The 72,089-nt window shown below is 40.2% G+C and overlaps 1 protein-coding gene and 1 pseudogene across 1 annotated transcript; one reads left to right on the forward strand and one right to left on the reverse strand.

The window, feature by feature from the left end:
- The first annotated feature begins 44,918 nt into the window (after positions 1-44,918).
- On the forward strand, positions 44,919-45,598 carry LOC142180720 (agamous-like MADS-box protein AGL62; annotated as a pseudogene).
- A 1,149-nt stretch (positions 45,599-46,747) lies between these two features.
- Positions 46,748-52,126, reverse strand: LOC107828344 (uncharacterized). Its single transcript, XM_016655633.2, has 2 exons — positions 50,424-52,126; positions 46,748-50,081 (listed from the first exon to the last, which is right to left on the reverse strand). Exons 1-2 carry the CDS (start codon positions 50,995-50,997, stop codon positions 50,047-50,049), a joined length of 609 nt encoding a protein of 202 aa, XP_016511119.1. The 5' UTR covers positions 50,998-52,126; the 3' UTR covers positions 46,748-50,046.
- Between the last annotated feature and the right edge of the window lie 19,963 nt (positions 52,127-72,089).

Below are 72,089 nucleotides of genomic sequence, written 5' to 3' on the forward strand. Positions count from 1 at the left end.
GAATTTTCTCTACGACTGCAGATCTGGTGACTGATGCTCAGATGATGACTGAAGAAAAGTGCGGACCGCACACGATTTTGAAGCCTCAAAACATGGTCGCACTGACAAGAATTCAAAAAGTTTAGGGAGTTTAAAAAATGATCAAGTACGAAGCCTTACAAAGAGCGCAATCGCAGAAGGAAAAGTGCGGCCGTAGAAGCTGAAGTGTGGCCACAAGCCAAATTGTGCGGCCGCCGAAGTCTTCAACATGTAGAGCCAAGTAAAGTGCGAGCCACACATAGAATTGTAATACCGCCTAACCTCCTAAAGGACATTTTTGTCGCAAATTTTGGGCCATTATAAATAGACGGGAATCACTTTTTAGGGCAAGTTTGGTAGTTTTTTGAGCTGTAGCCGTTGTAGTTTACCACTTTTGATAATTTGTGACCAAATTGGGTTAAAACATATTAGTTTATCATTTTAATTTTGTATTATGACTTTAATTAGTGTTTCTTCTTTATTTTCTTCCCTTTCTATTATGAGTAGCTAGATATTTCTAGGATTGTGACTCAACCCTAGTGTGTAAACCTTATGCGTAATTAATCTAATGCTTGTTTATGATTGGGTGTTTTATTTAGCGTTGTTTATGCTTTAGTTCTAGAATTAATGGTTATAAACATTTATTCATGCATTTTTGACTTGGTCTTTACTTGAAAAAGAGGGACCTAGTCTAGAAAAACTTGGCAAACAAGAAATTGGGCTAGTTAAGGTTCTAGCCTAATTAAAGGGTTTGAACTAGAGATAAGGAAAACCCAACTTGAGCTCATATGAACTATTTGACTTGATACCCATTTGGGCTTGAGAAAGCCAAATTGGGAAAAATCACTCTATGACCGAGAGGTATTGAGTGGGTAACTTAGAGTTGTGAGCTATAATATACCATGATCACTAAAATAAGTGTTAATGTAATTAACTCATTAGGCTAATACCTATGTGAAGGTTACATTCCTAGGCCTTTTAACCATTTGAAAAACAACAAAAATAATTAAATAATCTCTAGTTAATCACTATTAGTATAGATTGTATAAGTAAATTACAAAACCATCTTGTTTGGAAGCGTATTTGAGTTATTTCTTCTACACTTATCAAATGTATACTCTAACACCCACATTTAACTCCCTGAGAAAATCGACCCCAATTCATTGTTGGGTACTATTCTTCCAGCGACCGTTTTCACTCGTGATTGAATGTGGATTGGGCATGGACCTGTTGGGATTGGAGAAACTCAAAACTAGTATTACAAAGAAAATGCAGAAAATATTTATTAAGACATCAAATAGCCCTGCATTTTTTCCTTGGATCTTTTTCATCTAATGGAGCCAAATTGATGTTAAAAATATCAAAGGCCTTGAACTTCCCATAGCAACTCATTGGCATATAATTTTTCCCTGATTAACTGGGTTAATCAAGAAATATTGCAATTTTAGGTTAAGAGAAAAAGGAGGTGTGACACTTTAAATTAATTTTTTGTTTTTATTTATTTTATTTTTTATTCTAATATAGTAAGTACTATATTTTGACTAATACCTGAAATATGTATTTGTTGATACTATGCAATTTGTACGATCAAACGTCTAGATAATATGCATATTAATTTAGGTATTGTCGTGATTGAGCGTTTCAATCATCCTAAAGTGAATAACGAACAAAGAAATTTACCATAATTTCAGTCCAAACTTGTTCTGCAGTGGGCTTAGTTTTCTACTGAAAATATTACTCTAGAAAATCAAGACCAAGAACAACAACTTCGGTTGGCATCGGGTAGACCCCGAAGGAAACATTATCAACGAGGGCAAATAAATATTTGCCACCAGATGACACGCAATTAAGAATATTCCTCAGTATTAAATACATGATTTGTTACAGAGAATTGGCATTCACAGCCTGCCATTACATATTTATCAATGGCCCACATTATTGTCATTTAAGAGAGGCTTGATCCTAGGACCTTGTTCCCTAGGTATAGCTATAAATAGTGACTTCAACAGCCATTGTAAGACACAAAAATTCTCACAAACTTATGCTACACATTATTCCAAGCTAAATAGTATTTTTATTTTCTGTCTAACAATATTCTTATTGGTGCCTTCGGAAGCCTTGCTCCCAAAACCAAGTTGTCTGCTATTTTATCTCGATTTCAACACTAAGTCTTGTATTTTATTTAATTTATTTATCATTCTGGGATCACATCGATTTGCTTGTCTATAAACCATGCTATAAATTCAACTCTACTATTTTGCAGGTAAATTATTTGGCACCCATCGTGGGGCTTAGACAGTTGCGTGAATGAGTTGATTCTTGCATCTACTACTAATCTGTTTGATTCTTTGTTTCTTAGCAAAAATCGTAAAATATGTCAGCTAACAATGGCAACATCGCACACAACATTGAGCCACAAGAAAATGTGCCTCAATACGAGGATTCGATCAGCGACACCCGCAATGAGAGGACGTAGCCACGCCGGTTCACGACGGGCGATATCCTTGATACGTACATGAGGTGACTCCTGACGATGCCGAAGATGAGCACGTTACGGAAAGGGTGAGGACCCTGAGAGAATAGCAAAAGGCTATCATGGGTCATCTCTCACGATAAGACCAGGACATGACAGAATTTAGGCAAGCATTGTCAGGTGATTCCAACATTCTGAATGGAAGAGGTCCCTTTTCTCCCGCGAATGAAACAACACAAATGGTTGATAACAACACCTCGATGGAGTGAGGTCGGCTTTGACGCGGTCGGGGGGGATCGACAGCGGATCTGGTAACAATAATAGTAATGACCCCTTCAAAACTGCGCTTACGCGGTTTGTTGCATGCTATTTTGTATGAGTCAAAACAAGATTCAACTTCTACAACTCGCGCTGAATCATATCAAAGCAACCCGTAATGACGTCAAATTTTCCATGCAAGTCTCAAATGACACAACAGAGCTATTCCAACTCCCGGAATCGCTATATGAACCCGATATAAAGTCAACTCCTAATCAACCCTCTCAACCTTCCAAACCTTCCACTTTCCAACTTTCGCCAAAATGCAACAAATTAATCTACAGACCTCTATATCCAAATCTAGCACACCTAAGTCCAAATAAACCATATGAAGCAATTGGAATCATCAAAACACCATTCCGGAGTCTACATGAATGTCAAACTTCGGTCAACTCTTGCCACTTAAGCTTCTAAAACAAAAATTATTCTTCAAAATCAACCCCGAATCATCCAAAATTAAATTTGGTCACACACGGAAGTCATAATACACAATACAAAACTATTCGAGACCTTAAGCCACCGAACGGAATGCTAATTTCCAAAATGACTAATTGGGTCGTTACAAATTATTCTCAAAATTTGGTAAATTTACCCAAATACTAATGGCAACTGAAGTAATAAAGAGATTATTCAAGGGCGTTAAATTTCTTCAAAAGATGGCGCTGCCAGAGTGTTAGCCAATAGAAATATTATATTTTTATACAATTACACAAAAGCCCTTTTTGACCCGAATTTTAACCGGATGCACCTCTTTATGAAACCGGGTGCAACTCTCATTCCCACTTATTAATAGTAGGGATAGGAAAATGACTTTTTGGACCAGGGATCAAATCCTTATTCACCCTTCTTTATTTTGTCATTTGACATCTTTAATTATCAAACTGTGATATATGGGACTACTTTTTTTTTTGATAATATAGATAGATATTCTTTTAAATAAACTTATGCGTACAGAGGTCTTTGTGCTCAGGTTGCACTACATAAGGTAAACCATTATTACTACTAGCTATATTATTTGTAGTTTCAGCAAGCAAGTTACCATTACAACATTCCAAAATATTACGACTACTAACATAACTTCCAGTTGCATGCACTGCAGGTCGATCTGACAAGTCATATGTACAAAGTGGCAGCAAGCGTGTAGTAGATACATCAAGCTTGTCTTCATCCCATATTATACTAACAAAAAGTAGTGGTTCAACAAAAATATGCATAGTAGAGTTTCCATTAAAAAGCTTCCTGCATTTGCTAGTCGATCTGTTAATCTATTCTGCCCTCTGTACGCAGGCGTACTACTGGATCATGTAGCTGCCTCAGTAGGTGCCTGCAATCATTTAAGAGATTAGCATGTGTTAAATTATTATTCTGCAATAGGCTAAGTACCTCTTTAGCGTCAATTTCCACTTGGAGTGGTGTTAAATTGTGTTGTACCGCAAACATAAGTCCCTGTAAGAGAGCAAGTATTTCTGTAGTAATAGATGATTGAGAAAGTATTGTACCTGAAAAGCCCAGAATCCAGTTTCCCTCATGATCCCTAATTATTCCGCCAATACCGTTTTTATTAGAGAGTGGCGAATGTGTTGCATCAGTATTTAATTTATATAAGTTAGGTTATGGAGGTATCCATTTTAGTGGTACTCTAGTCCTTTTAGTATTTTATGTGACGAGGCGACTAGATAACAATATTCAGTCGTTTGTTGAGTAGTGAAATTCTTATGAATGAAATCATGTCCGCCCTCATACATATTTTTATTTCTAGTTATCCAAATATTCCATAGACTTAATGGTAAATAAGTGCGCCCATTTAAGTTATAAGGAAATTTTTTCTGCCTATAATTTAGTAAAGGAATTAGCCACTTCTGGGGTGTGTTATAATTTAACAGACTATTTATATAACTTTCCATACCCAACGTATTCCAGAACTTTTTAGCATTCGCACATGTAAGAAACAAATGATTTAAGGATTCTTCTTCTTTTTGACAGTCTGTGCATTTCCGCGTTATTTGTGATGTTAAGGTGACGTAGGTATTTCAAAGTTAGTAATATATTATGGTTAAGTAATCAAAAAAAATATTTAATTTTAGGATGTACTTGCAGGTCCCATATCCATTTGAAATGGATTGAAGTACTATGTTCATTTGTAACTTGATTTTGCAAAGCTTTATAGATCAAATTTACTGTAAATTTTCTATCCTTAGTTAATGCCCAGAAAATATAATCAGCCTCGCACTTGTACTTGGAGATATAAGTGGTTCCAATTAAATTTTTTAAGTCCACAAGCAAATGGAAAGGGATGTTGTTCCAGTTCCAACTATTGCACTTGTAAGTTGAATTAATATTAGTATTAAGTTGTGACCTTGGTAATGGACCACTTATTAAAGAATGAACTATTAGGCCAGACTTTATCCACGTATCATCCCAGAATTTAATATGCTCACCTATACCAATTTACCACTGTAGTCCTATTTGGCAAGATTTCCATCCTTTTAGTATGTTACGCCGAATAGTGGAGTGATTTGTAGTGGAACTTGAAGGAACATATTTATTAAGTAAAACTTTAGCCCACAGACTTTGACGTGAATGGAATGCTCTCCATGCTAAACTTCCCAGTAAAGCATTATTCTTTTGTTGAAGACTTTGAATCCCTAAACCTCCCATTTCAATTAGTTGTGTTATTTTTTTCCATCCAATAAGGTGAATCTTTTTCCTTATTGTGGTAGATCCCCATAGAAAATTCCGTTAGTAATGTTCCATCCTTTTTATAATTAAAGCAGGAATGTGAATATATTGCATAATATGATTTGGCAAATTATTAAGAATTGATTTAATAAACGTAGATCGTCTTGCCATTGTAAGAAATTTTGTTCCATCCTGCTAGTTTAACTTTGAAATTATCTAACAGAAATTGAAAGTCAGCCTTTTTTGGCGCGCGTGGAACATTGGGAAACCCAAATACCATCCAAAATTTGCTCCCTCCTTGATTTAGAAACAATCTATTACCACTACCTTATCATTAGTCGTGCTATTTTTTGAAAAGAATAATTTTGATTTCTCAAAATTTATTCTTTGGCCTGAATGTTTGCTAAAATGATTAATCACATCTATAATGGCATTACAACTTTTATTATTAATTCTTGAAAAAAGAATTATATCATCAGCGAAGAATAGATGTGATAGCTGCGGACCTTTTTTAGCAATCTTAAGTGGTTGCCATTGAAGATAATCCACATATAAGGTAATGCTACGTGAGAACATCTCCATACACATTAATAAGTATGGGGATAAAGGATCACCCTATCTAATGTCCCTAGATGGTAAAAAAAATTCTGTATGTGATCCATTGATAAGAATTGAAGTAGAAGTTGTAGTGACACAGGACATGATCAACTTAGTTGTAGCTAGAGGGATATTGAAATATTGAAGTGTTTTCCTAATGAATGACCATTCCAATCAGTCAAAAGCTTTTCAAGGTCTAATTTTAGCAACATGTAACTATTTTTTCCTTTTATTTTTGCTAAATAATTAATTGCTTCCTGGACTATTATTGCATTGTCAGCAACACGTTTTCCTTGTTGAAAACTAGTTTGTGTTGGTCCTATTATCAAAGAAATAATAGGCTTAAGACGATTTACAAGGATTTTAGTAATTAGTTTATAGGTAGTGTTGCACAGACTTATGGGTCTAAATTGTTTAATTGACTGAGTCTGCCTTACTTTTGGAACAAGGCATATTTATGTTTGATTGAGTAAAGGTGGTAAAACTTTAGACCCAAAAATTTTATGGCAAAATTGCCTAACCTTACTACTAACATCGAGCCAGAATTTTTGATAAAAAAAAGGATGAAGTCCATTAGGACCCGGTGTTTTATAAGGACCAAAACTAAACATGGCACGATCAATTTCAATGTCCTCAATAGGTGTTTCAAGAATATGATTGTTCATATTACTAAATAAATCGAAGTTTGAACTAAAGCTAATATTAGTAGACTGATTGTAGTGAGTCTTAAAAAGATTTTTGTAATAAGAGAGTATGTGATCCTGAATAGCTTGGTGGTCGTAAAATCAGTTCCCAACTGAATCTTTTAGTGAGGTTATTCTATTTCTCCTACGTCTTTGTAGGGTAGACATATGAAAAAAATTTGTATTAACATCCCCTTCATTAAGCCAAATCACTCTTGATTTAAGCTTCCAAAAGTCCTCCTCTAATCTAAGTATACTACTAAATTCATTATTCAATTTCACTTCTAAATTTTGAAGGAAAAAACTAGTTGGGTAATGTATAGAAGACTGAATTACAACAAGTCTAGCTAGTATTTTCCTCTTACGACTATAGATGTTCCCAAAAGTATTCCAAGCTACGAGAATTTTCTAAAAGTTTGAAATTGTTTCCAAAAGAGGAGGCGTATTATTCCAAGTATTGTGAACTAATTGATGAAATTGCGGATGTGATACCCAAATAATTTCAAACCTAAATATATTCCTAGGTGACTGTTTCCTATTGTCTAAATTGATTAGTAAAGGACAGTGATCAGAATATGTTCGAGGTAAATGTTGCACTGTAGCCTCAGGATACATATTGATCCATTCTAATTTGCCAAAAATCGATCAAGTCTTTCTAGAATTGTATGACCCTTTTTTCTTTTATTAGTCCAAGTAAATCGACTACCTTTAAATCCTAAATCTATTAAATTGCAGTAGTTTATACAATTAGAAAATCTGTCTGCCCTATTGACATTAACAGGAAGTCCTCCGAATTTTTTGTTAGACTATAAAATATCATTAAAGTATCCTCCTATTAGCCAAGGATAATTAAAATTATCATGCAAATCCATTAAACTTTCCCAAAGTACATTTTGTGACTGACATAAATTCTTAGCATATATAGCAGATAACATCCATTTAGGTTTAGTGGGACATACCTGGACAAGGCAATAGATTTCTTGCTCAGACACCCTCAACTCCTCAAAACCAATCGCAGCCTCATTCCATAGTACTACTAACCCTCTTTCAAGTCCATTAGCAGGCACTTGTGCCATGTTAGTGAAATCAAAAGCTTGTCTGAGTCCTTCATGGTCTTGCATGTGTGTTTCAAGGAGTATTGCTAGGACTGGTCGATAATTATCTAGTAAGGATCTAAACTGTCTCCTAAACTCCGGATTATGAGAGCCCCTACAGTTCCAGACTATTAGATTCATAATATTAAGCATTGTTTGTGTGACTGGTGGAATAGGCATCAACGGGTCGACAAACGTTGATGACATCTGGTCTTGAGATTCCAACGTTGGAGGGAGTTGACAAAGAGTTGGAGTTATCACCATCGAGTATTTTCCTGCCTCTCGATTCGTTGTAACACAGAAGTTCATACTGCATGAGATCATCTATGGCGGACATTTTAGGATGAATTTTTTTGCACATTGTTCCTTTAGATTGTAGAGATGTATCCCTTTTAACTATAAGAACTCTGTCCTTGTCTCCCTTATTTTTGCTAGTATTTCTGCTAACTCCTCCCTTGTTTGCACATCTAGTTCGTTGGGAGATGGAGGTGGAGGTGGGCTACCTGGTGGAGACTGTGTCTCGAATGGACTCATTGGACTGGATTATGGGGAAAGAGGGTTGAACGAGTTGATATGCTGGAACCATGGTGCATAAATCTGCCCCATGTGATATGGTGGATAAAATGGCAGCAGGTTTGTCATTGCTGGAACTTGAATCTGTGAGTGCATGGGATAACTCCACTGATGGGGGTTCGAAGTTGAAGCCTGATGCTCCAGTAGGAGAGGTGTTTGTGTGTTGTACCATTAGTGTTGAGCATACCCCTTCATCCCCAGTCTCATTCCCTCTGTGACTATCTCCGCTAGGTGCGAGGGGTTTTGTACAAGAAGGACAATCTCCTGGTTGTTTAGTTTTATTGTAAACACAAGAGCATACCCCTGTAATCCCATCTCTAGCCAAGACTCTAGAGGAAGATCCATTGTGTTTGCCTGAGACGTGTATATCAGGGGTGTGTTGATGTGTGGAAGCTGAGGTCCCTACATATGTAGGCAGGGAGATAAAAGAATTGTTTGTTGTTTGTGTTCCTCAGGTAAGCAGGGTTGTAGTTTTGTGGGAATGTTGGTCTCTGCGTCTTTGTTTATTGATGTAGAAGGGACCGTTTTAGTAATCTCAAGGGCATTTGGATTTTGATCAACAATGGAGCGAACTAAGGAGGAGTCATTTAGATGAGTAGGGTTCTGGTTTGTTTGTATTGAGGGAACCTTATGGGTATCACATGAATAGTCATAATTCTAGCTGTGTCCTCAAGACCATGTGCAGAAGAGGACTTGTCTTTTAACGGTTGGTTATAGGTAATATGAGGTGGTTGGTTTGGTTCATCATGGACTTTAGGATGTAGCTGTGTTGGCGTGTTTAGTATAACTGGCATGGCTTGATCATTAGTGTATAGTAGTGATATAGAGGAGTAAGTATTGGTAATTGGTGTTGGAGAAACTTTTTGGGTGGGTAGTGTCTGATATGTGTTGGACTTTAGTGAGGAGGTGATATTTATGTTGGGCTGCTCAGGTGTAGCAAATGATTTTTTTGGGGTGTATTCATCGATTGGGCCTTTCAACTTAATATTGTCCAAGTCATCTAGTCTGCCGAACTTGTTGATGAGCAGGTTCTTTACAGCCTTGTCCTTTGATTGTTTTTGGGCCTGAGAAGGCCCATAATCAATAGTCGACGTAGCTGGTGTCATGTGTTGCCCTTGTTTCACCGCTCCCAGTGCCACCCTAAAGTTAGCTGTGCTTTGGCCATTTCTTTGGTGCTGCATAGATTTTCTTAGAAAACTTACTGTTTTCCACTCCGTTTGTTTGGATGCATCATTCTATGCAGGTGTAGCTGGGTTTAGAATAGGTTTATTCTATGTTTTTTGTGTTGTAAAAAGACGGCCTAGAGTCATATGACCAAAGCGACCACAACTTGTGCACAATATGTTTAGACCTTCGTATAATAAGATCTGTTTATGGGGACCTATAAGAATATGCGACTTTAATGGTTTTTCCAGCGGAACCTCGATGCATATCCTTGAATACTTGCCCCTAGTTGTAGAAGAGGTGCAAGCATCCACCTTTAGTAGTTGTCCCAACTTTGATCCCACCTTATATAGTATTTGCTCGTCATAAAACTCAGTAGGAAGCTCTGGTAAGCGAACCCATATTGCTGAGTATGTGAGTTGAGTGGCTGAAGCAATGAACTTTGGCTCCCATTGTCTAATGGATAGGAAGTGATTCAATACAAACCATGGCCCTCCATGTAATGCCTTAAGCATCTTTTCTTCCTTTTGGAACTTTATGAGGAAGAAATCAGAGCCTAGATCAATAAGAGGAATATCTTCAGATGGGTTCCATAAGGCAAGTAGTTTGTTTTGTAGTACGTGGTGCACTATTTTCCTACCAAATACTTTTACTATAATAGAGTACTTCCAGGGAGTGTATAGACGACATTTATCCTCAGTAGTAATAGGTATAAATATGTCTTCGTCTTGATTACAGTGTAGACTTTCATCAGACAAGTCTAGGTGAAGTTTCATGCTCTGTTGTATAGAAGGAATTGTTGAGGGATGTTTGTTTGAAATTAAAGTTAGAAGAAAGGATGGCGATGGAGTAGTTGTCAGGTGGTTCTTGAAATGATTTGTCGTAATGGTCTTTTTCTGTGAAGTTATTCATGGATTGTGAATGTTTGCAGAAAATAGCAGAGTATGATTTTAGAGGTTGAAGGAAGTTTGTTTGGAGAAGTTGTATTTATTTTTTGGAGAGAGAAACTCTCACATCTTTCTAACTTGGTATAATAAAGCCCCCCCTTTAGTGAAACTCTTTAAAACCATGGGACTAGTTTTCTTACTTATTAGTTAAGACGTAGACATATTGATGAATATTGTCAAAGTAGATACTTTTAAGCTTGACATGTTAACTTTTTTTTTTTATTGAGAAATTTCTATTATCTTTTGTTTCCTTTTTAATTTGATGGTGGCGGACTGGTGGTGTTTCTCATAATCTTATAAAGAAATGTACCTTTTCTGTCCACTTTAAATGATTTTTTTTGGGTTTTTTGTGATCCATATTATTTGATTTTTCAGATATTAAGAATGAATTAATTTTTTTTCAAAGTTGTCCTTGAAATAATGAATCTCGAAATATCTTTTTATATTTTCAATAAATAAATTAAAGAGATAGTAAAAGTTAATATGGTCAATTTTATTGTTAATTAATATTAAAAGGTGAATTCTTAAATATTTGTAAAAATAACTAAAAAAATCAATTTAAGTAGACCGGAATGAATAACGAATTACTTTTGAATGATTCTCGTAAAAATAATATAAAGGCATCGATCATCGGGAAAGACAAAAAATCTTATAAACTAAAAAGAGGGTAAATGCAATAACAGAGGGGTTTCAAGCGTTTTCTGTGGTAAGATGACATATAAAAAACTCCCAGTGTATAATCAGTTACAACGACACAAATTAAACTTTGCCGTAGATAAGAAAAAGTAAAAGAAAATAATCATAATATGTGTGTACAGGGTAAAATATGTTCTTATTAAATGCTCGCACAATAAAGCGACACGTGGAGCCCAAGGTAGAAGGCAATCAACTCTGAAGGCAACAATCTCATTTATTCCCGAAGGGAATGATGTTCATAAAGGTAAACTAAATGTCTGTCACCCGGTAGCATTTTATGGAGAATATTCTATAGCATTAAGTACATAGCTTATTACAAGAATAATGACATTCACGGCCTACTATTACACATTTTTCAATGGCTCCCATCATTATCTTTTACGAGGGGGCTTGATCCTACGACCATGTTTCCTATGTATCACTATAAATTGGGATTCCAACAACCATTGTAAGAGAGGAAATTTTCGGAGAGGCTTATACTATATACTATTCAACGCACAATAATATTTTTTCTTCTTACTTATTAATATCGTTACTACTGTCTCCGGAAGCTCTGCTTCCGGAACCAAGATTTCTGTTGTCTTATCTCAATTTCAATGCTAGTCTTACATTCTTGTTTAATTTATTCATCATTTTGGGATCAAATTGATTCAATTGTCTATAAACCACGTACAAATTTAATTGTACCAATTTATGGGTAAATAATTTGGCGTCCACCATGGGGCTTTAGAAAATTATGTAATTGAGTTGATCCTTGCATCTATTACTAACCTGTTTGATTCCTTGTTCTTAGCAAAAACTATCGAAAATGGCAGATAACGATATCAACATCGCAAACAACGTTGAGGCCCAAGGAAATTAGCCTCAACATGAAGATTCAATCAATGATACCCACAACGAGGGGTATGAGGCCACGTCGGTCCACGACGGGCAATATCCACGACATATTCGAGAGGAAACTCTTGATGATGCTGAAAATGAACACGTCGTTTAAATGTTAAGGATCCTGAGGGAGCAACAAAAAGTCATTATGGTCCACCTCTCACGACTGGATCAGGCCATGACCGAGTTGAGGTAGGCGTTGTCGGATGCTTCCAACAACGTGAATGGATGTGGTCCAGTTCCTCCCAATGTTCCTGCAAACCAAAACACGCAGAGGGTCAATAACAATATCTCGAGGGGCGAAGTTGGCTTCAATAAGGCCGGGGGAACAATAGCGGATTCGATAACAACAACGAGAATGGTCCCTTTAAAATCGAACTCATGCTGTTTATGAGGAAAATACACGCCCAAATGGATCAAATTCTAGCAACCACCAATGTTGAAAGGACGATACTCAAAGAAGTACATCTAATTGCCGTTCAAACCAAGCATGACACCCGAATTGATCCCAAAGCGATTCAAAATGTTAGACGTGCCGAAGCATGATGGGACTTCGGATCCTCAAGAGCACAAACCACCTAGACAACGGCGGTGAAGGGGAACCCACGAGATTGAGTCAGTCTTACTGAAGAAATTCAGAGAGACCCTCATGAAGGGGGCCCTGACATGGTATTTGCTCTTGCCCGAGCACTCCATAGATTCTTTCAAGATGCTCGCAAATTCTTTTACCAAGGCGCATGCTGGGGACAGAAAGGTACAGATCCGAAAGGCCGACATATTTAGGATTGCACAAGGAGAGTTTGAATTGCTATGGGAGTTCGTGACTAGATTTCAGAAGGAAAGGATGCTGCTACCGTCGTACCAAACGAATGGGTAATTGAAGCATTCACCAAAGGTATGAATCCGAGAAGTTCCCATGCTTCCTGGAAATTGAAAGAAAGTCTACTCGAGTTCTAGAAAATAACATGGGCAGATGTTCATAAATAGTATGAGTCAAAGATAAGAATTAAGGATGATCAGCTCGGTTTCCCGGCATCAACCAAGGGTCGGGACCGGAAGAAGAATAAGGAGAAATCAAAGGATGATTTTGACATAGATCGATGGTCTTCAAGAGGTCGATTTTTGTCGTACGAAAAGGGTCGGAGGATGTGGTAGAGGTTTCCGGTCGGCGAATAGATTTGCAACCAATAGGAGAGCTGATCGTGGCTGTAATAATAGATCATTGCAGAACAAGGAGATATCGGGTTCCCAGGACTCTTACTACCCCAGGCTTTCTGAATAAAACTTCAACGTCAGCGTAGTGGAGCTAGTGTCAGCTATGAGGAACATCAAGGAAGCATAGTTCCCAAAGCCAATGAGACTCGATCCCAGTCAAAGAGATCCTAATTTGTGGTACGAATACCATGGGACTAACGGCCACCGGACAAGGGACTACCTGCATTTGCGCGAGAAGGTGGCGACATTGCTGAAAAATAGCCATCTCAGATAATTCTTAAGTGATTGGTCTAAAAGAACTACGGATGCAATCATGATAACACAAAACCTTTGAAAGCAGGAGAAGATCCTACCCGTCTAAGGATCAACTTGATTTTCAAGGGGAGCAATATTAATAGTGCGACATTTTCAGCAACAAAAAAGATGAAGGTATCATTAACCCACAGTAAGAGACTCCAGGAAGTCGCGGAGGATGACATCACTTTCACAGAGGAAGACGCAGATAGACTATTGTTGCCGCACAATGATTCCTTGGTAATCTCTCTTAATGCGTTAGATTTTAAAATTAAACTTCTTTGGTGGATCCAGGAAGTTTGGCCAACATTATCCAGTGGAGAGTGCTGGAGCAAGCAAAGCTAACCGGAAGTATCATTTCGGCCACAAAACTCCTCGCTGGGTTCAATTTGGCAAGTGTGACTACCCGAGGAGAGGTTCTGCTACCCACGAATGTCGAGGGGGTAATGAAGACGACCCTCTTTGAAGTAGTAGATGGTGGTATGGGCTATAAATTCTGGGGAGATCATGGTTGCATGAGATGAAGGCTATTGCGTCAACATATCATCAATTACTGAAATTCCCAAGTCCCAAGGGAATTAAACAAATAAGAGGTGACCAACCAGCAACGAAGGAGATGAACACAATCTCATTTTCTAGCAGAAAAGGGAATGAGCATACAACATAGCAATTACAGGAACCATGCTTGCTCCTGAGTCGAGCAAAGTCAACCGGAGGGAGGAGTCATTAGAATCCTATCAGGTACCAAGATATTATTTCCAGGTACCGGAAGAAACGAACACAACAAAGTCCACAATGGAAGAACTTGAACAAGTCGCGTTGTTTGAAAAGTTTTTGGGGAGGAAGTTCCACTTGGGAACAAGACTAAACCCCAAGCTCAGGTATGGATTTATCATATTTCTTAAATGTAACGTTGACTGTTTTACGTGGTAAGACACAGATATTATAGGTATCCCCCCAGAAGTGGCAGTGTACAAACTAAGCCTGGATCCTAATATCCCTCTGGTAAGGCAGAAAAAACGTCCTATTGTCGAGGTCAGAAACAAATTCATCAAAAAAGAGGTAACTCGTTTGCTCGATATCGGTTCAATCCAAGAGGTAAAGTATCCTGACTGGCTAGCTAACCTAGTAGTATTTCTAAAGAAGAATAATAAATGTTACATGTGCGTAGACTATAAGGATCTAAATAAGGAGTGCCCAAAAGACTCGTTCCTATTGCCAAACATTGATCAAATGATTGATGCGATGGCCGGGCACGAGTTAATGAGTTTCCTCGATGCTTACTCTGGGTACAACCAAATCAAGATAAACCCGGAGGATCAAGAAAAAACCTTATTCATAACGAACTTCGGCACATATTGTTATAATGTGATCCCTTTCGGGCTCAAAAATACCAAAGCCACTTATCAGCGGCCGGTAAACATAATGTTTGAAAAGCAAATAGGGAAAACCATTGAAGTTTACATAGATAATATGTTGGTTAAGTCTTTGAATGTAGGTGATCATCTTAAACATTTAAGAAACCTTTGACATCCTAAGAAAGCATAACATGAAGCTTAACCCCGATAAGTGTGCATTCAGAGTCAGCTCTAGTAAGTTCTTAGAATTCTTGGTGTCGCAAAGGGGGATCGAAGTCAACCCCGATAAAATTAAAGCCATCGAAGACATCGTTGATTAGCTATCAAGCGTGAAAGAGGTTTAAAGGTTTATGGGAAGACTGACCGCTTTAAGCAGATTCATTTCCCCTTCAAAAAAATGCCATCACTTCTTTTCACTCCTCAAAAAGAAGAACGACTTCGAATGGACTCCCGGATGTCAGCAGGCTTTGAAGGATTTGCAAAGGTATTTGTCGAGTCCTCCACTGCTGTTAAAACCAAAGGAAGGTGAACAACTGCTGATATACTTAGTAGTATTAGAGGTAGCGGTAAGTTCTGTTTTAGTCCATGAGGATGAATGTACGCAATCTCCTATCTATTATATTAGTAAAATTTTAACGGGAGCAGAAACTCGCAACTCACATCTGGAAAAATTGGCGTTAGCTCTCGTAGTCACTGGTCGAAAGGTTAGCCCTTATTTCCAATGTCATCTGATAGCTGTGGTGACCACATTTCCGCTGCAGAATATCCTTCATAAACCTTAACTTTAAGGTAGGCTGGCCAAGTGGGTAGTCGAAATGAGTGAATTTGACATAGAGTATAAACCTAGGACTACGATTAAGTCACAAGCTTTTGTCGACTTTGTGGCCGATTTCAGTCTAGGGTTGTTACCTTTGGCTACCAAAGAAGCAGTGATGGTGCCAGAATCGATATCCGGAGTTTGGGCTTTGTTCAGGAATAAAGCTTCCAATGTGAAAGGGTCCGAGCTTGGCGTAGTGCTAATCATGCCCTCGGGGGAAACCCTAAGGCAGGCCATAAAAACCATTCCTTTGACTAACAATGAAGCAGAGTATGAAGCTTTGATTGCAGGACTCGAGTTGGTTCGAGGACTGGACTGTGAGGTCATAAAAATCAAATGCGACACCTAATTAGTAGTAAATCAGGTCTACGGGATCTTTGAAGCCAAAGAGTAATGCATGCTACAATATGTAGTGAAAGTCCAAGCTCAACTCGCAAAGTTCATGGATTGGTTAATTACCCATATCTCGAGAGAAAAAAATGCGGAGACAGATGCATTAGCCAATCTGGGATCGTCCACGGAACGGTCGTACAACTTATGCATTCAGTATTGGACGCAGACAGCTATTACGAAGTAAACGCGACCAATTTGGTCTGGGACTGGAGAAATGAGATCATTGACTATCTCGAGTATGGAAAAATGCCTGAAGATCCCAAGGCATCTCGGGCATTGCGTACTAAAGTAGCTCGATACAGCTTCAAGGGAGGTAAAATGTATAGAAGTTTTTCCAAGGCCCGTTGGCCCCATGTTTGGGGCCTTCCGAAGCTAACTATGACATGGGAGAAGTCTATGAAGGGATCTGGGGGAATCACTCGGGCGCGAATTCCTTAATGTTAAAGCTAATTAAAGAGGGATACTACTGGCCCTGGATGGAACAAGATGCTAAGGCTTATGTATAAAAATAAGATCAGTGTCACCACCACGCACCATTGGTATATCAACCGGCAGAGCTACTACACTCGGTTTTATCACCCCGGCCATTCATGAAGTGGGGAATGGATATAGTCAGTCTGTTGTTGCCAGCCCCCGGTAAGGTAAGATTTCCTTTGATTTTAACTGAATAGTTTTTAAGTGGATTGAAGCAGGTCCTTACCAGAAAATCGGCGAGCACGAAATGGTAGATTTATTGTGGGAGAATATAATTTGCAGATTCGGGATACCAAAAGAGATAGCCTACAACAACGACCCACAATTTGTAGACGCAAAGGTCACAAAATTCGTCGAAGACTTGAAAATCAAAAGAGTCACATCATTACCCTATCACCTGAGTGCAAACGGTCAAGAAGAATCAACAAACAAGGTGATTATCCAAAATCTCAAAATGAGATTGGAAGCAGCCAAAGGCAAATGGCCCGAAGAGCTACTAGGACTACTATAGACATACCGAATAACAACCAAATCAAGCACGGGGGAGACTCTTTTCTCTCTTGTATATGGAGAAAAAGCCTTGATCCCGATGGAAGTAGGGGAACCTACCTTTAGGAATTTCCGGACGGACGAAGAAAGAAACAACGAAGCATTGTTGGTCAAATTGGAGTTGCTCGACGAACGCAGGGACATGGCACATATAAAGATGGTAGCCCAAAGTCAGAGAATGGAAAGATTACAGTCGAAGAGCCAACCTTTGTATTTCAAGGTAGGAGACTTGATTTAGGGAAAGTAAATCAGAACACCCGGGAACTCAATGCAGAAAAGTTAGGTCCGACGTGGGAAGTCCCCTACCGTGTATCAGCTGTCACCGGGAAAGGGTCATAAAATTTGGAAAATCAAGACGGAGTAAAGTTGCCGAGAAACTGGAATGTGGCACACATCGAAAGGTACTATTGTTGACAAGCATCGCCTATACTAAAAGTATATGCTGCAATCTTTTTTCCTTCGTCCAGTTTTTGTCCCAATTAGGTTTTTCTGGCATGGTTTTTAACGAGGCAAGAATGGAAATCATACTTTGAAGGAAGCTTCATCAGCTAAAATAAGACTTTAAAATGACAAGGCATGCAGACCACGAAACACAATGGAGAGGAAGCCATTAGGGGATTCTTAGATAATCTTTAGCCCAATTGCAAAGTTCCTAAGGGGAAGTGAAGCTTTCTATCGAACTAAAGATTATCCAACCATTCACTAGTGGAATCTTCAAAGGAGCAAGACTTCCAGTATTCAAATTTGTATTCTTAGCATTCAAACGTTGGAGGGAAACAATATGAGAATACGGCAATAACTGCCACATCGACCGGGACTAGAATTTCCGGGAACAAGGTTTTATCGTCAGGACTGGAGACTGCATGGCCAGCCCCATAGATACAAGTTGTACAAGTTAGCCTAGAGTAATGGCAATTTTTTTTACCACGACGAATGTTTATGTACTTTTTAAAATTGAAGGAATAAAGTAAAGTCATTTTATTTTTATCTTGTTTCTTGTCCGAACGATGAATTAATTTTATCATTTGAAAGTTAAACAAGTACTTCAAATGCTAGTACCGTAATGAAGAGGAGACGTCCTCTTCAAGAGCATCGTAAACATAAGAGGGCCCTCTCTTATAAAACCCTCACGGTAAAGGGTTGACTCCGAAAGAACTTATGCCCAAAAACCAAATGTTATCAGGGAAAAATGCACCTGAAGCCTCTCATAACTCGACGTAAAAAAACTTGCGCAATACGTAAACAAAAAAATACTATATATATCAAATTTGCTAAGCAGCACGTGTACAAAAGTATGAAAAAATAAAAGAAAAATGAAAAGAAAGCAAAGAGCTAAGCTACTGCATCCCAATAATCCGGAGGAAGAGAAGTATCTGCACCCTAGAAGAAATAGGCGGATCCACAGCCTGCTCAAGATCTTGGCCTTCACCATCATCCCCTTTGGAATCTTCTTCAGTTCTCGAGAACTGGGAACTGAAACTAGAAGAGTTAGAGGCATCAGGTTGGACTGGGAGACCCATTCGGGCAGTTGACTCCAGCTCACGGGAGCTCACGGGTCGTGGCGATTTTGGCATCAAAGCCAATGACACCCGCTTTGGCCTCTTGCAAGGTTTTTCTCCTCATGCATAGAATATGTTTTTTCAACAATAAAGGAAGTCACTCAGCGCTCAAGTTATTTATTAAGACGGTCAACCTCGGTTGAAAGGTTGTCCAACTTAGCGACCCGAAGGCTAACATTAAGGTCTCGGACGGTGGAATTAAAAATATTATTATTCACTATGAGTCTCTTTTGCATCTCTCCCAACTAGCATACTTTTCCTCAGCAACATAAACTTCTTCAGCTTTGGAGTTCAAAGCTGCCTCCAAATTATTCAGCCTTTCGGTAGAGGCAATCTCGCGATCGGCGGTAGCAAGAATGGTATTTTGGACCTCAACCCACTTTTCCTTAGATTCTTCATATTGTACCCTTAACAAGGTGTACTCTTGGATAAGGGTCACTACCTCTTGCTTGCTTTGCTGCAACTGAGCCTCCAACTCAATGGCCTCAGCAGCTCGTGCTTCTAGTTTTGAGAGGCGGGCAACAATTGATCCCGCTCAGCCAACAATTGATCCTATATGGTGGTAAGTTTCTCTTTGTCAAGGATCATTCTCTAAAGGGGGTCGAAAGAAAGAAAGTTAGCCTGCAAAACAAAAGTGCAAATTAAAAGTCATGCCATAACAAAGATAGAAGGAACAAATATTGTATTGCCTCTACATTATTCATGGCATTGTTCATCACACACTCTCCTGAGAGAGACTATATTTTATTCGTGTTCTTTTTCGAAGCTAGAGGCTTCACATAATTAGCAAGTTCTACCGGTTGGGACAACAGATAACATCTGGTAGAAAGCGAGAGGGAAATATTCCTCTTTATTAGGGGATCATCGGAGGTGGCCGAATAGTTATGTCCCAAATTCCTATGAACTAGGGACTGGGGAAGAGGGACATACTCCTCTCGAATGACTACGCCTGATGGAGATTATGTATTAGTTGTTGGTGGCGAATGCAATGTTGGCAAAGAAGGAGATAAAGCTGATGGCATTGCAGGCTATGAAGCTATTGCAGTAAATGCAGTTCTAGTTGTTAGTTGCTCATCAATCGAATATGGAAGAGACCCGGTAACCAGCCTCATAGTACCAGAAATGGTAACTGGGACTCGGAAGCGAGAGTTAGTATCTTCCACTACATCATATTCTCCCAGAGCGTTGTGACATCGTCTTCGGTTTGCGTAACTAGCTCAACAGATTAAGCATTTTGTTGAGCTGATGAAGGTTGTCGTCTTCTATGTAAAGAATCCCCATCATCACTGGCTCCTCCATCATCGTCGATCATCATGGTGTCTACGGCTGGCTCGGGCACGATGCTCATCACTGTAGTGCCCATGGTTAGCTCAGGTGTTGCGCTCTTCGCCTTTCGTTTTTGCCCGTTGCCGCTGAGGAACATTGCCTTTTGGGTTGTTTGTTCTCCGGCCGAGGACTCCAAAAGGAAAAACTTGCACCAGAAGCAGGCCCGACGACGCTCGTTTGGGCAAAAGGCTCCTACAGTAACCTTGCCGCATCAGCAGAATCAGCCAATACATCCTCCTCGGGGATGATAACAGAGCCCTGTGGAAGACATGAATTCAGCAGGAAAAGAGGAGTTAGCCAATTTTTCGATGCAAAAAAAAAGCAACGTAAGATCAACCTGCCACTTGCGGGTCTTAGGCATAGTAACATCTAAAATCTTCTGGACCTACTGGTCCAGGCCTTTAACCCTTGGTGGTGTCTACCGAGTTGCTGAAATAGTGAAAGAAGAAAGATCATTATGGGACAATCTTTAACTAGAAGGAAATACAAACGATGAACTTACGAGTATGGTTCCATGATTCAGGAAAGGAAGGAGTCGTGACCGGGATGATGTCCCTGGTGGCAACTGCAATGAACTGCTCCATCAATCCATGGTCGTTGTCATCATCCATGCTGGTTAGCAAAGCATGGTGACCATGTTTACTAAAATTTATCATTCTCCCACAGAAAATCTTGGGGGAATAAAGGTTCATCAACCAAGCTAGGGATAGCTCTTCTCCCATCTCCTATCATAAATGCCAAAGACAAGCAACTATCTACCATACAGACGGCTCACCTGTGCCAAGAATACTTGCTAACAGAAGAAAAACTCCAAGATAACAGAGTCAAGCTCCCCGCTCAATGATAACGAGCCCAAAGGGAAGGGATACGTGTAAACATATGCAAAACCCTTCTTGGGGAAGGTTAACCGCTCGGCCAAATCAAGAGCAATGATGTTCAAATCTTGACAACGACAGTCTTCCTTCATAGAAGGGATGCTAAAAGGACAGATGGAAGATGGATACACACCAACAGCCCATGTGCGGGTGTTTGCGGAAGGGTACTTCTCTTCGAAGTCCTTAGTCGTAGTAAGATTTATAGGAATGATGGTGCTCACGTGAGAGGAGTAGCATCATCAGTACTTTCTTTATTCTTTGAAGCACTAAGATTTCTGGAATAGGAGGTCATTGTTATCATAAGGGAGAAAGGGTTTTTTCTTTGAAGAAGAAGATTAGAGGGAGTTGAAAACAAGTGTGAGTTGCGTAAAGAGAGTTTAGGGAATTATGAAGCGGAAAAGGAGAAGAGGAATGAGTATAAGTAAAGGAATATGTGGTTAAAATCATGGCGATGATTACCTCGAGAACCGGTAAAAGTGTTGCCGAATCATGGAATGATGCGTGTTCGGGGCATTAAATACGGAGAGATGTGCGTCTAATCAACCGTTAGAAACTTTTTAGATGGGAACAAAGAATTTCCCGTCAAGAAAGATATCTTCACCAACTTCCTGGTAACACAAAGATGTGCCACCGAAAAGCAGGGAGACTATCTGTATAGTGTAAAATATGTTCATATTAAATGCTCGCATAATAAAGTGACACGTGGAGCCAAAGGCAGAAGGCAATCAAGTCCGAAGGCAATAATTTCTTTTATTCTCGAAGGGTATGATGTTCATAAAGGCGAAATAATTGCATATCACCCGGTAGCATTTAATAGAGAATATTTTATAGCATTAAGTACGTAGTTTGTTACAAGAATATGGAATTCACTGCCTACTGTTACACATTCTTCAATGGCCCCATAATTATCATTTAAAAGAGGCTTGATCCTAGAACTTTGTTCCATACGTGCCACTATTAATTGGGATTCCAACAACCATTATAAGAGAGAGAATTTTCGGAGAAGCTTATACTATATACTGTTCAACGCTCAATAATATTTCATCTTCTTACTTATTAATATTGTTACTGCTGCCTCCGGGAGCTCTGCTCACGGAACCAGGATCTTTGTTGTCTTATTTCGATTTCAACACTAAGTCTTAGATTCTTGTTTAATTATTTATCATTTTGGGATCAAATTGATTCACTTATCTATAAACCACATACAAATTCAACTGTATCATTTTACGGGGAAACAATGTGATTATCCGTCTTGAAATCTAGTTAAAGTTTTGATAAAATGTATTAATGCTAGAGTTGGCATCTATTATCCTTAAATCAGTACAAAATCAATAAGAAAATTTACAAGTACTAAGAAAAATCCCATATTATGATGCAATTTGTGCATTTCCATATCTTAAAATTGTCATGACCCGGAATTTTCACCCTCAGGATCGTGATGGCGCTTGACATTTCACTTGCTAGGCAAGCCAGCATTAGATGTAGTTATTAACCATTTTTAATAATTCAAATAAAAAGTAAACCGATAAGCTAAATAACTAAAATAAAGAAGATAAATCTGATATACGGTGATATCCAAATACAAATCCAATACTAGTGTCACAAGTTCACGAGCGACTAGAGTACTAAATATAAAAGTCTGAATAAAAGCATAACTGTCTGAATCAAAATATATAGGTTGAGTAATATAAAAGGGGACTTCAGGGTTGTGAACATTGTGCAGTTGTACCTCAAGTCTCCGTCAAGCACTGGATCCAACCAATCTACTGACTGCCGCTAGGATCGACTCCAAAATCTGCACAAGAAGTGCAGAGTGTAGTATGAGTATAACCGACCTCATGTACTCTGTAAGTGTCGAGCCTAACCTCGACGAAGTAGTGACGAGGCTAAGGCGGCTCACTTATAATAACATGTACGCAATATAATTATACTAATAATAACAGGAAAGGAAACACAGGAAAGTAAGGCAGTTGACTTATGAAACAAACCATAACCTTGATGAAGTAGTGACGAGGCTAAGCCGGGTTACTTACAATAACTTATACGAAGTATAATAATAATAATAATAATAATAATAATAATAATAATAATAATAATAATAATAATAATAATAATAATAATAATAATAATAATAATAATAATAATAGGAAAGGAAAATAGGAAAAGTAAGGCAGTTAACTTATGAAAAAGAACTCAATCCTTGTAATAAGAGAATCCGGAATAACCGATCTCATAATTTTATATAACAACACTGGAAATCAATACAACAACAATGAATAACACACACAACCCGTTGCGGTGCTCAACCCTATCCTACTGTACACACAATTCTCCTTATTTCACCATATCAATATCACGAATCGCATACAAAAATTTGTTGCGACACACAACCCGATCTCACCGTATCAATATCAAAACCCTCACTTATTCCGCCATATCACAACTGTTGCGCGTGCAACCAGATCCATAAACAAATTCAATAAATGAAATCAACCCAATAGCTCAATTCACAAGAATCTCTACGATTAAAGAATATGATAGCAAAACAATAAAGAAGCCACATACTAATCAAAGGAAGGGTACAAATAATACAAAAGCAACAAAACAAGCCAAGTATGTGACAGTTAAAGTATACAAGTAAATCAATTAAGGCAAGTAGCAATTAATCATGGAGTCATGGAAGAAACAAACATTTCAATACAATAATAATTGATAAAAATTATCAAATTACTGCATAGAAAGCAATTAAAGCATGTAACAATTAGGACATGGAATAAGATAGTTCATGAAATACGAGAAAGCATGGAAACAATTATTTTGATGGCATATATACACTTGGTACCTCGCATATACGTCGTTACACACGTAATTCACATAACATATAGTTCAATGGTTCCTAATTCCCTCAAATCAAGGTTAGACCTAACACTTACCTCGCTCCGCAAGCAAATCAAATCTCAACCGGGGCCTTTCCTTTAAAATTCGCCTGCAAACCAATCGAATCTAACCAAAATCGACTTAATATCAAGAAACAATGCTAGGGAAATCAATTCCAATACATAAATGTAAGATATTTACACCTTTCCCAAAAATTCAACAAAATAAAACCTCAAACCCGCTTGCGCAAAACTCGCGATGGCCTGTCCCCATAGCCTTCGCGATGGCCTGTCCCCCCTAGCCTTCGCGTTCGCGAGCCTGGGCTCATGTTTGCATAGAGTTACTAGCCAACTTCCCCAAGAATCCCATAAACCTTCGTGTTCATGAAGGGTAAGCCCCGCAATGCTTCGCGTTCGCGATTGGTTCCCCACAATTGTCCGAATCAAGTCAAATCAACTCTGTTTTGAGCCAAACTTTGCAGACAAGTCATGAATAGTGAAATGAACCTATACCATGTTTTAGAACCAGAATCCGAACCAGGTAGAGACAAAGTCAACCTACAGTTAAACTTAGTAATTCATTAAACCTTCAAATTACTAGTTTTACACAAATCACGTTAAATCAAGTTAGGAACTTCTGAATTCGATTCCGGGCATACATCGAAGTCCCAAATCACGATACGGACCCACTAAGACTGTCAAAATACTGATCCGGGTTTGTTTACATAAAATATTAGTAAACTCAATTTATTTTTAAGGCTGAATTTTCATATTTTCTTTGATTTTTCACATAAAACCTTTTTGAATAAAGGCACGGACTGCGCATGCAAATCGAGAAAGGCTAAACGGAGCTATTCGAGACTTCGAAACACTAAAATGAAGGATATAACTGAAAATAACCAATCGGGTCATCGCATTATCCACTTATAAAACAAATGTTCGTCCTTGAACGAACATAAAAAGATACTTGGACTGGTGAAAAACTGTCAATATTTATTCCGCATGTCCGACTTGGAATCCCACATGGCTGCCTCGATTGGTTGACCTGTCCACTATACTCTAACTGAAGGATAACACTTAGACCTCAACATCCAGACCTACCGTGCTAGGATGGCCACCGACTCCTCTTTATAAATCAAATCCTTGTCTAATTGGACTGAGCTAAAATCTAACACATGGGACGGATCACTGTGATACTTCTGGAGCATGGACACATGGAACACGAATCGACCGCTGATACACTAGGTGGAAATGCCAGTCTATAGGCCACCTCACCTACTCTCTCAAGAATCTCAAAGGATCTGATATACCTAGGGATCAACTTGCCCTTCTTTCCAAACCTCATCACACTCTTCATGGGTGAAACTCGGAGCAGAACCCTCTCTCCAACCATGAATGCAACATCACAAACTCTATGACCGGCATATTTTCTGTCTAGACTGAGCAATGTGAAGTTAATCCTGAATTATCTTGAATTTTTCCAAGGCATTCTGAACTAAATTAGTACCTAACAACTGAGCCTCTCCTGGCTCGAAACATCTAAAGGGTGAACGACACCGCCTCCCATATAATGCCTCATAGGAAGCCATCTGAATGCTCACTTGGTAGTTGTTGCTGTAGGCAAATTCTGCAAGCGACAAGAACTGATCTCAAGAACCCCCGAAATCCATAACGCAAGCCCGAAACATATCTTCCAAAATCTAAATAGTGCGCTCGAACTGTCCATCCATATGGGGGTGAAATGTTATACTCAACTCAACTCGTGTTCCTAACTCACATTGCACGACCCTCCAAACGTATAGGTGAACTGCATACCTCGATCAGAAATGATGGACACCGACACACTATGATGACGAACGATCTCGCGGATATAGATCTTAGCCAACCGCTCTGAAGAATAGGTCACTATTACTAGAATGAAATGTGCCGACTTGGTCAACCTTTCAACAATGACCCATACCACGTCGAACTTCTTCTGAGCCCGTGGGAGCCCAACAACAAAATCCATGTTAATATGCTCCCAATTCTACTCAGGAATCTTTAGCCTCTGAAGCAAACCACCAGGCCTCTGATGCTTGTACTTTACTTGCTGACAATTCAGACACCGAGCTATATATCCAACTATATCCTTCTTCATTCTCCTCCACCAATAATGTTGCCGCAAGTCCTGATACATCTTAGTAGTATTCCGATGAATAGAATACCAGAAACTGTGGGCCTCCTTATGAATCATCTCACGAAGCCCATCCACATTGGGCACACAAATCTAGCCCTGCATACGTAAAATCCCATAATCTCCAACAATAACCTGCTTGTCACTACCGTGTCGCACCGTGTCCTTTTGGACAACAAATGGGGGTTGTCATACTAACGCTCTCTGATGGACTCATACAAAGAAGACCGAGAGACCGTAGAAGCTAGAACACGACCAGGCTCCGAAACATCTAACCTCATGAACTATTTAGCCAAAACCTGAACATCTGATGCTAGCGGCCTCTCCCAAACTGGAATGTACGCAAGGTTACCCATACTCACAACCTTTCTACTCAAGGCATCAACCACCTCATTAGCATTCCTCGAATGATACAAAATGGTGATATCATAGTTTTTCAACAGCTCCAACCACCTCCTCTTCCTAAAGTTGAGATCCTTTTGCTTTAACAAATACTGTAGACTCTAATGATCCATGAACACCTCACACGACACGTCGTAGAGGTAATGCCTCCAAATCTTCAGTGCATGAATAATGGCTGCTCAATTGTCACGATACATAAGCAATCACCCTGTCATCATGCATCACTACTACACTATGCCCAATATAAGATGCATCACAATACACCATGTACGATCCTAAACCTGCGGGCAATACTAACACTGGCATCGTAGTCAAAGCAGTCTTGAGCTTCTGAAAGCTCAATCACACTCATCAGACCACCTAAATGGAGCACCCTTCTGGTTCAATCTAGTCAATAAGGATGCTATGGATAAAAACCCCTCCACAAACCGGCAATAATAATCCGTCAAACCCAGGAAACTCTGGATTTCTATAACTGAAGTAGGTCTTGGCCAGTTCTGAATTGCCTCAATCTTCTTAACATCCACTTTTATGCCCTCGGCCGATACAACATACCCTAAAAAGGTGTCCAAGTTTAAACAAAACTCACACTTTGAAAACTTGGCATATAAATGACTATCTCTCAGAGTATAAAGTACAATCCGAATATGTTGCTTATGCTCCTCTCAACTGCGGGAGTAGATCAAGATATCATCAATTAATACGATCACAAAAGAATCCAAATAGGGCTTGAACACTCGGTTCATCAAATCCATAAATGTTGCCAGGGTATTTATCAACCCAAATGACATCACTAGGAACTTATAATGCCCAATCCGAGTTCGAAAAGTCGTCTTAGGGACATTCGATGCCCTAATCTTCAATCAATGGTAGCCAGACCTTAAATCAATCTTCAAAAACACCTTAGCACCCTGAAGCTGATCAAATAAGTCATCCATCCTCGGCAAGAGATACTTGTTCTTGATAGTCACTTTGTTCAACTGTCGATAGTCTATACACATACTCACTGAACCATCTTTCTTCTTCATGAACAACATGGTCGTGCCCCAAGGCGAGACACTAGGTCTAATGAATCCTTTATCAAGCAAATCTTGTAACTGCTCTTTCAATTTCTTCAACTCCAGTGGGGCCATACGATACGGTGGAATAGAAATGGGTTGAGTGTCCGAAGCCAAATCAATACAGAAGTCAATATCTCTGTTGGGTGGCATCCCTAGTAGATCTACAGGAAATACCTCTGGAAACTCACACACAACTAGTACTGAATCCATGGAAGGAACCTCTGCATTCGAATCACAGACATAGGCCAAATATTCTAGACATCCCTTCTCGATCATACGTCAGGCCTTCACATAAGAAATAACCTTGCTGGTAGAATGGCCATAAGTCCCTCTCCACTCTAATTGAGGCAACCCCAGCATGGCTAAGGTCACCGTCTTGGTGTGACAATCCAGTATAGCATGATAAGGTGATAGACAATTCATGCCTAAAATAACATCAAAGTCTACCATATCAAGAAGTAGGAGATTTACACTAGTTTCAAGACTCGTAATAGTAATCACACACAAGCGATAGACATGATCTACAACAATAAAATCTCCTACATGCATGGACACATACATAGGAGCACTCAAAGAATCACTACGCACAATCAGATATGAAGCAAAATAGGACGACACATATGAATAAGTAGAGCCAAGATCAAATAGAAGTAAAGGATCTCTATGGCAAACTGGAACAACACATGTGATGATAGCGTCAGATGACTCGACCTCAGGTCTAGTTGGGAATGCATAAAATCGTGGTTGGGGCCCTCCACCTTGACCTATGTCTCTAGGACGACCTCTAGTTGGGTGACCTCCAACTCTAATAGGCTGACCTCTACCTCTGGCTATTTAACCCCTGCCTCTAGCTGGCTGAGTGGGCGGTGGAGCAACCGGTGCCGAAGCCATGGCATGAGAACACTATTGTGGCATGCCACTCAATAATCTCAACCAAAACCTCCTGGTGTGACCAATACCTCCACACTCAAAACACCTATCCTACTGTGATAGCCATGGTGATAGCTCTAGATCGAAGGAGCACTCATAGGGGATGATGGTGCACTATAGGCTAGTTGCCTTGAATGAGGTACATAAGGACCACGTCTCCCCAAAGCACTATGAGATGCCTGAAGCGCCGACTAAAATGACCTGGGAGGATGGCCTCTACCAAAAGTACCCCTGCCTCCAGATGTGACACCACTGAAACTATCAGAATGAAAAGACCTCTTATCAAACACTGGCCCCCTCTCCTAACCACAAACTATCTCGATCAATCTAGCAATATCTACGGCCCTTTGGAAAGAAATATCATCTCCAGTCTCCTTGGCCATCAGTAGCTTGAAAGTGAAATTGAGCCCATCAACGAATCTCTTCACTCTCTCCCTCTCAGTAGGGAGCAAGAGAATGGTGTGGTGAGATAGGTCCACAAATCGAGTCTTATACTGTGTAATGGTCATATACCCTGCTAAAAATGCTCAAACTGCCTGAGTTAATCCTCTCTTAGAGTGACAAGAATGAACTTCTATAGAAATTGCTGTGAAAACTAAACCCAAGTAAGTGCAGGCGAACCAGCTGGTCTAGTCAACATGTAATCTCTCCACCATCTCTTCGCAGAACTAGTAATCTGAAATATTAAAAAATTGACCCCATTGGTCTCAACTATACCCATGTTGCGTAACACCTCGTGGCAATGGTCCAAGTAATCCTGGGGGTCCTCAGAAAATGCACCGCTAAAATGAATAGGGAAGAGCTTGGTAAACTTGTCCAACCTCAACAAGGCCTCAGAAGACATAGCAGGCCTATCATCGGCCTGTGCCGCAACAACCGGCTGAACTACCCTAACTGACTAGGCTGCTGGAGTATGATATAGGGGAACTGCCTACTCTGGGGTATGAGTAGGGGGAGTCTGTGCTCCTCCCCCAGCCCAAAAGATGGGGAATACACTGATATGGGCCACAATATCCATAAGGCCCATCAAGCGGACTAGAGCATCTTGAAGCACTAGAGTGGCTATGAACCCCTCCGGGACCTGAGTTGGTCCGACGGGTATGGTTTGAGTTGGGACCTCCTCCTCATGATCAATCTGAGGCTCAATTATAGGTGCTGCTGCTCGAGCTCTAGGTTGAGCTCTACCTTTGCCTTGGCCTCTGCCCCTAGTAGTAGCTGTCACAGGTGGCTCTGGCTCCTGTCCGAATGTAGATGCTTTGCGTATTTTCGCCATCTGCGATAGAACAAGAATAGAATGGTTCAATCATCAATGATAGGATAAAATCGCATGATTGAGAAGGAAAGAAGTGAAATTTTCCCTGAAATCTATAGCCTCTGGAAGATAAGTACAGACGTCTCTGTATCGATCCTCCAGACTCTACTAAGCTTACTCGTGACTCGTGAGACCTAGGCAACCTAGTTCTCTGATACCAATTTGTCACGACCCAAAATTTCCACCCTTAAGACAGTGGTGGCGCCTAACATTTCACTTGTTAGGCAAGCCAACGTTAGATGTAGTTGTTAGCAGTTTTTAATAATTCAAATCGAAAGTAAACCGATAAGCTAAATAAACTGAAATAAAGTAGATAAATCTGATACACGGCGATATCCAAATAAAAATCCCAGAACTAGTGTCACAAGTTCATGAGCGACTAGAGTACAACAAATAATAGTCTGAAAGAAAGCATAATTATCTGAATTGAAATAAACAGCTAGAGTAATACAGAAGGGGACTTCAGGGCTCCAAACGTTGTGCAGTTGGACCTCCAGTCTCCATCAAGCACTGGATCCAAGCAATCTACTAACCATCGCTAGGACCGACTCCAAAATCTTCACAAGAAGTGCAGAGTGTAGTATGAGTACGACTGACCCCATGCACTCTGTAAGTGCCGAGTCTAACCTCGACGAAGTAGTAAAGAGGCTAAGGCGGGTCACTTATAATAACCTATACGCAGTATAATAATAATAGGAAAGAAAAACAGGAAAAGTAAGACAGTTAACTTATGAAAAAGAACTCAGTCGTTGTAATTAGAGAACCCGAAATAACCGATCTCATAATTTCATGTAACAACACTAGAAATCAACACAACAACAACAACAACAATGAATACAACATGCACAATTTGTCGTATTGTACAATCCGATCCCACCATACACACACAATCCTCCCTTATTTCACCATATCAATATCAAGAATCACACATAAAATTCGTTGCGGCGCACAACCTCGATCCCACCATATAATCAGAATCAATATCAAAATCTTCCCTTATTCCACCAAGTCACACTTTATTAATATCAAGTATATGTACACAACCATTGCGGCGCGCAATCTGATCCTACCGTATCAATAACAAAATCCTCCCTTATTCCACCATATCACAACCGTTGCGGCATGCAACCCAATCCATAAATAAATTTATTAAATGAAATCAATCCAACATCTCAATTCATAAGAATCTCTACGATTAAAGAATATGAACACAAAACAATAAAAGAACCACTTGCTAATCAAATGAAGGCTACAAATAATACAAGAGCAACAATAAAGTCAAGTATGTGACAGTTAAAGTAGACAAGTAAGAAATTAAGACAAGTAGCAATTAATCATGGAGTCATGGAATGAGAAAACATTTCAATACAAGAATAATTGATGACAAGTATCAAGTTACGACATAGAAAGCAATTAAAGCATGTAACAATTAGGATATAGAATAAGATAGTTCATGAAATACGAGAAAGCATTGAAATAATTATTTTGGCAGCGTATATACACTCGTCACCTCGCATATACGTCATTACACGTAATTCACATAACATATAGTTCAAGGGTTCCTTATACCCTCAAATCAACGTTAGACCCAATATTTACCTTGCTCAGCAAGAAAATCAAAGCTCAATCGGGGCCTTTCCTCTAAAATTCCCCTCCAAACCAATCGAATCTAACCAAAATCGACTTAATATCAACAAACAACGCTAGAAAAATCAATTACAATACATAAATCTAAGATCTTTACACTATTTCCAAAAGGTCAACAAAATTCAACCTCGGGCCCACTTGGTCAAAACCCGAGATTCAGATCAAAACCTAACTATCCATTAACTCCCAAGCACGATTATGTGATTAGTTTCGAAATCTGACCTCAATTTGAGGTCTAAATCACAATTTTACAAAAAAACCTCCCAATTCTACCCAAATCCCTAATTTTCTACCATGAAAGAGCATAAGTTGAGGTTAGAAATCAATGTATGTTGATGGTAATGGAAGAAAACGTGTCAAAATATACTAACCTTCAAAGTGGGGATGAAATTCTTCTTCAAAATCATCTTTAGGTCGAGCTCTAATGTGAAGATGGTGAAAAATGAAGGGAATCCCGTCTGTTGAACATTTAAGTCATTAGGTGTCAAGTCTTCTTCGCGTTTGCGAAGGGCCTGACGCGATCGTGAAGTGCAGCAGCCCAAGTGGGATTAGCGCCTAGGTTCGCTTTCGTGTAGAGTTACTAGCCAAATTCCCCCAGAATCCCAGAAACCTTTGCGTTCGCGAGAGGGTGGTCGCGTTCGCGATAGGGTAAGTGTCACGACCCCGATTTCCCACCCTCGGGAGTCATGATGACGCCTACTGATGTGAGCTAGGCAAGCCAATTATTGAATAAAGTACCTTTTTACCCATTTTATACTCTTTAACATTTATAAAATAATAACGTGTAAACAATGAAAATTTAGAGTAAGCGGAAGAAAAGCATTAAAGTATCTCAACATGTAACTAATACAACTATTTAAGCCTTAACCACCCAGAACTGGTGTCACGGTGTCACAGACAATCAAAGATTTACTACATACAAAGTCAAAAAAATAAACGATACACTCATTCTGAATGAAGGAAATGAAACAGGGATAAAGGGATAGAGGGAGATGCCAGGGCCTGTGGATGCATGTAGGTCTACCTTGGATCTCCGCGTGGACTGAAGGTAGCCACCCGATCTGTGGTCCAAAAGCTGCTCCGGGATCTGCACATAGTGAAGAATGTAGTATCAGCATAACCGACCCCATGTGCTGGTAAGTGCCTACCATAACCTCGGCGAAGTAGTGACGAGGCTAGGACCAGACTACCAAATAAACCTGTGCAATTCAACTATATACAGCGAAAAAGGAGAACAGAAATAAACAATCAAATATGGGAGGGGTAGCATGCTGTGGGGGAGATATCAATTCTGAATAGAAAGACAGCAGGTAATCGAAATAAACAATATATCTCGGATATCAACAAAGAACCAGAAATCAATAAGTGCACGACATCCCCCTCCGTGTTTTTACTCTCGTCCTCACCAAAGCAATCGAATAATGAAAATGTGCACGGCATCACCCTTCGTGCTTTTACTCTCGTCCTCGCCATATAATCAATATAATTGGCATGGAATTGTACATCGTGCGGCACGGCATCACCTTTTGTGCTTTACACTCTTTCCTCACAAATCATACACGACATCACCCTTCGTGCTTTAACACTCTTCCTCACCCAAACAACAATCACAAACAATAGGACAAGGGAATAAATGAAATTACGATAAGGATCCTGACAAGGGGACAATAGTTCAACAATCAAGTCCGGGCAAGGGAATAACATGAAAAGAAATATCAACATCCCAGCAAGGGAGATAACATTAAAAGCAACAATATCCCGGCAAGGGAGGTAATATAATTATTCTTTTCTTTTTTTTCACTTTTACTTCACAACTCACTTCACCACTTTGAGCCAATGCTCTAAAAGGTTCAATTTTCACTTATACTTTCACATTTCATTGTACAACTCAAGCCAATGCTCCTCAATGTTCAAATGTCACAATTACTTCCACAAACTTTGCCCAACAATAGAAATCATCATCAAAGCGTGAATAATACAACGAAGTCATAATAGTCACAATATAAGACTCAAGGGCATGCTTGACACCAATGTATAGATACTCGTCACCATGCCTATATGTCGTACTGGACAAATACCACATAGCAGATAGGACTCGACTCCTAATCCCTCAAGCTAAGGTTAGACCAAACACTTACCTCGATGCCACGAACACAATTCACGTCTCAAATATCGCTTTAACTCTTGATTCCACCACTAATTTGCTCGTATCTAGCCACAAGTTACTTAAGTACATCAATAAATGCTAAAGGAATCAATTCTAATGCATGAAAATGAGTTTTTTAAAGTTTTACCCAAAAAGTCAAAAATCGCCCCCGGGTCCACATGGTCAAAACCCGAGGTTCGAACCAAAACCCGATTACCCATTCCCTCACGAACCAAATATGTAATTTGTTTTGAAATCGGACCTCAAATCGAGGTCCAAATCCCCAATTTTTGAAAAACCTAGGTTCTACCCAAAACACTTAATTTTCCCCATGAAAATCATTGATTTTGAGTTGAAATTATGTTAAAAGATGTTAATGATTGAAGAAAACGAGTTAAAATTGACTTACAATCGATTTGGAAGAAGAGTTGTTCTTGAAAAATAGCCGTAGGGAGTTTATGTTTTGAAAGGATGTGAAAAATGGTTGATTTTCGGGTAAGTAAAAAATTGCAGGTTGCAGATATGGGAATTGTGAACCCCGACCTCAGCTAGGTTCGCATTTGTGAAAAGGTTCTCGCATTTGCGAGATGGGAATTGCGACTACTGTGTCGTATTTGTGACTGTTGGCTGAAGCTGGGGGGAAATTGCATTTGCGATCAAAAACCTCGCAATTGCGATATAGGATGGCCTAGGCCGCTTTCGCAATTGCGACAAGGCCCTCGCATTTGCGAGCCATGCGAAGTCTGCAAGCCTATACACCAGCTAAAAACCTGCAATTCACCAAGTCCAAAATCCACCCTGTGGCCTATCCAAAACTCACCCGTGTCCTCGGGGCTCTAAACCAAGCATGCACACCAACCTAAAAATATCATACGAACTCGCACGTTCATTCAAATCACTAAAATAACATCGCCAACTATGAATTTAGCATCAAAATCATGGAATTTTTTAAGAACTTCAAATTTTCAATTTTCTCAAAAATGATCCAATTCATATGTAAGACCTGTACCGGGCGCCGGAACCATAATACGGGCCCGATACCATCAAGTTCTAATCACAATTTATTTTCAAATTTCATAAATAATTTCAGAAAATAATTTTCTTAAAAAATTTATTTCTCGGGCTTGGGACCTTGGAATTCGGTTTCGAGCATATGCCCAAGTCCCATATTTTCTTATGGACCCTCCGGGACCGTCAAATCATGGGTCCGGGTCTGTTTACCTAAAATATTAACCGCAATCAAATTAATTCATTTTATAGTCAAAATTTATTATTTTTCCCAGATCTTCACATAATGGCTTTCCAGCTACGCGCCCGGACTGCGCACGCAAATTGAGGTGATGCCGAAAGAGGTTTTAAGGCCTCGAAATGCAGAACTCACTTTTAAAACATGTGATGACCTTTTGGGTCATCACATTCTCCACCTCTAAAACAATCGTTCGTCCTCGAACGGACATAAGAAGGAAGTACCTGAGTCGGGGAAAAGATGGGGATAACGGCTCCGCATATCGGACTCAGACTCCCAGGTCGATGCCTCAGCAGGCTGACCTCTCCACTGAACACAAACAGAAGGAAAACTCTTCGATCTTAACTGACGAACCTACCGGTCTAGAATAGCTATCGGCTCCTCTTTGTAAGACAAGTCCTTGTCCAATTGGACAGTACTTAAATCTAACACGTGGGATGGATCGCCGTAATATTTTCGAAGCATGGACACATGAAACAGTGGATGCAAGGCTAATAAGCTCGGCGGCAACGCAAGTCTGTAAGCCACCTATCCCACTCGATCAAGAATCTCAAACGGGCCAATGAACCTAGGGCTAAGCTTGCCCTTCTTCCCAAATCTCATCATGCCCTTCATAGGCGACACTCGAAGCAATACTCGCTCATCGACCATGAATGCCAAATCTCGAACCTTATGGTCGGCATAACTCTTTTGCCTGGACTGAGCTGTATGAAGCCTATCCTGAATAATTCTGACCTTGTCCAAGGCATCCTATACTAGATCCGTACCCAACAACCGAGCCTCCCCCAGCTCAAACCATCCAACCGGCGACCGACACCGCCTACCATACAAAGCCTCATACGGAGCCATCTGGATACTTGACTGGTAGCTGTTGTTGTAGGCAAACTCTGCTAAAGGCAAAAACTGATCTCACGAGCCTCCAACGTTAATGACACAATCTTGGAGCATATCCTCCAAAATCTGAATAGTCCGCTCGGACTGCCCGTCCATCTGAGGATGAAACACTGTGCTCAACTCAACCTCGTTGAACTGCTCTCCAGAAATGGGAGGTAAAATACGTACCTCGATCCGAAATGATAGACTCGGGCACACCATGAAGGCGTACAATCTCCCGGATATAGATCTTAGCTAACCTCTCGGAAGAGTAGGAGACTGCCACAGGAATGAAATGTGCTAACGTGGTCAGCCTATCAACAATAACACACACTGCGTCGAACTTCCTTTGAGTCCGTGGGAGTCCAACAACGAAGTCCATAGTGATCCGCTCCCACTTCCACTCGGGAAGCTCAATCCTCTGAAACAAACCATCGGGCCTCTGGTGCTCGTACTTAACCTGCTGACAATTCAAACACTGAGCCACATACGCAACGATATCCTTCTTCATTCTCCTCCACCAATAATGCTGCCGCAAATCCTGATACATCTTAGCGGCGCCCGGATGAATAAAGTACCGGGAACTATGGGCCTCCTCTAAAATCAACTCTCGGATTCCATCCACATTAGGCATACAAACTCGACCCTGCAATCTCAAAACTCCATCATCACCTAAGGTAACCTGCTTGGCACCTCCGTGCTACACTGTGTCTCTAAGGACACACAAATGAGGATCATCATACTATCGATCTCGGATACACTCCAATAAAGATGAACGAGCGACTGTGCAAGCTAACACACGGCTAGGCTCAGAAACATCCAACCTCACGAACTGATTGGCCAAAGCCTGAACATCCAAAGCAAGCGGTCTCTCACCAACCGGAATATAAGCAAGACTGCCCATACTGGCTGACTTCCTACTCAAAGCATCGGCCACCACATTGGCCTTTCCCGGATAATATAAGATGGTTATATCATAGTCTTTCAACAACTCCAACCACCTTCTTTGCCTCAAATTCAACTCTTTTTGCTTGAACAAATACTGCAGACTCTTGTGATCCGTGAACACCTCACATGCCACACCATACAGATAATGCCTCCAGATCTTCAATGCGTGAATAATGTCTGCTAACTCCAAATCATGAACTAGATAGTTTTTCTCATGAATCTTTAACTGCCACGAAGCATAGGCAATGACCTTGCTATCCTGCATCAACACCACACCAAGTCCAATACGAGATGCATCACAATAAACTGTATAAGGCCCTAAACATGTAGGCAAAACCAACACTGGTGCCGTAGTCAGAGTTGTCTGGAGGTTCTGAAAGCTCGCCTCACACTCGTCATACCATCTGAACTGGGGCCCCTTCTGGGTCAACCTGGTCATCGGGGCTACAATAGATGGACCCCTCTACAAACCGACGATAATAGCCTGCCAACCCCAAGAAACTCCAGATCTCTGTAGCTGATGCTGGTCTAGGCCAGTTCTTGACTGCCTCAATCTTCTTTGGATCAACATGAATACCCTCTGCGGATACAACATGACCTAGGAATGCAACTGAACTCAACCAAAACTCATATTTCGAAAACTTAGCATACAATTGACTATCCCTCAAAGTTTGAAGAACCACTCTAAGATGTTGCTTGTGCTCCTCCAGGCTACGGGAATAGATCAAAATATCATCAATGAAGACTATCACAAACAAATCCAAGTAAGGCCTGAACACTCGGTTCATCAACTCCATAAAAGTTGTTGGGGCATTTGTTAACCCGAATGACATCACCAAGAACTCATAATGCTCGTACCGAGCGCGAAAAGCTGTCTTAGGGACATCAGATGCCCTAATCCTCAACTGATGGTAGCCCAATCTCAAATCGATCTTCGAGAAGACCTTGGCACCAAGAAGCTAATCAAACAAATCATCAATCCTCGGCAATGGATACTTATTCTTGATTTTAACCTTGTTCAACTGCCGGTAATCAATACACATTCTCATCGATCCATCATTCTTCTTAACAAACAACACCGGCGCACCCCAAGGCGAAACACTAGGTCTAAAGAAACCTTTTTCAAGCAAGTCTTGCAACTGCTCCTTCAGCTCTTTCAACTCAGGCGGGGCCATACGATACAGTGGGATAGAAATGGGCTGAGTGCCCAGAGCCAAATCAATGCAAAAGTCAATATCCCTGTCGGGTGGCATACCCGGCAGGTCTGAAGGAAATACCTCAGGAAACTCATGAACAACGGGCACCGAATCAATAGAAGGAACCTCAGCACTAGAATCACGAACATAGGCCAAATAGGCCAAACACCCCTTCTCGGCCATATGCCGAGCCTTCATATATGAGATAACAATATAGGTAGAATGACCAGGAGTCCCTCTCCACTCTAAACGAGGTAAACCCGGCAAGGCTAAGGTCACAGTCTTGGCATGACAGTCCAAGATAGCGTGATAAAGTGATAACCAGTTCATCCCTAATATGACATCGAAATCAACCATGTCTAGAAGGAGTAAATCTACACGAGTCTCAAGACCCCCAATCATAACTACACACGAACGATGGACTCGATCTACCACAATAGAATCACCCACTGGTGTAGACACATAAATAGGAGTACTCAAAGAATAACTAGGCATGACCAGATACGGTGCAAAATAAGATGATACATAGGAGTACGTAGATCCCGGATCAAATAAAACTGAAGCATCTCTGCTACAAACCAGAACAGTACTTGTGATAACCGCATTGGAAGCCTCAGCCTTGGGCTTGGCTGGAAGAGCATAACATCGGGGCTGGGCCCCACCACCCTGAACTACATCTTTGGGACGGCCTGCTACTGGATAGCCTCCACCTCTAGCGTCCTGAGCTCCACCTCTAATACCTCTACATCCACCTCTAGCACCTCTACCCCCACCTCTAGCTAGCTGGGCGGCCTGTGGAACACTCGGTGCCTGAACCATGGCACGGGAACCCTGATGCTGAGAGTTGCTCGGTGCTCGAGGGCAAAACCTAGCAATGTGACTCATATCACCACAAGTGTAACAAGCCCTCGGTTGCTGAGACTGCTGACCCTGACGACCTGAATGACCACCCCAAAAACTCTGAAGCGGCGGTGCACTGATAGGAGCTGGTGGTGCACTGTAGGACTGCTAATCAGAATACTGCATATGTGAACCACGACCACCTGAAGCACCGTGAGAAACTTGAAGTGCTGACTGAAAAGGTCTAGGAGGATGGCCTCTACCATACGAATCTCTGCCTCCAGACGAGGTACCGCTGAATCGGCCTGAATAATAAGGCTTCTTGTCAGACCCCTGACCACCTCCCTGCGATAGAACCATCTCAACTCTTCAGGCCACATTGACCGCCTCCTAGAAAGAAATCTCACTCCCAGTATCCCTAGCCATCTGAAGACGAATCAGTAGAATAAGTCCCTCAATGAACCTCCTCACTCTCTCTCTCTCTCTCTCTCTCCCTCTCTCTCTTGGTGGGAAGTATGATAAGAGCATGATGAGCCAGGTCGATGAATCGGGTCTTATACTGAGTAACAGTCATAGAACCCTGCTGGAGATGCTCAAACTGCCTCCGGTAGATCTCTCTCTGAGTAATAGGGAGAAACTTCTCTAGAAAATAATTGAGTAAACTACTCCCAAGTTAAAGCTGATGATCCGGCTGGTCTAGCCAAGCAATAATCTCTCTACCAAGTCTTGGCAGATCCAGACAAGCGAAAAGTAGCAAAATCGACCGCCTAGGTCTCCACGATCCCTATGTTCCTGAGAACCTCATGACAGTTATCTAGATAATCCTGGGGATCCTCAGAAGATGCACCGCTGAAAGTAGTAGTGAAGATCTTGGTGAACCTGTCCAACCTCCACAAAGCATCGGCAGACATAGTTGTTCCATCACCAGTCTGAGCTACCATACCCGGCTGTACTGCTCTAACTGGTTGAACTGCTGGAGTCTGGAACTAGGGATCTACCTACTCCGGAATGCGAGTGGCAGGAGTCTGGGCTCCTCCTCAAGCCTGAGAAACGGCTGGTGCAACAGGAAGCAAGCCTGCCCGGGTGACACTCTCCATAAGACCCATTAGACGGACCAGAGCATCCTGGAGTACTGGGGTAGTAATAGACCCCTCTGGGACCTGAGCTAGGCCCACCGGAACTGCCGGGGCCGGAACCTCATCATCAAAGTCAACCTGAGGCTCCACCGCTGGTGCTGCTGCTCTGGGTTGAGCTCTGCCCCTACCTTGGCCTCGCCCCCTGCCCCTCATGGGAGCTACTACTGGGGGCTCGGGCTGCTGGTCAGTGGATGAGGAAGCGCATGTTCTCGCCATCTATGGAAGAACAAAGTAGAAATTCAATTAGCATTGAGAAACCAAACCGCACGACAGAAAGGAATAAATGTGAAGTTTTTCCTAACTCTGTAGCCTCTAGGGATAAATACAGACATCTCTGTACCGATCCCTTAGACTCTACTAAGCTTGTCTATGAACTGTGAGACCCATGTAACCTAGAGCTCTGATACCAACTTGTCACGACCCGGATTTTCCACCCTCGGGAATAGTGATGGCGCCTACTGATGTGAGCTAGGCAAGCCAATTATTGAACAAATTACCTTTTTACCCATTTTATACTCTTTAACATTTATAAAACAATAATGTGTAAACAGTGAAAATATAGAATAAGCGGAAGAAAAGCAATAAAGTATTTAAACATGTAACTAATACAACTGTTTAAGCTTTAGCCACCCAGAATTGGTGTCACAGTGTCACAGACGATCTAAGATTTACTACATACGAAGTCAAAAAAATAAACGATACACTGTTTCTGAATGAAGGAAATCAAATAGGGATAAATGGATAGAGGGAGACACCAGGGCCTGCGGACACCTGCAGGTCTACCTTGGATCTCTACGAGGACTAAAGGTAGCCACCCGATCTACGGTCCAAAAGTTGCTCCGGGATCTGCACGTAGTGTAGAGTGTAGTATCAGCACAACCGACCACATGTGTTGGTAAGTGCCTAGCCTAACCTCGGCGAAGTAGTGACGAGGCTAGGACCAGACTATCAAATAAACCTGTGCAATTCAACTATATACAGCGGAAAAGGAGAATAGAAATAAACAATCAAATATGGGAGAGGTAGCATGCTGTGGGGGAGATATCAATTCAGAATAGAAAAACAGCAAGTAATCAAAAGAAACAATATATCTCAGATATCAACAAAGAATAGAAATCAATAAGTGCACGGCATCACCCTTCGTGCTTTTACTCTCATCCTCACCAAAGCAATCAAGTAATGAAAACGTGAATGGCATCACCCTTTGTGCTTTTACTCTCGTCCTCGCCATATAATCAAAATAATCAGCACGGAATGGTACATCGTGCGGCACGGCATCACCCTTCATGCTTTACACTCTTTCCTCTCAAATCATACACGGCATCACCCTTCGTGCTTTAACATTCTTCATCACCCAAACAACAATCACAAACAATAGGGCAAGGGTATAAATGAAATTACGATAAGGATCCCGACAAGGAAACAATAGTTCAACAGTCAAGTCCCGACAAGGGAATAACATCAAAAGAAATATCAACATCCCGGCAAGGGAGATAACATTAAAAGCAATAATATCCCGGCAAGGGAGGTAATATAATGATTCTTTTCTTCTTTTTTTCACTTTTACTTCACAACTCACTTCACCACTTTGAGCCAATGCTCTAAAAGGTTCAATTTCCACTTATACTTTCACATTTCATTGTACAACTCGAGCCAACGCTCCTCAATGTTCAAATATCACAATTACTTCCACAAACTTTGCCCAACAATAGAAATCATCATCAAAGCATGAATAATACAACGAAGCCATAATAATCACAATATAAGACTCACGGGCATGCTTGACACCAACGTATAGATACTCGTCACCACACCTATACGTCATACTCGACAAATACCATATAGCAAATAGGACTCGACTCCTAATCCCTCAAGATAAGGTTAGACCAAACATTTACCTCGATGCCACGAACACAATTCACGTCTCAATTATCGCTTTACCTCTTTATTCTACCACCAATTCGCTCGTATCTAGCCACAAGTTACTTAAGTACATCAATAAATGCTAAAGGAATCAATTCTAATGCATGAAAATGAGTTTTCTAAAGTTTTACCCAAAAAGTCAAAAATCGCCCCCGGGTCCACATGGTCAAAACCCGAGGTTCGAACCAAAATCCGATTACCCATTCCCCCACGAACCCAAATATATAATTTATTTTGAAATCGGACCTCAAATCGAGGTCCAAATCCCCAATTTTTGAAAAACCTAGGTTCTACCCAAAACACCCAATTTCCCCATGAAAATCATTGATTTTGAGTTGAAATCATGTTAAAAGATGTTAATGATTGAAGAAAACGAGTTAAAATTGACTTACAATCGATTTGGAAGAAGAGTTGTTCTTGAAAAATTGCCCGAGGGAGTTTATGTTTTGAAAGGATGTGAAAAATGGTTGATTTTCGGCTAAGTATAAAAAAAATTGCAGGTTGCAGATATGGGAATTGCGAAGACGGTTCGCAATTGCGAACCCTGACCTCTGCTAGGTTCGCATTTGCGAGATAGGAATTGCGACTACTGTGTCGCATTTGCGACTACTGGCTGAAGCTGGGGGAAATCACATTTGCAATCAAAAACCTCGCAATTGCGAGATGGGATGGCATGGGCTACTTTTACAATTGCGACAAGGCCCTCACATTTGCGATATCGCATTTGCGAGCCATGCGAAGTCTGCAGGCCTAAACACACCAGCTAAAAACCTCCAATACACTAAGTCCAAAATCCACCCCGTGGCCTATTTAAAACTCACCCGAGCCCTCGGGGCTCCAAACCAAGCATGCACACCAACCTAAAAACATCATACGGACTCACTCGTGCATTCAAATCACTAAAATAACATTACCAACTATGAATTTAGCATCAAAATCATGGAATTTTCTTAAGAACTTCAAATTTCCAATTTTCTCAAAAACAATCCGATTCACGACGTTTCAAGTCCGTTTCTTACCAAATTTCACAGACTTATCTTAAATCATATATAAGACCTGTATCGGGCGCCGGTACCAAAATACGGGCTCGATACCATCAAGTTCCAATCACAATTCATTTTCAAATCTTATAAATAATTTCAGAAAATAATTTTCTTTAAAAAATCATTTCTCGGGCTTGGGACCTCGGAATTCAGTTCCGGGCATACGCCCAAGTCCCATATTTTCTTACGGACCCTCCGGAACTGTCAAATCACGGGTCCGGGTCGGTTTACCCAAAATATTGACCGAAGTCAAATTAATTCATTTTATAGTCAAAATTTATCATTTTTCATAGATTTTCACATAATGGCTTTCTGGCTACGTGCCCGGACTGCGCACACAAATCGAGGTGATGTCAAAAGAGGTTTTTAAGGCCTCGAATGCAGAATTCACTTTTAAAAGGTCATCACAGTAAGCCCTCCAGTGCTTCGCGTTCGCGACCGGTTTCCCATGTTCGCATAGAAGAAAACCACCCCAGCCCCAAGTTCCACTTCGCGATCGCGAGAGTGGCTTCGCGAATGCAAAGAACAATGCACCAAATATCAGAAACCTCAAAAGCTAGCAATTGCCTAAGTCCAAAATCGATCTGTAGCCTATCGAAAACTCACTCGAACCCCTCGGTCTCCAAACCAAACATGCACACAAGTGGAATAAAATCATACAAACTTGCTCACGCGATCAAAACACCAAAATAATACCTAGAACTACGAATCAAATATCAAAATGAATGAAATTTCCAAAGAAACTAAAGAACATGCAAATTTACAATCTGATGTGCGAATCATGTCAAATCAACTCTGTTTTACACCAAATTTTGCAGACAAGTCATGAATAGTGAAATGAACCTATACCAAGTTTCGGAATCGAAATCCGAATCTGGTAGCAACAAAGTCAGCCTACGGTTCAAATTTAGGAATTCTTTAAACCTTCAAATTACTAGTTTTTAACAAATCATGGTAAACCAAGTTAGGGACTTCTGAATTCGATTTTGGGCATATGCCCAAGTCCCAAATCATGATACGGACCCACCAGGACCGCCAAAATACTGATTCGGGTCCGTTTACACAAAATGTTGACCATAGTCAACTCAATTCATTTTTAAGGCCACATTTTTTTCAATTTTCACATAAAACTTTTTCGAAAAAAAATACGGACTGCACACACAAATCGAAAAAGGCTAAACGGAGCTATTCGAGGTCTCAAAATACAGAAATAAAGGCTAAAACTTAAAATGACCTATCGGATCATCACAAAAATCTATATATGTTATTTAACTTTTATTATTCATAACTCATCAATATCTAAACTTAATTATGACCACCTAATTTCTGAAGCTAAGACACGATTATTATCCAACTATTATCATAATTGGCTTCTCCTTAGGTTACAACTCAAAAGTAAATAAAAAAACATGATTGTCTTTAGGTTACAACTCAAACAATAAAAATTACGTATAGTATCTCTAATGTTGGGAGATATCGCCTTTTCTCGCTCACCATCATTTATTTTTAAAATAATCTTACTCTCTTAATCATTAATCAATTAGCATTTATCCCTACTAGCTAGCTGCATAATAACCAATTACACTAGATAGAAGGGTTGACAGTTGTAACTTGTAACAAACAATTAAGTCATTACTCTCTCTAGTCCACTCTAATTAATTTTTTTGATATTTTTTTGTTGTCCATAACATTTAAATTTTTTCTAACAAGAAATTAACTTCTTTTTTCCAAAGTTGTCATTGGAGCAAAGAGCCTAGGAGTATTTGTTTTATTTTTAATGAATAAATTAATATTAATATGATCAATTTAATTGTTAATTAATGTTAAAAGGTGGATTTCTTAATATGTGTGACAACAGCCAAAAAATCAATTAAAGTAAATTGGAGAGAGTACTTATTAAGGGATTTATCAAAAAAATAGTTGACTTTCACAAGTAATATATATGTCTTATCATTTTAATAATGCCAACTAAGGTGCATTGACTCTCGCATTATCAATCCATTAATAGGATAAGATTTTCTAACTCCCAAATTAGCACATTACATAGAAACAATAGTAAAAACATATTAAAGACAGCAAGTTTGAGAGTGCTCCAAAGCACCTTTAAATAGCCAATATTTTTTACTCTGAATGAAAACTCAAAAACCACGAGAATTATCTCTAATATTCTCTAGTGTCAGCCATGGCAAAGAAATCTAGCATGGGTCGTCAAAAAATCAAAATTTCCAAAATAGAGGTTAAGAATCATCTCCAAGTTACCTTCTCAAAACGTCGTTTTGGTCTTTTCAAGAAAGCTAGTGAACTATGCATACTTTGTGGGGTTGAAGTAGCTATCGTAGTTTTTTCACCTGCAAGAAAAAAAATTTCTTTTGGTCACCCTAATGTTGAGTCCATTATCGATAGGTTCCTCTCGAAAAATCATAATCCAATTTCTAATTCATCCCTTCATCTTGTTGATGCACATAGAAATGCTAGTGTTCAAGAGCTCAATTTGCAACTAACTCAGATTCTTTCTGAGCTTGAAATTGAAAAGAAAAGAGGAGAATCACTTGATCAAATGAGGAAAACTAGTCAAAATCAATATTGGTGGGAAGCTCCTATAATGCAACTTGCTTTGCATGAACTTGAACAATTAAAGGATTCAATGGAGGATTTAAAAAGAATGTGACAAATCAGGCAAGCAAGTTTATGGTTGAGACTGCTAATTCTTCTCCATATTTTGGTGTTAATGGTAATGGGATTTTTGATAACTATGATATCAAGCTAGCTCGAAACTTGGTTGCTTCAAATAATCTTCACAACCATAACTTTAGTTTTCAATCAGCTGGAATTTTTTTTTTTTTTGGTTCTCCTTTCTTTTGATCAATTAAAGCCAACGAGTACCTCACTAGCATGCCTTAATTTGCTCTGTGTTTTTCAAGTTCTCATTCTGTGAACTTATTGCCTATTAGTTACAAATGGTTGCCCTTATAAATCAATATTTTATTAATAGCAAATACTCCTTGCAAACCTTTTACATGCTATTATCATGGTATTATTCAGAACATTTATCAAGAATTCTTACCTTGTAAAATGAACTACGGGGAAAGATGCAGAGGCGGATCTAGGATTCCAAGAAGATGGGTGTACTATTACAAAGAGTTGAATCTAGAATTTATATTTGACAGGTTTAACTTTTAGGTTCTTACCATAAATCCATTATCATTTAGAAATTATAGGTTAAAATTAAAAAATTTGTTGCAATTCTAGCGATTTTTAATATATATACCGATGCTCCAGAACAAAAATGTTGAAATCATTGAACCATGCAACATCATCCACTGCTATTAGTTTTAATTATATAAAATTTTGCGATAACAAAGGAGATCAATAATTTTAATGTATTAGATTTAGGGATGTTGAATGAATAAGCCAAATAGAAAAACAAGGAAAAAGAAAAAATACTTAATTAAAACACAAGAGGGGATCGACACTAGATATGCCTATAACCAAGATTTAAACCTCTAACTTCACTTGTAAAGGTACACCCAATAATTATTGTACTATAAGACTATTTGAGCTTGGGTGCATACTGATGGCGAACATGGTGTCTAACTTCTGCTTCTTCTTCATTGCGGCTTGAGTTACCAAATGGAAAATGAAAAGAGTCATGCTCGAAAAGCTTTTCTCTTTAATGGTCCTTACACGCGTGCAACTAGAGTAGTCGAGTCCCGGATGTTGGTATTGAATATTGAGTGAGAAAAGAATTACACAAATAGCTGGTTAATTTTTTTTTTTGCCGATATACATAGACTATACAGCGATATATATGTGTGTGTGCATGTGTTTGTCTGTCTGTCTGTCTCTCTGTGTGTGTGCGCGTGCATAGAGCACTATAATTAATCCATCGACTAACTTATGCATCGACACAAGGAAGAAGATAGTAGAGATTATTAATGCAAAAACAACAGCTTCGTTATATATAACCATATAACACAAAAGTGCCACTTATCATAAACAAGAGAAAGGAAATTAGAAAGGTAAAACATGTCATTTCTTAATTAATATTCAACTATTAATATCATCAAAATCCATTGTCGAGCAGAAAGAAATTGAACGAAAACCCTAGAGTTTCTGAAAACAGAGAAAAAAAAAAAGAAGAGAACATTATTCTGTCTAGAATGTTCTGCCGACATATTACAAAATATCCCAATATAACTAAAAACAATAACAAAATGATAAAAGCTATTTACATAAACTTGTGAGCTTGATAGGCTGATGGGCCCTGCAACTTTTGCTTGTATCGGGCCTGGACTGTAGTGCCAGTGTTAACACCCCCCTCAAGATGGAGGGTGAAAATACACCCAAGCTTGCAAATAATACTATAGTGAGACTGTCCAGGTAAGACTTTAGTCATGATGTCAGCGAGCTGGGTAGAACTGGGAACAAAATGCAAAGAAATAAGGCCAGAATTCAGACATTCACGTACATAATGACAATCAATTTCTATGTGTTTGGTATGTTCATGGAAGACAGGGTTCTTAGCTATGTGTAAGGCAGTTTGACTGTCACAGTGAATGGGAACATGACTGCAAATGGGCAGACCAAGATCACCGAAAAGTCAAACTAACCAAGAAACTTCAGCAACAGTCTTCCTCAAGGCCCAGTACTCAGCTTCAACTGAAGATAAGGATATAGTAGGTTGCTTCTTTCTTTTCCATGAAATAGAACTGCCACCAAGAATGATATAGAAACCAAATACATATTTGCGAGAGATAGCACAGCACATGCAGCCCAATCAGAGTTAGAATAACCAAGAAGAGAAAAATCAGAACTGTTGGAAAGAAGAATACCCTGGGCTAGATCATTCAGAAGATACCTCAAGACATGTAACGCAGCCTGTATGTGTGGCACTTGAGGATTCTGAAGAAATTGGCTCAAGTGCGGCACAGAAAAGGAAATATCTGGCCTGGTGTATCGTAAGAAGTTAAGTTTTCCTATCAATCTTCTGTAGGTGTTGGGATCAGATGATGGCTCTCCCATGTCCAACACCAATTTGGACAAAGGGTCCAAAGGAGTGAGAACATGAGTGAATGCTGGCAATAAAACTCAGCAATCATATCAGTGGCATACTTTTGCTGAGTCATAAGGTAGCCTTGAGGATTTTGGGAAACTTCTAACCCTAAAAAATAGTGTAGTATACCCAAATCCTTGATCTTGAGTTGAGAGTCTAAGAAAGACTTTAAGGAGTTCAATTCAGAGACATCATCCCCAGCTAAGAGGATGTCATCCACATATACAGCAAGAACCACCAGAGAACTGGAGGTTGATTTAGTGAAAAGAAAATAATCATTAAGACTGGAAATGTAGCCTCTAGATAGCAAGGCTTCAGACAGTTTTGAAAACCACTATCTGGAAGCTTGCGTGAGGCCATAGAGGGACTTCTTAAGTCTGTAAACCAATAGTGAAGAAGTGGAAGAAGAAGAGATTTCAAGGCCAGGAGGAAACTTCATGTAGACCTCCTCACTTAGGTCACCATGAAGAAAAGCATTATTGATATCAAGTTGAAAAATAATCTAACCTCTCTTGATAGCCAAGGTCAATAGGCATTTAATAGTGGTCAGTTTGACCACAGGGGAGAAAGTTTCAGTAAAATCAATGTCTTCCTTTTGAGCATCACCCCTAATAACTAGTCGTGTCTTATACCTTTCAATAGAACCATCAGCCTTTTGTTTGATCTTATAGACCCACTTGCAAGGAATGGCTTTCTTGTTAGGTGGTAGAGGAACAATGTCATAGGTCTGATTTGCATTAAGAGTCCTAAATTCTTGTAGCATAGCCTCCTTCCATGCAGGGTTTGATGCCGCCTGCTGGTAAAACTGAGGCTCATGAGGGTCAATGTCCCAGGTATAGTTTGCTTCATATGAGGGTCACTAAGATCAACCATGGAGGAATTAGGAGGAGGAGCAGGAAGTAATGTACAATTGCAAACATAGTCATTCAGGTAGGTAGGTTTGGTAACTGTTCTAAGAGATTTCCTAAGAGGAGGAGAAATATGAGAATGAGAAGGAATGTCAGAGGAGGAATTAGAATCAGTAGAACTGGGAGAAGGAAGATTAGAGATGACAGGACTGAGAGGAGGAGGAGAAACTACTAAAGGAGACATAGGAGGAAGATCTTCAGAAGCAGAAGGAGATGTAATGTTACAAGCAGAAGATGGGAACTCAGCAAATGGTTGTACAAAGGAAGGAAAGAATGAAGGATGAGAATGAAAAACTGATTTGTAAGGGAAAACATGTTCATGGAACACTACATCTCTAGAGTAGAAAACAGAAAAATTAGAAAGATTCAACAAGTTGTAACCCTTCTTTCCACAGGGATAATCCAAAAATAAGCAGGAGATGGTTCTTGATTGGAATTTATCCCTGCCCACCTTAGGAGATATGGCAAAGCAAAGGCAGCCAAAGGATTTTAAGTGTTCATATATAAGTGGGTGAATTCCCAATGTAATTTTTCATAAGGAGAGAGGTTGAGCAAAAAAGATAAAGGCATTCTATTGATAAGGTAAGTGGCAGTAAGTATGCACTCACCCCAAAACTTGAGAGGAAGCTTAGACTGAAATGGAAGTGCCCTGGCAACTTCCAAAAGGTGTTTGTGTTTTCTTTCCACAACACCATTTTGTTGTGGAGTGTGAGAATGGTTGTTTGATGAAAAATACCCTCATTTTTAAAGAAATTAATGGCTTCAACACTACTACCTAATTCAAAAGCATTATCTGACCTAAAAGTATGAACATTGGAATGAAAATGAACTTTGACCATGGATGTAAATGCCTTAAGGATAGGGCATTACCATTACAAGAGAGAAGGTGTGTCCAGGTTACTCTAGTATAATCATCCACTAAAGTGAAAAAGTACCTGAACCCTTTATATGTCTTAGTATTATAGGATTCCCAAATATCAATATGAATAAGTTGGAAGGGGGAAGTAGACTATATAGAACTATCATGAAAAGGTAACCTCTGTTGTCTAGCCATTGGGCAAGTTGGACAAAGGAAAGATTGTTTAGAAGAGACTTTTTCAGACAAATAAGAAATAGTCTCATTTTTTGAAAAGGTATAAGACCTAATCTTTGATGTCAAAACAAGTCCATTTTATTAATGGTGGATGTTTGATTACAAGCAGAATCAACATTAATTGAAGGTTGATTGAATAAGAAGTAAATAACTTGGCTTATTACAAAATACTGAACTAGGTTGTACTATAGAGGCAGGAAGAGAAGATGGAAATAAATCAGCATCTGGATGTAGATAGTATAATCTCCCAGCAGCCTTACCAATTATCAGTGACCTCTTTAGAGAAAGGCCCTGTATAAGACAATTGGTTTTGGTAAGTACTGCTATGCAATCCAACTGTGTGATAAGTTGATGAATAGAAATTAAATTGAATTGGAAAGACTGTACAAGAAGAACGTTAACCAATATTATATCATGTATAAGATGTAATGATCTAGTTGATATAACTTTTATAACCATTGGGTAAAGTTACAAGGAAGGGTTTAGGTAAAGGTGTGAGATTTTGAAGTAGATGTTTGTATGGAGTCATATGGTTAGTGGATCCTGAATCCAAAATCCAAAGTTGTATACCTAGATGTGAAGATGCACATGCATGAGAAACAGGAAAGTCAGCAACATAAGGACTGAACAAACCTGCAAAATGAGCAAAGCCAGAGTCTTCTGTGGAGGAAACATCAGGAGACATCCCAGTAGAGAGTTGAACTTGCTGAAACATACTCAGGAGATGTTGATATTGCTGCTTGGTAAAACCATAAACTGAATTATCAGAGGAGGCAGCAGATGAACGGGAAGGAGAGACATATGGAACTTCAGTCTGGACACAAGATGCTGATTTCTTATTCTTGGTGAACTTAAAATCAGTAGGAAATCCATGTAGCCTATAGCATTTGTCCACAGTATGTCCAGTTTTCTTGCAATATGTGCAAAAAATAGAATTTGCAGTCCTTTTAGAGTCAAAGTTGACTCTCTGAGTGAAGTTCCTATTGTTGTTGTTGAAACAAGTAGGAGAGGCTAGAAAAGATGCAGAATCACCAGAAAAACTAGGAGCATGTGGTGCTCTCTGGCTCTCATCCGCTTGTTGTAGGATAGAATAGACTTTACTTATAGGTGGTAAGGGATTCATCATCATGATGGTGCTTTTGATAGTAGAATAAGATTCATTTAATCCACTGAGGAATTGAAATAACTGTTGATCTTCTATGAACATGGGACGAGCCCCACATGAACAGGTAGGTCCCACATAAGATGAATTCAACTCATCCCAAAGTATTTTAAGTTTAGTAAAATAGTTAGATATGTGTGAAGAACCTTGCACAATTGTACTTATCTCTCTCTGAATTTGTAGATACTTTGACTCATTGGACTACCCAAACCTCTCATTGATATCTTTCCAGACCTCTTTAGCAGTTTTAAGACACATTACAATAGTGGCAATTTCTCTAGACATGGAGTTTATGATTCAAGACTTAACCATATCATTATATCTTTCCCAATAAGGATAATAGGGTGAGCCCGGGATAGGTTGGGATATTCTCCCATCTAGGATCCCTAGTTTATTCTTGGCAGATAAGGAAGTGAGCATGCTACTTCTCCAAAGAACAAAACCCATACCCTTAAAAGGTATTGAAACCAATTGGCTACCAGGACTGTCCGAAGGGTGGACATACAGAGGGTGAGATGGATCTAAGGAGAAAGGCACAAAATCTCCAGAGTTGGAGGTTGTGGTATTATCTACACTATCATGAATGCTACCCATGACAGCAGACTTAGCCAAATTATACAACCACAAAAGATACAATCACTAGAGATCGAAGTTGATCTGAAACGAACAACAATTTCTACACACACGCGACATGCAAATACAGAATATTCCTCACACATGAAGAGAAATAAGCTGTAAAGTAGTAGATAGGAAGAACGTTACCAACATTGTGAGAAAAATTCAAAAAACCCTAGGAAGACACTCGAATAAAGAAGAAAATGTTGATAAACACTAGATTCCAGCAACACAACACTAGGAGAGTGACATCAAACCAAAATTGTAGAAACTCTTAATTATTCTTCGAGGAATTCACGTCTCAGACGAGAACCCCAATCTCAGCGAACCAAACGGAAAAGACGAAAACTCCGGTCTAGAGTAACATCAGAGTGAAGGTGAGTATGAGATGATACCGAAACCATACTTTGATACCATATTAACATCATCAAAATCCATTGCCGAGCAAAAAGAAATTCAAAGAAAACCCTAGAGTTTCTGAAGATATAGAGAGAAAGAAGAGAGCATTATTTTGTCTAGAATATTCTGCCGACTTATTACAAAATATCCCAATATAACTAAAAACAATAGCAAAATGATAAAGGCTATTTACAGAAACTTGTGGGCTTGATGGGCTGCACTAATAGGTCGTGCAGCGGTTGCTTATATTGGGCCTGGACTGTGGTGCCAGTGTCAACATCAACTAATCATAATAATCCCTTCAGATTGGCCTCTCTCAAGTGGTTGAATTGGTAAGGAACAATTGAAGAACAATAGTCGATAGCGTCCTGATTCAAGAATTGATTCTCATCCCCAAATCTAGCAATATAATTATTATTCATAGTTGAAGTAGTTGGCAATTCATCAACTCTCATTGTTACTTTGTATTGTGGCATGATAGATGCGCGGTGAGTTGTGGGAGATAGAGATTGCACGAGTGAAGTTGCGGTTCAGTTTCGAAAAGGAAGTCATAAGTTCTAAACATCGTAAGAAATTTCGGAAGATCTAAAGAATGCTAAAACTGGCGATATTTTGTATCGCCTGAGACCGTATATATTATAGAAGATACATTATGTATTAAATTGCGGGTCTTGGCTAGTACTAAATACAAAAATCGCATGGTTAATAACTATTGACTAGTGATGCCAGAGAAGGGTGTGTGTTGTAGGGTAAATTTGAGCGTAGTTTATGTTTCAAACCTTAAAATCCAATTTCTAAAATTACATTAAAAAAATAGAACTACTTAAAATTTAATTTTCTTAAACACTACTTAAAATTTAATTTTCTTAAATTTGCATCGAAGAAATAAAAGAATTTCAATTATAAAATTGCATTGAAAAAATAAAACTACTTAAAAGTCCGAATTTCTGAAATTTGGAGATATAAAAATTTGGAACCCTTATAACATCAGATGCGAAGTGATCGAGTGCAAATTTCTAAAATGTATTCCAAAGTAGGTAAATTTACACACAAAAAAAATTATAAAATACAAATATAACTTCAATAGTGACTTTTTCTTTTTATTATTAATAAAACTAGCAAAAAAAAAAACTAAATAGTGACCCAGAAAACGGATCACCCGAGACTATATGCGAATATTGGAGAGAAGTTAACACAACTCATGCACTTCTAGTCGCACATTTGTTAATCACCATGCAAAGAATCACCAGGACAATGGAAAGCTTTTTAGATACGAAATCGACACCAAATTCAATCGCTTTGACCAAATCCTATATATAAGTTTAAAAATTCCACAACATATTTACAAAATTTAAAATCAAGTTGCAGTTACTAGTGCTTGACTTGAAGTTTGCTTCCTAGAATACAGGACCAAATAACATTCACAAATCTTGGATACGTCTATGTAAATCACTTTGGATTATTCATGTTAAATCCAATTATTCTGGTAATCATCGGAACCATGCCTGATATTACAAGCCCCAAATTTTAACATGAAAAAAAAAAGAGTATTAAAATTCAAAACAAAAACTGCAACCATTCCATAAAGGAGAAGGGTTACGAGTAAAATTAGAGTTCAGACAACTAAACAAAATGTTAGTTTTATCAACTACTTGCGAGGACGAGTATCTTCAGGGCCACCAACTCCAGAGGCAACTTTGGCTACGTCAACAGCAGTCGCTTCAGGTTTCTTCATTGCATACATAGTGCCGTACCAAATAGCACCTGTGATAGCAAAACCAACAAGTGCCATGGTCGTAATGCTATAAGGTAACCGCCCTCTTTGATGTAGTACAGTACCTACAGCGACGAATCCAAGATTTAAATATAATAGATTCAAGATTTTGAGTTATTGTTAAGAACCAATACTTCTAGAAGTATTTTTCTTAGAGCCAATGATAGTTTCTCTTTTTAGTTCCATACCTAATTAAACTTCGGGTTCGGGCTTTTAACCGATTTGAAATGAGTTTATCCCGAAATTATAGTATTATTTTTATCCCTATAGTAAGTGGGATAACAATCTCGAAATAACTAATCCTACAATAACTGTTTTCCAACCAAACGACACACACACAAATAACACGGGGGAGTATTATGACACACACACACATGTATAGTACTATTTATAAAAATAATGAGTTAAATTAAATCGCACGCACTCTAGTCTAGGTACCTGGATTATGGCCTGGTGGTCTCATAGAAGCCTCAACTCCAGCATTTTTCACTTCCTCAGGACTCATCTTGGTTGTATCCGCCATTTTTCTCCATTCTTCATTTCCTGCCATTTCCTTTTGTTGTTTTGTTTTCTGATCTCACTCTGGTTTCTAACAGAGTTTTCTAGTGTTGCAGGTTTGTTTTTTGGGGTTGTTCTTTGAAATGAATGAGGTTTTCACTTTGCATGGTTTTATTAGGGCGGTGGGAAAGGTTTTGGGAAGGGGGATGGAACGTCAAATGATGACACGTGGTTACAAAACAGAAATAAGAGTGATGTAGAATAAACATGTGTCCAATTCTAGTGTTTGGCTGATGACTCCTAATTTTGTGCCTTTGGTTTACAGTTTTTTTTTTTTCTTTTTTTGTTGGAGCATTTTCTTGCTTATTGGATATTCGCTTGGTAAGGCAAAAACGTTTTTAAAAATAATAATTATTTTGATATTTTTCAAGATTCGGGTTAACTTAGTAGTGGAATATTTCTTTACCGGTTGTATTCATTTTATTTTGCGTCTATACCCGTTTTTTGTGTCACATTTTAACTAGTGCTGGCTTTACAAAAAAAAATCGCAAGCGTACCCACTTTTTCGCATAACTTCAGCACACGGGACTGAAGTAGCAAAGACAATCACGCAAAACTTCAGCATTCTAGTAGTCGGGCCTGAAGTTCTGCTGTAGAGCTGAAGTTTTTGTTTTGTGACTGGCAAACTTCAACTCTAAAGTTGAAGTTTTTGTGTTGTAACTGGGAAACTTAGAGCTGAAGTTTTTGTGTTGTAACTGGAAACTTCAGCTCTAGAGCTGATGTTTTTATGTTGTAATTGGGAAACTTCAGCTCTAGAGCTGAAGTTTTTGTATTGTAACTGGGAGCTGAAGTTTTTGTCTTTGTAACTGGCGAGCTGAAATTTTTGTTAATTTGCTGTATTTGTCAATTATAATTTTTTAGCTATATTTTTGTTGTTTTGCCTTAGTTGTAGCTAGTGGTTGTTAGCTGAAGTGGACTAGAATGAGCAAGTTATGTTTTTAAGAAAGCCACAAGATGCTCAATATATGTCCTCCGAGACAAAAGAAGGAATAATGGTGCCCAAACAAACAAAAATAAGTAGAGAGGCGTATGATTATATACTGCACAAAAATCATACCAAGAAATATATATATTTCCAAAGGGCACACAAACAAGTGAGCAATCCAAAACAAACCCAACTGGTAACTTAAACTTTTTCCTAAGACTAATTTGCTGTAAATTTGGAGCAGAAGTACAACTGCCGAACTGTTCAATTAAAAAAAATTGACCTTATAACTAAAGCAGTGTTGCTTCTGGAGATAAATACCAATTTATTTTGTAACTTGAAGAAGAAAACAAAAGAGGAGAAGGAGGAGAAGAAAGAGGGTTGAAATTATTTAAAAAATAGGTACAAGTTAAAAGTTTTTAAAAGAATGGGTATAGGTTAAATGGAGGCGACCAAATAGGACGCCCGTGTAATTTTTACTTTTATTATATATAATACTAGACGCCTTCGCACGGGCCCAACAATTTATGCTTAGATATAATTTGTTTGTAGTTTATGCCTTGACGAATTTCCTTAATTTTATTTTTTGCTGATAAAAGTTATCCAAACATTAAGTTTCAGATTATAATATTCTAGTATTTTGGTGAACTCCAAATCTTATAGGTAAAATAATATAGATTAATATATCTACTTTTTAAAATACTTTTTCCGGATTGTTCCTCTCTTTATTTGTATTTAATTTTGTTCTTCCTCCTTTTATTTTCCAATACGTTCGAGGGTTAAAAAATCAACTTATAGTAAATAAATATGATTTCTACAATATTTAACTCTAAGTTGATTAACTAAACTAAAAAAACACTATAAACTTCTATAACTTTAAATGTAATAATATATCTTTTTATCTTTAATATTTTTAGTATTCCTCATAATTTGAAAATAGGATATTTATTTTCTCTAGATTTTTTCCTGTTAAACAATGTACTTATTTGATCATGGCAGGGACCCAACATAGAAAGTGGCCGTCCAAATAATACTTTTAATTTTCTTGCAATGAAACTTGTAAGTTTCTAAAATATTACATTTTTACGTTGTTTTATTTTTTGTGAAACTTATAAATAATATATTTCACAACACAATAATTTATCTTTAACTCTAGAAATTAATAAAATAGACATTAAAATAAAATTTGATTTGAATTTGATAAATTAATAAGTGATCCTTTTTAGCACTCTCGTAGTCTCATTTTACGTGGTAGACATATTACCTAGAATGTAATACAATTGTCTTCCTTATAGTTCACTACTGAACTTATGAGACAATAATTATTAGTAGTAGGTAACTATATTTTCAAGTATTGTTAAGTTAATAAAACTTTAAATTAGTCCCTACTAAATCAAAGAGAACGTACCACTCTAATACTAAGGAAGAGAGTAGTATAGTAGTGCATAGTATTTTTTTTTTCCTTTGTTAAAAGTACCAATAATAATCAAAATTATATCTTCTTTATTAGTATTGATGATAACAATTACAAAAAACTAAAAAAAAATGTTTGAGGTTTATTCACCACATTTTTAACAATATCTCAAAATAATTTGTTAATAATCATCCGAGCTTATTTATGCTTGAGAGCTGAAAGTAATATCTATTGACTATTACTAATTGTTCATTGAATTTAGCGAAGTGGTTTTGTCAAATATGAGTTTTGTTGTATGTTTAGATGGGATGGGATGTGGGGTCCATGTGAGGTAGTACAAAGAAAGAACGTGGAGATGGCTGATATTTGTGATGACCCAAAAAGTCATCATTTGTTTTTAAATTGAATTCTACGTCCTGGGGTCTTAAAACCTCTTTTAGCATCATCTCGATTTGCGTGCGCCGTCCGGGCGCGTAGCCGGAAAGCCTATATGTGAAAATCTATGAAAAATAATAAGTTTTGACTATAAAATGAATTTATTTGACTTCGGTCAATGTTTTGGGTAAACGAACCCGGACCCATGATTTGACGGTCCCGAAGGTCCGTAGAAAAATATGGGACTTGGGCGTACGCCTGGAATCGAATTCCGAGGTCTCAAGCCCGAGAAATGAATTTTTGAAAGAAATTATTTTCTGAAATTGTTTAAAGGTTTTTGAAATGAAATTTGATTAGAACATGATGGTATCGGGCCCGTATTTTGGTTTCGGCACCCGTCACAGGTCTTATATATGATGTAAGACGTCTCTGTAGAATTTGGTGAAAACAGATGTCATTTGGCGTGATTCGGACCTAAATTGCAAAAATTGATGTTTTAAGAAGTTTAAGGAAATTCTTTGATTTTGAGATTTAATTCATTGTTAATGAGGTTATTTTGGCGATTTGATCGCACGAATAAGTTCGTATGATATTGTTGAGTTAGTACGTATGTTTGGTTAGAAGCCCCGAGGGCTCGGGTGTGTTTCGGATGTGTTTCGGAAGGTTTCGGACTAAGTAAAAGTTGCAGGTTTTCAGTTGTTGGTATTCAGATATGTCTTTCTTCGCATTCGCGGGAGGACCCTCGCGAACGCGATGCGTTAATTTTTGCTGAAGGAAATTCCTTCTACGTGAACGCGTAAACCAGGTTGTGAACGCGAGGTATTGGGGGGTTATCCTTTCACGAACACGGTCCTGGCCACGCGAGCACGAAGGTTAATTGAGCCTGAGCGGGGGTGGGGCATTTACCCTACGCGAACGCGAGGGCTCGAGGAGTTCTTTCCCGCGAACACGAGCCCACGTACGCCAACGCGAAGGTCTCTCAGGCCTGACTCATCGCGAACGCGATGAGCTGAGCCTGTCGCGAACGTGAATACAATTTTTGCCCAGTTATTTTAAGTCCCAAAAACAGAACACATTACGGGAATTTCATAATTTTTCACAAACTTCATCTTCTCCACACTTCTTGGTTGATTTTTGAAGGAGAACTTCACCATAGCTTCATAGGTATGTAATCCTAAGCTCGTTTTCTTCCATTTCTATCAACACCCATTAGATTTCTTGGCTTAAATCATGTGATTAAGGGTAGAAAATTAGGGATTTGGGTATCGTTAGGACTTTTTGGTTATTTGGGAATTTGACCTCGTTTTGGGGTCGGGTTTCAAAATAAATTGTATATTCGGGCTCGTGGGTGAATGGGTTATCGGGTTTTGGTCCGAACCTCGTGTTTTGACCAAGCGGGCCCGGGGTCGATTTTTTACTTTTTTGGAAGAATGATTAGAAAGCTATAATTAAACATTGGAATTGGATTGTTTAGCATTTATTGATGTTATTAAGTTGATTATGTCTAGATACAATTGATTTGGAGCCGAATTCGAAAGGAAAGGCGGTGTTTGAGGATTAAGTAGGCCGTGAAAGTTCGAGGTAAGTGTTCAGTTTAACCTTACCTTGAAGGATTAGGAGTTGAGTCCTATTTGCTATTTGCTTCTTGTTGAGTACGACGTATAGCATGGTGACGAGTATCTATACGTTGGTGTCGAGCATGACCGTGAGTCTTAAATTGTAACTTGTTGTGTTCCTAAATGATATTGCGAGTGCTTTAATTGATGTTTCTCGATATTAAGCAAGGATTAAGTTTGTTTTTCGTGGAAATTATTAAGTTTGAGTATTGGTGAAGCTAAAATGGTTAGATGTAGGATTAAGATTGTTTATAGCTGCTTCTCTCTTTCTAGGACGTACTTATTTATGCGATCGATTCCCTTGCCGGGATAGCGTGGTTTGTTAGTGATCCCTTGTCGGGACTGTTGTTATGATTATTGTTGATTGTATATTTGGAACGGGTTGCACGCCGCAACACTATTATTATATATGGATCGGGTTGCATGCCGCAACAATGATATGTTGGATCGGGTTGCACGCCGCAACAGTTATATAGGTGGATCGGGCTGCACGCCGCAACAGTATTAATTGATAAGGGATCGGGTTGCGCGCCACAATAGTGTTATTATTGTTTTGCTGTAGATTTTGAACTGTTCTCTCATACTTCTCTTAAGCCTGCTCGATTTGATATGTTCCCCGAAGCATGTACCCCCTCCCATTCAAACTGCTTATTTATGTTTATTTTCCGTCGTATATTATATAATTGCACAGGTTTATCTGGAGTCTGGTCCTATCCTCGTCACTACCTCGCCGGGGTTAGGCCAAGCACTTACCAGCACACGGGGTCGGTTGTGCTGATGCTACACTCTGCACTCTGTGCAGATACCGGAGCAGCTTTGGGTCAGTAGCACTTGGGGAGCCAGCCTTCAGTCCACAGAGATACTGAGGCAGTCCCGTAGGCATCTGCAGGTCCGACGTCTCTTCTATCTACTTCTGTGTTCTATTTTCATTTGTATCCCAGACAAACTGTATTTCTTTTCTTCAGACATCTGTATGTAGTATTCATAGACAATCCGTGAATATTGTGACACCGGTTTTTGGGTAGAGACGCATGTTGGTATTTTTATATTTATTTTGGTATTATATTAGTCTAAGTCTTCCGCTTAATTTCATCTTCCGCTATTATTTAAATGTTGATCACCTATCAATACAAGTTGTTAAAAGGATTAAAATAAAAAAGTTAAAAATTTCTAAGATGCGTGGCTTGCCTAGCTTCTACGAGTAGGAGCCATCACGACTCTCGCGGGTGGAAAATCTGGATCGTGACAAGTTGGTATTAGAGCTCTAGGTTACATAGGTCTCACAATTCACGGACAAGCTTAGTAGAGTCTGAGGGATCGGTACGGAGACGTTTGTATTTATCCCCCAGAGGCTACAGAGTTAGGAAAAACTTCACATTTGTTCTTTCTTGTCGTGCGGTTTTGTTTCTCAATGCTAATTAGATTTCTATTATGTTCTTTCGCAGATGGCGAGAACACGCGCTTCCTCATCCACCGCTCAGCAGCCCCATCCCCCAGTAGCAGCTCCCACGAGGAGCAGAGGCCGTGCTAGAGGCCAAGGTAGGGGCAGTGCTCAACCTCGAGCAGACGCACCAGTGGCGGAGCCTCAGGTTGATTTTGATGATGTGGTTCCAGCCCCAGTAGTTCTGGTGGGCCCAACTCAGGTCCCAGAGGGGTTTATTGCTACCCTAGTTCTTCAGGATGCCCTGGTCCGATTAGTGGGCCTCATGGAGAGTGTCACCCGGACAGGCTTGCTTCCTGTAGCACCAGACGTCTCTCAGGCTGGAGGAGGAGACCAAACTACTGGTACTCGCACTCCGGAGCAAGTAGCTCCCCAGTTCCAGACTCCAGTGGTTCAGCTAGTTGGAGCAGTTCAGGCGAGTGTGGTAGCTCAGACCGGTGATGGAGTAGCTATGTCTGTCGATGCTTTGTGGAGGCTGGAGAGGTTCACCAAGCTTTGCACTACCACTTTCAGCGGAGCATCTGCTGAGGATCCCCAGGACTATCTAGACAGTTGTTATGAGGTTCTCAGGAACATGGGGATTGTTGAGACCAATAGGGTCGATTTTGCTACATTTTGCTTGTCTGGATCCGCCAAGACTTGGTGGAGAGATTATTGCTTGGCTAGACCAGCCAGATCACCAGCCTTGACTTGGGAGGAGTTTGCACAGCTATTTCTTGAGAAGTTTCTCCCTATTACTCATAGAGAGGCCTATCGGAGGCAGTTTGAGGGTCTCCGGCAAGGTTCCATGACGGTTACCCAGTACGAGACCAGATTCATCGACTTGGCTTGCCATGCTCTTGTCATACTTCCTACCGAGAGAGAGAGGGTGAGGAGGTTTATTGACGGTCTTATTCAGCCGAATAGTCTTCAGATGGCTAGGGAGGCTGGGAGTGAGATTACTTTTCAGGAGGCGGCCAATGTGGCCAAGAGAGTGAAGACGGTTCTGTCATAGGGAGGTGGTCATGGGTCAGACAAGAGGCCCTGTCATTCAGGCCGATTTAGTGGTACCTCGTATGGAGGCAAAGATTCATATGGTAGAGGCCATCTTCCTAGGCCCTTTCAGTCAACACTTCAGGTTTCTCACGGTGCTTCGGGTGGTTGTGGTTCTCACATACAGTATTCCGATCAGCAACCCTACAGTGCACCACCAGCTCCTATCAGTGCACCGCCGCTCCAGAGTTTTTGGGGTGGTCATTCAGGTCACCAGGGTCAGTCTCAATTTCCTCAATCGCAGCACTCAGGTGGATGCTATGAGTGTGGTGAGTATGGTTATATCCGGAGGTCTTGTCCGAGATTGGTGAGTACTTAGTTGCAGCAGCAGGGTTCACGTGCTATGGTTCAGGCACCAGATGTTCCACAAACCACCCAGCCAGCTAGAGGTGGAGGCCAGCAAGCTGCAGGCCGTCCCAGAGATGTAGCCCAGGGTAGTGGGGCCTAGCCCCGATGTTATGCTCTTCCTGCTAAGCCCGAGGCTGAGGCTTCAGATGCGGTGATCACAGGTACTGTTCTGGTTTGTGATAGAGATGCTTCAGTGTTATTTGATCCAGGGTCTACATACTCGTATGTGTCATCTTATTTTGCACTGTATCTGGTCATGCCTAGTGATTATTTGAGTGTTCCTGTTTATGTGTTTACACCGGTGGGTGATCCTATTGTGGTAGACCGAGTCCATCGCTCTTGTGTAGTTGTGATTGGGGTTCTTGAGACTCGAGTAGATTTGTTGCTTCTGGACATGGTCTATTTCGATGTTATATTGGGGATGGACTGGTTATCACCAGACTAGTTACTGGAGGAGGAGCACAGACTCCCGCTAATCACACTTTGAAGCAGATGGCTCCCCAGTAACAGACTCCAGCAGCTCAGCCAGTTGGGGTAGTTCAGTCAGCTTTTGCAGCACAGCCCGGTGATGGTCATGACATGTCTTCTGAGGGATTATTGAGATTGGACAAGTTTACCAAACTCTTTCCAAACCACTTTATTAGAGCATTTTTTGAGGACCCACAGGATTATCTTGACCGCTGCCATGAGGTTTTGCAGAACATGGGTGTAGTTGAGACCAATATGGTCGATTTTGTTATGTTTCAGATGATGGGTTCCGCCAAGAGATAGTGGAAGGACTATGTATCTACCAAACCAACTGGGTCACTTGCTCTTACTTGGGACCAGTTCTCTCAGCTATTTCTTGAGAAGTTCCTTCCTATCACTCGGAGAGAGAGTTACGTAGTCAGTTCGAGTGCCTCCAGTAGGGCAGCATGTCAGTCACCCAGTACGAGGATCGCTTTGTGGATTTAGCCTGTCATGCTAGTCTTCTACTTCCTACCGATAGAGAGAGAGTTAGGAGGTTTATTGAGGGACTCACTTATCCTATCAAGTTATAGATGGACAAAGAGACTAGGAGTGAGATTTCTTTTCAGATGGCTACTAATGTCACCAGGCAGATTATGGATGTCCTTTCACAGGAGAGAGGGCAGGGGTCTGATAAGAGGTCTCGTCATTCCGGTGGTTTTAGTGGTGCCTCATCTGGAGGTAGGGGTACTTTTGGTAGGGGTCATCCTCCCAGGCTATATCAGTCAGTGCTTCAGGCATCCCACAGTGCTTCATGGAGTCGTGGTCCTTATGTGCCTCATTTTGGCCAGCCAGCCTACAATGCACCGCTAGCTCCTATTAGTGTACCTCCTATTCAAAGTTATTACCATGGTCATCCGGCCCATTCGGGTCAGTCTTAGTTTCAGCAGCCACAGCTCCAAGATGGATATTTTGAGTGTGGAGGTTATGGGCATATCAGGAGGAGCTGTCCGAGGTTATTGGTCGGCATGCCATAGCAGAGTGAAAACAGTAATTTCATAAACAAGCCCCTCAGGCAAAGTATCACTCATATATATGGCCCCTTGGGCAAGTTTCTCAGTCATTCATGACTCAACTCTCGTCAATCAGTACTCACACTCAGCACTCCCGCTCAATATATATCTCATAGTAATAATCACTGCAGCGTGCATCCCGATCCGTAAATATATATAGTCGACTGCACTCACTGGGGGTGTACAGACTCTGGAGGGGCTCCTACAGCCCAAGCGCTATATCGCTGCGGCGTGAAGCCCGATCCAACATATCGGTGCAGAGCTTGATACATTATATATAAATGTCGTTGCGGCGTGCAGCCTTATCCATAAATATATATATAATCCTCACCATCATGTCCTTGACCCCTCTCAATCATTAACCTCACAGCCACTTGGGAATTTTAGTGAAAATCAGGGAACTCTGCCAAAATAGTTTTCATATATTTGAAAGTAGAGTAATGAAAACGAATTAAATAATAAACAGGTAAAAACATGACTGAGGTTATACTTTCGAATCAAAACAGTGTGAGGAAAGTAGTAAAATATCCCTGAGGGTCCAAACAGTTTGGCACAAGACCCCAAACATGGAATTCAGCCCAAATTAGCAGATTCATTTCTAAAACACATAGATAACATATAGAGTTTATCAAGATATGCAACTCTATAGTTGCCACAGGACGGACCAAGTCATAATCCCTAGGGGTGCATTCCCACACGCCCGTCACCTAGCATGTGTGTCACCTTATTTATCAAAACAGTATGAAATTCTGGGGTTTCGTACTCTCAGGTCTATATTTACAATCATTACTTACCTCAAACCGGACGAAAATCTACTCTGCGATTCCCTTGCCTCTCGACTCGGCCTCGAATCTCCCCGAATCTATCCAAAATTAGAATCATAACATCAATACAAGCCAAAGGGACAAAGCCCACGCGGAAGTTATCAAATTAAACTCAAAATCCCGAAATTGGTCAAACTCGACCCCCGAGCCCATGTCTCGGTATCCGATAAAAATCACAACACTAGAATCCTTAACCTCTTACGAGTCTATACATACCAAAACCATCAAAATCAGACCTTAAATGGCCCCTCAAATCCCCAATTTAAACTTTCCAATTTCAAGCCATAATTTCCCGATTTTTTACCCCTAATCTCTTCGATTTCCATGATTAATCAACTGAAATTCACCATATATATGAGTATTAAGTTCAAAAACCTTACCTCAACAAGAATCCCCTTGATTCCCTCTTCAAAACCCTCCAAAAGCTCTAATCCCGTCTCAAAAATGGTGGAAATGGGCGACAATTCGCGAAGGGATGCTTATATAGTTTCTGCCCGGTGATTCTGCATCTGTGGTCCATTACACGCTCCTGTGGTACCACTTATGCGGTCAACCAACCGCATCTACGGTTTTCACTTATCCGGTCATAGCTGCATCTGCAGCCTAATACTCGCACATGCGATCACGCAGGTGCGCTTCTCCCCTCGCATCTGCGGGTCCTGATATCCTTGGCCCTAACAGCTTCTGCGGTTTCTCTAGCACTTTTGTGGACCTCGCACCTACGGTCCCCAATCCACAAGTGCGGTTATGATAGGAGAAGCAGCTGAAGTTGCTCAAACTCAAAACCAAACTTTCCGACAACCTTCCGAATTCATCCTGAGACCCTCGGGACCTCAACCAAAAATACGAACAAGTCACATATCATCATTCAAACTCATACCAAACCTCAGAACACTCAAAATAACGCTGAAACACCAAATCACCCTCGGATTCAAGCCTAAGGATTTCCAAACATCCGAATTCCGCAACCGATCCAAAAACCTATCAAACCTCATCTGAATGACCTGAAATTTTGCACACACGTCACAAATGACACAAGTGACCTACTCCAATTTACGGAATTCCATTCCGACCCTGATATCAAGATTTCCACTACCGACCGGAAAATGCCAAATTTTCAATTTCGCCAATTCAAACCTAAATTTACCACGGACCTCCAAATTACATTCTGAACATGCTCCTAAGTCTCAAATCTCCTAACGGATCTATCCAAACCACACAAACCAAATTCTGAGATCATTTACTCACAAGTCAACTTTCGGTTGACTTTTCCAACTTAAGCTTCCAAATAAGAGACCAAGTGTCTCATTTCACTCCATGACCAATCCGAACACAGAACAACCAACACAATATGACAAAATACAGTTGAACAACACATAAAGAAGCATAAATGGGGAGAACAGGACTGTGACTCATGAAACGACCGGCCAGGTTGTTACTTCCTCCCCCTCTTAAACAAACGTTCGTCCTCAAACGAGTTAAAAACATATTTGAAGACTCAAATAGGTGAGGATATCTGCTACGCATCTCCTGCTCGGTCTCCCAGGAAGCCTCCTACACAGGCTGACCTCTCCACTGCACTTTCACTGAAACTATATCCTTTGATCTCAACTTTCGAACCTGACGTCCCAAAATAGCCACTGGATCCACATCATAAGTCAAATCATCATCTAACTGAACCGTGCTGAAATCCAAAACATGAGGCAGATTGCCAATATACTTTTGGAGCATAGAAACATGAAATACCGGATGCACACTCGACAAGTTGGGTGGCAAAGCAAGCTCATAAGCCACCTCCCCAATCCTCTGAAGCATCTCAAAAGGCCCAATGAACCGAGGACTCAATTTACTCTTCTTCCCAAATCTCATAACAAACTTCACGGGTGAAACCTTCTATAGAACCTTCTCCCCAACCATATAAGACACATATCTAACCTTCCTGTCAGCATAACTCTTTTGTCTTGACTGCGCTGTATGAAGCCGCTCCTGAATCACTTTCACTTTGTCCAAAGCATCATGCATCAATTCTGTACCCAAAAGCCTAGCCTCGCCCGGCTCAAATCATCCTACTGAAGATCTACATCGTCTCCCATATAAAGCCTCATATAGAGCCATCTGAATACTCGACTGATAACTGTTGTTATATGCAAACTCTGCGAGTGGAATAAACTTGTCCCATGAACCCCCAAAATCAATGACACAAGCACGCAACATGTCCTCCAATATTTGAATAATGCGCTCAGACTGCCCATCTGTCCTGAGGGTGAAAATCTGTAATCAACTCAACCTCAGTGCCCAACTCTCTCTGCACTGCTCTCCAAAACTACAAAGTTAACTAAGTACCTCTATCTGAGATGATGGAAACTGGAACCCCATGCAGGCGAACAATCTCTCGGATATAAATCCCAGCTAACCACTCCGAAGAATAGGTAGTACACACAGGAATGAAGTGTACGGACTTGGTCAGCCAATCCACAATCACCCAAATGGCATCGAACTTCCTCAAAGTCCGTAGGAGTCCAACTACGAAATCCATGGTGATCCGCTCCCACTTCTACTATGGAATATCTAACCTTTGAAGCAAGCCACCCGGTCTCCGATGCTCATATTTCACCTGCTAATAATTGAGACACCGAGCTACAAATCCCACAATATCTTTCTTCATTCTCCTCCACCAATAGTGCTGTCTCAAATACTGATACAACTTCGCGGCACCCAGATGGATGGAATACCGCAAGCTATGAGCCTCCTCTAGAATCAACTCCCGAAGCCCATCCACATTGGGCACACATATCCGGCCCTACATCATCAATACTCCGTCATCCCCAATATTCACATCTCTAGTATCGTCGTGCTGAACTCTATCCTTGAGGACAAGAAAATGAGGATCATCATACTGGCGCTCTCTGATGCAATCAAACAAAGAAGACCAAGAAACCACACAAGCTAAGACCCGACTGGGCTCCGATATATCCAACCTTATGAACAAATTTGCCAAGGCCTGAACATCAAATGCGAGAGGTCTCTCCCCAATAGGAATATACGCCAAACTACCACACTCACCGCCTTCCTACTCAAAGCGTAGGCCACTACATTGGCCTTACCTAGATGATACAAAATAGTGATATCATAGTCCTTTAGAAGCTCCAACCATCTCCACTGCCTCAAATTGAGATCCTTCTGGTTGAACAAGTGCTGGAGGCTACGATGATTAGTAAACACCTTATAAGACATACCATACAGATAATGCCTCCAAATCTTCAACGTGTGAACAATGGCAGCCAACTCTACATCATGAACATGGTAGTTCTTCTTATGGGGCTTCAACTAACGAGAAGCATAAGCAATCACTCTACCCTCCTGCATCAACACATACCCAATACCAACTCTTGAAGCATCACAATACACTATATATGAACCCAAAGCTGATGGTAAAACTAACACTGGTCAAGGCAGTCTTGAGCTTCTGAAAGCTCGCCTCACATTCATCCGACCACCAAAATGAAGCACCCTTTTGAGTCAATTTGGTCAAAGGTGATGCAATAGATAAAAATCCCTAAACGATCCAATGGTAATAACCTGCCAAACTAAGAAAGTTGTGAATCTCTCTGGGTGAGGACGGTCTGGGCCAACTCTGAACCACTTCTATCTTCTTTGGATCCACCTGAATACCCTCACAGGACACCACGTGCCCCAAGAAAGCCACTGAACTAAGCCAAAACTCACACTTGGAGAACTTTGCATAAAGCTTCTCCTCCCTCAACCACTGCTATACAACTCTCAAATGCTCAACATGTTCCTTCTGACTACCCGAGTACACCAGAATATCATCAATGAAAACATTCATAAATGAGTCAAGATAAGGACGAAATACGATATTCATCAAATGCATGAACGCTGCTAGGGCATTGGTCAGCCCAAAAGACATTACAAGGAACTCATAATAACCATATCGGGTCCTGAAAGTTATCTTAAGAATATCCAAGTCCTTGATCTTCAACTATGATACCTTTATCGGAGATCAATCTTGGAGAACACTCTTGCACCCTGAAGCTGGTCGAATAAATCATCAATACGAGGTAAAGGATACTTGTTCTTGATTGTAACTTTGTTCTATTGCCTATAATCAATGCACATCCCCATCGTGCCATCCTTCTTATTCACAAATAGAACAGGCGCACCCCAAGGCGACACACTAGGCAGAATAAACCACGTATTAAGGAGTTCCTAAAGCTGCTCCTTCAACTCCACCGGTGTCATACGATACGATGAAATAAAAATAGGCTGAGTGCCCGGCACCAAATTAATACCAAAGTCATTATCCTTATCTGGTGGCATACCCGGCAGGTCTGCAGGAAATACGTCGGGAAAATCCCTCACTACTAGAACAGAATCGATACTAGGAGTCACTGTACTGATGTCCTTCACAAAAGCTAAGTATGAAAGACAACCTTTCCCAACCATTCACTGGGCCTTCAAAAATGATATCACCCTACTAGGGACAAAATTAGTCGAACCTCGCCACTCAATCCGTGGCACACCCGGCATAGCCAACGTTACTGTCTTAGCATGACAGTTTAATATAGCACGATAAGGAGATAGTCAATCCATGCCTAATATCACATCAAAGTCTACCATACAAAGTAACAAAAGGTCCACTCTGGTCTCCAGACCCTCAATAATTACCACACACGACCGGTAAACATAGTCCACAATAATAGTATCGCCCATCGGAATAGATACACGAACAGATGAAACAAGAGACTCACGGGGCGTATCCAAATAACGAGCAAAATATGATGACACATATGAAAAAGTGGAACCAGGAACAAATAACACAAATGCATCTCTGTGGCAAACTAAGACAATACCTGCAATCACGACATCTAAAGCAATAGCATCTGGTCTAGCTGGGAGTGCATAGAAATAGGCCTGACCACCACCTGATCAACCTCCATCTCTAGGGTGATCCCTAGCTGACTGACCCCCAGCCATGGCTGCCTGAGCGGGTGGTGAAGCAACTAGAGCTGAAGTCGAGGGCTGACTCCTCCGCTGAGATGGCCCCCAAGAAGATGAGGACAATGTCTCCTCATATGTCCAAACTCTCCACACTCATAACAACTTCCTGGTGTAGGGGACGGGAACCGAAGGGAACCCCTAGCACCGGGATGACTAGCAGAAGAACCTGTATGGAAGAGCCCTGAACTGAGGGAGCACGAGACGAACTCTGGGTTAGAAGGGCACTAAGTGATGAATGGCCCTGATGATAACTATGAGAACCATGGCTCGATGATGCCCCACGATAAACTTGGCGAGCCGACTGAGCATGTCTGAAAGAACGTCCTCTACCATGCTGAAACTAGCCTCTTGAAGGAGCGCCACCAAAACTACCAGATCCTGGAAACCTCTTGGCCTCCCTCTCATCTCTCTCCTAGCGATGAACTGACTCAATCTCTCGAACAATATCAACTACCTGCTTAAAAGTAGCACCTGACACCCTCTCTCTTGTCATAAGAATCTGAAGCTGATATGTGAGGTCATCCATGAACCTCTTGATCCTCTCTCTATCCGTAGGAACCAACCAAACAACATGATGAGCTAGCTCTGAAAATCTCATCTCATACTGCATCACAATCATATCATCCTAATGCAACTGCTCGAGCTGCCTGCGCAGCTCCTCTCTAAAAAACTATGGCATATACTTCTCCAAATAAAGAGTGGAGAACTGCTTCTAGATAAGGGGCGCTGCATCAACAGGCATACACATCTCATAAGCCTCCCACCAAGTAAAGCAACTCCTGAACACTGAAAAGTAGGAGACAAGACCCCACTGGTGTCCAAAATACTCGCAGCCCGAAGCATCCTCTGGCACTTGTTCAATAAACCCTAGGCATCCTCGCCCTTTGCACCATTGAAAGCTGGAGGATAAAGTCTACCAAACCTCTTCAATCGACACTGTTCTTCAGGCATAACTGGTAACACATAATCCTGAGCAGGCTCAACCGGCTGGGCTGGAGGTTCCCCCGATGTCTGAAGTCCCTGCACAACCTACTCAAATGTGCCTAGCGGCGGGAGTCTGAGTGCCTCTCCTGGCCTGAGAAGTAGCTACGGCTGTAGTAATTGATACCGCCTAAGCCAGGCCAGTGCACACTGATAGAATCTTGGTTAGGGCCTCCTAAAGGCCTGGAATAACAATCGGCACAGTCGGTGCCTGAGCTTGTCCTGCAGGAGCGTCCGCAACTGGGACCTGATCATGAAGTGGGGCAGCCGGGGGATCTGCAGGTGCTGCCCTAGCTGCTGTGCGGGCTACACTCCTACCCCTACCACGGCCTAGACCGTGACCTCGGCCTATGGTAGCCCCAATTGGTGGTACTAGTGGTCATCCGTCCTGATCGGTAGCATGTGTCATCACCAATCTATGAGAGAATAGAATAACACAAGTTTAGTACAAGAATCAACAGATTCGCACGACAGGAAATTCAAGAATGTAAAGCTTTTCCTAAAGGTTCTGCTACCTCTCGAGGATAAGTACAGACATATCCGTACCGATCTGTGAGACTTTACTAAACCAGCTCATGACCTGTGAGACCTATGTAACCTAGGTTCTGATACCAACTTGTCATGGCCCCAAACCACACTGATCGTGATAACGCCTATAATAGTACTAGGCAAGCCGACTCAACACTAATAACGTAAAGATATTCTGTAAATTCATTTCTAAATCAAATACGATCACAAATATTTCATTTTAATAGAACAAAATACGCGTAAAATCAAATACGCAATATACATCTACACTGCAATCCTGGTGTCACTAGTCATAAGCCACTAAGATATTGTCCAGTACTATTTACTCAATATAAGATAAGACTGAAATATAAAATAATAAGGATAGGAAAGAGAAAGGCAAGGCTGCGGACGCCATGCAGCTACCTTGCAATCTCCAAAATGCTCTGAAGGCGGGAGACAACTCTCACTCGGAAGTTCTGGCACCTGGATCTGCACACAAGGTGCAGGGAGTAACGTGAGCACGCCAACTCAGTAAGCAACCAAAGTAAATAAAGGTTGAGTGTTGTGACGAGCATTTAAATTATGTACATAATCCAACATAGAATCTCAATAGAAATAACAGAGTCAAATTCGTAGTTCAATTTCCGAATAGCTCGTAAAAACTCCAGTTTCAATGAAAGTTATTTAAAACATTTGTTCAACATTTTTCAATAGAGGCTCGGTATAAAAGAAGAGTAAAAATGGTAATTTCATAAACAAACCCCTCGGGAAAAGTATCACTCATATATATGGCCCCTCAAGCAAGCCTCTCAGTCACTCGTGATTCAACTCTCGTCAATTAGTACTCACACTCAGCACTCCTGATCAATAGATATCTCATAGTAATAATAGTTGTAGTATGTAGCCCGATCCGTAAATATATATAGTTGACTGCACTCCCTAGGGGTGTACAGGAGGGGATCCTACAGCCCAAGCACTATATCGCTGCAGCATGCAGCTCGATCCAAAAATATATATAATCCTCACTATCAGGTCCTTGACCCCTCTCAGTCATTAACCTCACAGCCACTCGGGCATTTTGGTGAAAATCAGGGAACTCAACCTAATAAGTTTTCATATATTTGAAAGTAGAGTAATAAAACCGAATTAAATAATAAACAGGTAAAACATGACTGAGGTTATACTTTCGAATCAAAACAGTGTGAGAAATGTAGTAAAATACCCCTGAGGGTCCAAACAGTTCGGCACAAGGCCCCAAACATGGCATTCAGCCCAAATTAATAGATTCATTTCTAAAACACAGATATCATATAGAGTTTATCAAAATATGCAACTCTACAATTACCACAGAATGGACCAAGTCGCAATCCCTACAGGTGCATGCCCACACGCACACACGCCCTTCACCTAGCATGTGTGTCACCTCATTTATCAAAACAGAACAAAATTTCAGGGTTTTGTACACTCAAATATATATTTACAATCGTTACTTACCTAAAACCAGATGAAAATCTACTCCGAAAAGCCCTTGCCTCTCAACTCGGCCTCGAATCACCCCGAATCTATCCAAAATCAGAATCATAACATCAATACAAGCCAAAGGGACAAAGCCCATGCGAAAATTATCAAATTAAACTCAAAACCCCGAAATTGGTCAAACCCGACCCCCGGGTCCACGTCTCAAAATCCAATAAAAATCAAAACACTAGAATCTTTAACCTCTCACGAGTCTATACATACCAAAATCATCAAAGTCAGACCTTAAATGGTCCTTCAAATCCCCAAT

This window comes from Nicotiana tabacum, chromosome 5, assembly GCF_000715075.1.
Source record: "Nicotiana tabacum cultivar K326 chromosome 5, ASM71507v2, whole genome shotgun sequence".
NCBI lineage: Eukaryota > Viridiplantae > Streptophyta > Magnoliopsida > Solanales > Solanaceae > Nicotiana > Nicotiana tabacum.

Excerpts from the sequence above, each read along its gene's own strand:
- LOC107828344 (XM_016655633.2), bottom strand. The coding sequence starts at position 50,997 with ATGTTCATAGAAGATCAACAGTTATTTCAATTCCTCAGTGGATTAAAT. Across the intron at positions 50,082-50,423 it reads TGGCTTTGCTCATTTTGCAG|GGCCTTTCTCTAAAGAGGTC; the intron begins GTTTGTTCAGTC and ends TGTCTTATACAG.